The sequence below is a fragment of the Triticum aestivum genome, chromosome 2D (assembly GCF_018294505.1).
Source record: "Triticum aestivum cultivar Chinese Spring chromosome 2D, IWGSC CS RefSeq v2.1, whole genome shotgun sequence".
In the NCBI taxonomy this organism is placed as follows: Eukaryota; Viridiplantae; Streptophyta; class Magnoliopsida; order Poales; family Poaceae; genus Triticum; species Triticum aestivum.
This window is the reverse complement of record NC_057799.1, coordinates 408,882,804-408,954,892: the sequence shown is the minus strand read 5'-3', so window position 1 is coordinate 408,954,892 and position 72,089 is coordinate 408,882,804. Positions and strand designations below refer to the sequence as shown.

At 45.9% G+C, this 72,089-nt stretch overlaps 2 protein-coding genes and 3 long non-coding RNA genes across 5 annotated transcripts; all 5 read right to left on the bottom strand.

The window, feature by feature from the left end:
- Window positions 1-8,864: 8,864 nt before the first annotated feature.
- LOC123049447 (uncharacterized) lies at window positions 8,865-9,443 on the bottom strand. The gene has a single exon (XM_044472361.1). It carries the CDS (start codon window positions 9,370-9,372, stop codon window positions 9,118-9,120), a length of 255 nt encoding a protein of 84 aa, XP_044328296.1. The 5' UTR covers window positions 9,373-9,443; the 3' UTR covers window positions 8,865-9,117.
- A 30,083-nt stretch (window positions 9,444-39,526) lies between these two features.
- LOC123049446 (uncharacterized) lies at window positions 39,527-41,066 on the bottom strand. Its single transcript, XR_006423589.1, has 4 exons — window positions 41,022-41,066; window positions 40,342-40,465; window positions 39,856-40,010; window positions 39,527-39,609 (listed from the first exon to the last, which is right to left on the bottom strand). It is a non-coding gene; the product is annotated as an uncharacterized lncRNA (long non-coding RNA).
- Window positions 41,067-41,382: 316 nt separating this feature from the next.
- On the bottom strand, window positions 41,383-41,915 carry LOC123049445 (uncharacterized). Its single transcript, XR_006423588.1, has 3 exons — window positions 41,854-41,915; window positions 41,595-41,748; window positions 41,383-41,488 (listed from the first exon to the last, which is right to left on the bottom strand). It is a non-coding gene; the product is annotated as an uncharacterized lncRNA (long non-coding RNA).
- An 852-nt stretch (window positions 41,916-42,767) lies between these two features.
- Window positions 42,768-43,420, bottom strand: LOC123049444 (uncharacterized). Its single transcript, XR_006423587.1, has 3 exons — window positions 43,259-43,420; window positions 43,017-43,140; window positions 42,768-42,903 (listed from the first exon to the last, which is right to left on the bottom strand). It is a non-coding gene; the product is annotated as an uncharacterized lncRNA (long non-coding RNA).
- Window positions 43,421-46,497: 3,077 nt separating this feature from the next.
- Window positions 46,498-47,098, bottom strand: LOC123049443 (uncharacterized). The gene has a single exon (XM_044472360.1). It carries the CDS (start codon window positions 47,004-47,006, stop codon window positions 46,758-46,760), a length of 249 nt encoding a protein of 82 aa, XP_044328295.1. The 5' UTR covers window positions 47,007-47,098; the 3' UTR covers window positions 46,498-46,757.
- Between the last annotated feature and the right edge of the window lie 24,991 nt (window positions 47,099-72,089).

Sequence of the window (72,089 nt, the reverse complement as noted above, 5' to 3'; positions counted from 1 at the left end):
CACTTGGTGAATTTATATATTTTTTCTTATGGCTTCCCCCTTTAAGGGGTCCGACCATGTCCAAGCCCCAGACCGCAAAGGGCCATGTAATGGGGATTGTTCGTAGGGCGGTTGGGGGCATATGGCTTTGGTTGGCGAAGAGTTGGCATCCCACGCAGCGCTGGACGAAGTCCTGCGCGTCTGCTCGGGCCGTAGGCCAATAAAATCATGTACGGAAGGCCTTGCTGACAAGTGCCCGGGCTGCGGCATGGTGCCCACCGAGACCGGCATGAATTTCTACCAAGATTTGCCGCCCCTCCTCCTTGGAGATACACCTTTGAAGGACTCCGGTAGTGATTTTCTTGTAGAGCTCTCCTTCGTGAACTTTATAGGCCTTCGAATGCCGGACAATGCGGCGAGCCTCGTTCTGATCTTCTGGGAGCTCCTTCCTATTAAGGTAGGCCAAGAATGGTTCGGTCCACGGGGCAATGACTGCCATAATGAGGTGGGCCGATGGTGTTATTTCGGTGGCTGAGCCTTCGATGATATCGGTGTGTTCGCTATCTATGTTTGTGTTCGGAACGGGACTGTCGTTGCTGTCTCCCCCTTGCCACACCACGGATGGCTTAAAGAGCCTTTCGAGGAAGATGTTAGGTGGGACGGGGTCGCGCTTAGCGCCGATGCGAGCAAGGACGGCTGCCGCCTGATTACTTTCGCGGGCGACGTGATGAAATTCGAGCCCCTCGAACCGAGCCGACATCTTTAAGATGGCGTTGTGATAAGCTGACATCTTTGGATCTTTGGCATCAAAGTCTCTATTAATTTGGGATATTTCGAGGTTTGAGTCCCCGCGCACCTCCAGGCGTTGTATGCCCATTGATACGGCCATCCGAAGGCCATGTATTAAGGCCTCGTATTCGGCTGCGTTGTTGGAGTCTGTGAATAATATTTGGAGTACGTATTGGACGATATATCCCGTGGGGGACGTTAATACGACGCCCGCTCCTAGCCCCGCCAACATTTTGGAGCCATCAAAATGCATAACCCAGTTGGAATACGCGTCGTACTCTTTAGGGAGTTCGGCCTCTGTCCATTCGGCGACGAAGTCAGCCAGTACTTGGGATTTAATGGCTCGACGTGGGTTGTACGTGATGTCGAATGGAAGGAGCTCAATGGCCCATTTGGCAATCCGGCCCGTGGCATCCCGGTTGTTTATTATATCATTGAGGGACACTTCAGAAGCCACCGTGATCGAACACTCCTAAAAGTAGTGTCGTAACTTTCGAGATGCCATGAAGACTGCATATGCTATCTTTTGATAGTGAGGGTACCGGGATTTGCATGGTGTGAGGACGGTCGATACGTAGTATACCGGCTTTTGGAGCGGAAATTTGTGTCCGTCCTGTTTTCGCTCGATGACGAGTACAGTGCTCACCACCTGGTGTGTTGCCGATATATATAGAAGCATTGGTTCGCCGACGTTTGGCGCAGCTAGGATTGGGTTGCTTGCCAGAAGGGCTTTTATTTCTTCCAGTCCGGCCGTCGCCGCGTCTGTCCACTTGAAGTTATCGGTGTGTCGTAGAAGGCGATAATGTGGCGGCGCCTTTTCCCCCAACCTGGAGATAAAGCGGCTTAAAGCGGCCACGCACCCGGCGAGTTTTTGGACTTGTTTAAGTTCGGTTGGCGTAGCCAATTGTGACAGAGCTCGGATTTTGGCTGGATTTGCTTCAATCCCTCTGTTGGAAATGATGAAGCCCAGCAGTTTTCCGGCGGGGACGCCGAAGACGCACTTTTCCGGGTTAAGCTTGATGTCGTATGTGCGGAGGTTGTCGAATGTGAGACGCAAATCGTCTATTGGTGTTTCGACGTGTCTGGTTTTGATGAAGACGTCATCCACGTAAGCCTCCACTGTCTTGCCAATCTGTCTCTCGAGGCATGTTTGGATCATTCGCTGGTAGGTGGCGCTGGCGTTCTTGAGCCCAAAAGGCATGGTATTGAAGCAAAACAGCCCATATGGCGTAATGAATGTTGTTGCGGCTTGATCGGACTCCTTCATTTTTGATTTGATGGTATCCAGAATATGCATCAAGAAAGCACAGTGAGTCGTGTCCTGCGGTAGCGTCAATGATTTGATCGATGCGAGGGAGGGGAAAGGGATCCTTAGGGCAAGCCTTGTTAAGGTCTTTGAAATCGATGCACAGGCGCCAGGATTTATCCTTCTTTGGTACCATTACCAGGTTTGCCAGCCAGTCCGGATGTTTAATATCTCTAATGAATCCGGCCTCTATGAGTTTGGGCAGTTCTTCGCCCATAGCTTGTCGTTTGGGTTCGGAAAAGCGCCAAAGTGTTTGTTTGACCGGCTTGTATCCCTTCAGTATGTTGAGGCTGTGTTCGGCCTACTCGCGCGGGATTCCTGGCATATCTGAGGGGTGCCAGGCGAATATATCCCAGTTTTCGCGCAAGAAGTCTCGTAGTGAGGCGTCGACTGTGGGGCTGAGTTGTGCTCCGATAGATGTTGTCTTCTTCGGGTCTGTTGGATGGACCTGAAATTTGACTATTTCTTCTGCTGGCTAGAAGGAAGTGGATTTGGTCATTTGTCCAGGATCACATCATCCCTATCCACAGTGGAGCGTAGTGCGGTTAATTCTTCGGCCGCAAGGGCCTCCGATAATGCCTCGAGGGCCAGGGATGCGGTTTTGTTCTCGGCGCGGAGTGCTATATCCAGATCGCTGACGAGGGTGATTATTCCATTAGGCCCGGGCATTTTTAGCTTCATATACCCATAATGAGGTACAACTTGAAAGCGCATGAAGGCCTCTCGTCCTAACAGGGCGTGATATCCACTGTTGAAAGGGTCCACCTGGAAAGTTATTTCTTCGGACCGATAATTCTCCGGCGTGCCGAATACCACATCAAGTGTAATTTTTCCCGCACACCGCGCTTCCCGACTGGGAATGATACCTCGAAAGGTTGTGCTGCTTTTCTTGATGCGGCTCCTGTCTATTTCCATCTTATGGACGTGTCCTCGTAAATGAGGTTTAGTCCGTTGCCGCCGTCCATGAGGACTTTTGTAAGTCGAAAACCGTCCATGATGGGACTGAGGACTAATGTGGCTGGCGCCGGACTGTTCTGTATTTAGGTTCGTCACTGGCGTTAAAGGTTATGGCCGTGTCGTTCCAGGGATCAATTGCGGCGACCTGGCAGACTTCGGCGAGATCGCACAGTGCCTTTTTATGCTTATTGTTTGAAGCGAATGTCTCGAAGACCGTCAATACCCATGTGTCGTCGTTTTCTGGAGGGTGCTGTTCTGGGGTGTCCTTGATAAGGATGTCCTCGCCGCTCTTGGCTACCTGTCGAAGTATCCAACATGCTCTAAGGTTGTGGGTTGCCGCGGTATCTGGCGTCGTGTGTATTTTGCATGGGCCATTGAGCCATCCCTCCAGAACGGTGCCGTGCAGCGTAATGGGTTTATGTTTTTTGACTGTTGCGCTGGGCGAGCCACGGGGGTGCGTCCTCTTTGCCTGTAAGGAGAATTAACTTGGGACCGACGGTTCCCCGCAAGCTGCCTGAGTTTTCCAGGCGCTTTCCATCGCGCTGTACTTTTGTACGATAGTTGCTAAGTCAGCGAACTTTATTATGCGGCGGCGATTGATGGCGTTAAGGATACCTTCATCCGCGCAATTGTTGCAAAATGCTATTATCGCGTCTTTGTGGCGGCAATCCTTTACCTTATCTTTGACACGGAGGAATCTGGCCCAGAAGTGGTGGACCGTTTCCTGAGACTGTTGTTTGATGCTCATGAGAGCGTCTATGTCCGGGTGGGTGGGTGGAATTAAATCCAAACCCTGACCCGATTTTGGATTCAGAGTTTGAAGATCAACCGGACCTGACAGTTCGGGCTCCGGGATATTGGCTGATTTTTAGGCTCATCGTCCGACTCTATGTTCGGAGGACGAGACATGCCTTTCTGCCGGAGAATATCCGGCCCTTCAAGATCGGATATCCGAACATAGTTTGTCTTCAATATAGCAGAAGAGTTGTTCCGCTCCTCGACTACAGCTATTCGGTGGGTGATCGGCGGAGTTTTAATTTCTCTTTGGTCGGGTTTAAGCCCAACCCGATCGTAGTCTGTAGCGACCCCCAAGGCGGCCACGCGATCCAGGAGTTCGTTCAACGACGATACTCCGTCGGATCCATCCGAGCGGAGTATTCGGGATCAACGCGGAGGCGATTTTCGACCACTTGAGAGGTCATCGTCGGCTTAAGGGCCGAACTGCGGTCATGACGAAGCCGCCCAGCCGGAGGGTTTGGCCTAGGGCCAGGGCTCCTCCGGAGACGATATTATCCTTGACAATAAGGCGAGCCATCAACCCTCTTGGTGACGGCACAGTGGAACTCTCAATGAAAGCACCAATGTCGGTGTCAAAACCGGCGGATCTCGGGTAGGGGGTCCCGAACTGTGCATCTAGGATCGATGGTAACAGGAGACGGGGGACACGATGTTTACCCAGGTTCGGGCCCTCTCTATGGAGGTAATACTGTACTTCCTGCTTGATTGATCTTGATGAATATGAGTGTTACAAGAGTTGATCTACCACGAGATCGTAATGGCTAAACCCTAGAAGCCTAGCCTGTATTACTATGGTAATGTGTATATCTATCCGGACTACTCTCTCTGGTTTATATAGACACCGGAGAGATCTAGGGTTACATGGAGTCGGTTACACCAAAGGGAATCTACATAGTCGGTTGCCAAGCTTGCCTTCCACGCCAAGTAGAGTCCAATCCGGACACGGGTACAATCTTCGGTCTTCATGTCTTCACAGCCCATCAGTCCGGCCCACGGATAACAGGCCGAACGCCCGAGGACCCCTTAGTCCAGGACTCCCTCAAGACTCAAATAACTTTCATGGATAAAAAGATAGATCTGATCATAAACTCAAAGTTCATCGGATCCCAGCAAACACACCGCAAAAAGAGTTACATCATATGGATCTCCAAGAGACCATTGTATTGAGAATAAAAAGAGAGAGAGGAAGTCATTTAGCTACTAACTATGGACCTGTAGGTCTACAAAAGACTACTCACGAATCATCGAAGAGGCTCCAATGGGCATGATGAACCCCTCCGAGATGGTGTCTAGATTGGATCTGGTGGTTCTGGAACTTGCGGTGGCTTGAATTGATTTTCGTTGACTCCCCTAGGGTTTCTGGAATATTGGGGTATTTGTAGAGCAAAGAGGCGGTTCGGGAGGCTCTCGAGGTGGGCACAACCCACCAGGGCACGCCTGGGCCCCCAGGCACACCCTGGTGGGTTGTGCTCCCCTCGGAGCACCCCCAGGTGCTTATTTGGCCCATTGGATGTCTTCTGGTCCCAAAAAATTCCACAAAAAGTTTTGCTGCGTTTGTACTCGTTTGGTATTGACTTCCTGCGATGTAAAAAACATGCAGAAAACAACAACTGGCACTTGGCACTATGTCAATAGGTTAGTACCAAAAAATGATATAAAGTGACTATAAAATGATTATAAAACATCCAAGAATGGTAATATAACAACATGGAACAATAAAAAAATTATAAATACGTTGAAGACGTAATACTGGGCTCCTCTTGAAGGTATACCTCACACAAGACTTGAAAATTGCATATATTGGAAATAGAGTTGGGGCCAATTTCTTTGGGGTGTAGCTTGTAGAAGTTCAGAACATCTCGAAAGAATTTGGACCCAGGTGGTGAGAACCCATGGAGAAGATGATCTAAAAGGATTATAACCTCGCCCTCTTTGGGTTGAGGTTGAGCTTCAGCCCCACGAACTCGCCCGTGGATGACGTCCTTTGCTGGTAAAATACCCATCTCAACATACTCATTGAGAGATTGTTCGATGACCGTAGAAACAACCCAATCGCAAGAGGTGGTGGTCTTAGTCATTTTTGACAGTGGATGCCTGAGAATAAAGTGTGGCGGATTAATATTGTGATGAAGAACCGCCTAGTAATTACAAAATTCATGTTTAAGTCGGCCGTTCCCTGGTGGATTGCAAGATCATGATTAAGTTGGTAAATATGAGCCGGCCAACATTGTCGACGGGTCATACAAGGTTCTGGATTTTTTGGACAAATTATGCATTGTGTTTAAGCCGGCTAAGTTCAGGCGGGTTACAGAGAGTGTTATTTAGGCTTCCTTGGCAGTAAATGGCGGGTCAGTTGACTATCAAATCAAGACAGTTGAGATTTTGCTAAGTTTGGAGCAAACAGGTTCCGCAAGTTTGCAGCTATATTTACGGATCTACAACAGTTCGAAAAATAAAAGGTAATTGCTAAACCTAGAACCTGGCTATGGAAGAGCTAGGGTGCTGAAGATGGAATCTCAGAAGAAGAGAACAAATCTATGGTTGGAAACGGATGCCAAAGCAATCACTGCATGACTTTAGTATCACTTTGGGATTGAACTAAGCGACACGATGGTTGAGCTGTGATGAACTTGGACAAGCACGATGAACTCCGATGAACCCTATGAGCGGAATCGGTCTAATGTAGGTCTAGGTCAAGGAAAGAGCTTTACTTGGATGCTTGACTGAAGAGCAGGGGTGCACCGCCATTATCTGGTCTGGTCAGGTTGATGCAACGGCCTGTGTCGACGTCGCTGGTGAGGAACGGCGGCGGCGGAGCTCCGGTCGCGGTGGCAGCGCGAGGAAGAAGAAGAAGCGAGAGGGATGGGGGTAAAAGTGAAAAATGAACCCGCTCATACCTACTTATAAGGAAAAAGGTGAAACAGTAAACGGCAGGCGCAGAAATCGAGGAGGTATAATCATTATCTTAACAGCGGAGGCGCCTCAATTCTCGGAATCGCTGATTAATGCAAAGATCCGTTATGATGTCATGGGATTTTTCTGAAATTAATGACATGACGCCACCTTTCGTCACAACGGGTCATGAAAGTTTGTCAGTTTAATCCTGTGCACAAGTACATGGGGATGCAAGGCTACACGTCTCAACCCATAGCCCGAGTGAACTACTCACACATCGCAGATGAGTCACAAAAGAAAGACATTGTAGATTGAACTTGAAGATGAATGATTGATAATAGTCTTACAATGTTGTTGTATGCAATGTATTTTGATTAAAAATGATGGCTATGGCTAGGGAATGGTTGCTATGGGATGGATTAGGGTTCTGGCGTTTTGTTGTGAATGGGTGGCTCTCCATTGCGAATGGGGCTTGAACCTATTATGACGTTGACTTGGGATGACATCATGGAGCCGACGGCAGGTGGGACGAGCATGTGCGCTCGTACCAGGCACCTTCTTCTCTCCTGGATGCACTACAACGCCTTAGTTTGCTCAAGGTTGATCGCCAGTCTTCATATTTTCATATATTCTTCGATTCCTTCCCTCAAAATGACCCAAACAAACTAAATGGAGGGATTTGAGATCTCTTACTTTTATTAGTCAGTAGTGATAGTATCGAAGTGATTCTCTCAAAATATTTGGGATTATCAGGCTTAAACAATGGTGGAAATGAGTGTAAAAATACACTCATCAACTACATATGACTCAATCCAGCTGTTAGAGCATCTCTAGCTGATCCCTAATAATTTAACTTATTACATGCCTCCATAGATTTAATCCTTAAAATCTGAGGAGTTAAGGCATCTCTAGCATGATACGTCAAATCCCTTCTAAATGCTCGGGCATCTTTTGCCCTCCAATAGGGTACACCAAATGTCCACAGATATAGACAAATGGCCGAAATCTCACAAATCCACCACGAATTAGAAGTGGTTCGGGGGAGTCCAGACATGCTAAGGACAAGATTGAACCCCAACACAAACCACTTTTTCCTCTCCCTCCCTTCTCTCTCCCCTCTCCATTGGACAAGGGGTGGACATTTGGTGCACCGGGTTGGATGGCCGGCTCCACTACCGCTGTCCGTGGACACGTCTAGACGTGTCCGTGGATGTTTGGGGTGTCTGTTTTGATGGGCGGCATTGGAAATGCCCTTAAATTGTGGCCGGACCTAATTAAACCTTCAAATTTAACTTCTCTAACAAACAGACCCCTCATGAAAGTCTCTGTTCATCATCTTCTTTCTTTTTTCCTTCTTCTTTTCCGACGACTAGTCTGGACGAGGACAATAATGGGCCGAGAGAGACGCTCGGAAAGACGAGGAGAGGCTGCATGGACACACACCTAGAGCATGCACACACCCAGAGCACACGCACACACACGGCAACAACACACACATGGCACATGCACACACAGGAGCAACAACACACGCACACACACACACACAATCATCATCAGCACACACGCAACAACAACGCGCGCACACAACGATGGAGGCGGAGTACTATGCGGCCCACGGAGTGGAGGGTGAGATGTCTTACTGCACCACGTCGGATGATGTGTGTGTGCGCCGCCTCTTCATGCGCTCGTGGCGCCCAGCGGGCGGGGACGTTGGCGCGTAACCGGGGGCGCTCGTGTTCATGGTCCACGACTACTGCAACGACATCAGTTGCACGTTCCAGTCCACTGCCACAAGCACCAGCTCAAGCAGTGAGCCGTTGAGGCGGCCCGAGTTGTGAATCACCCAAATTCGTCACCGCCGACGAGAATATGACACCCAAGAAGGCGGCCGGACGTGTGAGGGTGGTGGAGGTTCCATTTTTTCGGTCACCAGGGCAGCGAACAGCCGACATCAGCAAAAAGGAGAAGAAGGTGTCACCCACGTCACATAAAAGAATTTTTATTTTAGGAGAGGCATCTTGGCCGCTTAAAAATAAGAGAGTTGGAATGGTTTTGGGAGTTAACTTCTTAAAATTTGGTGAGTAGTTAACCCTTAAGGTTTCGGCTACAATGGTACACTTTCAACAAAAAGCACACGAGATCATGGAAAATATCTATAAGTAATCCTCCATCATTTGCAAAAACATTTACATCCGGAATGATCGATCGACTAGAACGATCGCTCCGTGAACAAAGGATTCAGAGGAAACAAAATGTAGCCTAGCGGCCACCGATCGATGCCGCGGGTGCGTGCACGAAGCAGAAGAAGAAAAACATCGATCCGTTCCCTTGAAATGAAAATAAAAATCCATGGTTCCTCCATGGCTTCATTGCCTCTGCCGCGCGCGTGCACCTTAGCACCGCATCGACTCCCTGATGGCCATGGACGCCACGGCCTTGGCCCAGGCGACCAGCTCCCGCTTCATCCTCCCCTCGTCGTCCCACAGCAGCGGCACATCCACCTCCACGGCGCTCCCCTGCAGTATGTCCCTTTCCCTCCCCTCCGTAGACGAATTAGTACCGCTGTCCCCCGCCCACGGCCTCGCCGCCTGGACGGCGGGAACGCAGGCGGCCGCCGGCTGCGGCAAGGCCCTGCGATCCAAAGCCATGATGGATGATGAGTTCGGGTTTCGAAGTCGTCGTTGCAGAGGAATTCTGCTGTTGGCCGGATCGATGTCTCGGTTGGTGCTGCTGGGGAGTCGAGGGCACACTGCGCGCTCTATATATACACCGGCGGCCAGCGGCGCGTGCGCGGGCCGCGGACGTGGGACGCACAAGTAGCATATGGGCGATGGGCCTCACACGTGTACGCGCCAGTGCCTGACGACTGACGACACAACGTTGACACTTGCCCTGCCTGCACAGGTGTCCGGGAAACACACGCTGAAATTAAGCGGTTGGTTGGTTGGTTCGACGGGACGGGGTATGTGCATTCAGGTGCTAGCTGCGATCGTGTTCCTGACTGGTCGGGCGGCCGGGGTGGTTGGAACTGGGACATCGTCGGTCACGCGGGATCACACCGGCCTGGGTTTTAAATTATGGTTCAGTTGCACGTGTCAGTGCCGTGAAACATATAGTACTTCTATATGGTTACATGGTACTGTGGTGGATCATTGTCATCATCGAACTACGCGTCCCGATCGATGGGAGTATGTGGACTGAGGCGTTTTGGTCGATGCTGATCGTGGCATCGATGATGTTCTTTCGGAAAAAGAGGTTGAAATCCATGGCCTATACATCAATAGATGTACACATGCATTTTTTGTTAAATTATTATAAATTATTATTCAACAAAGGTCTGAAAAAACACACATCAAACAACTCAAAGCAAACACTCACACTTACAAACTTGATAAATGATAACAGGTAATGTCATCACTTTCCACCATCTAGAACCGGGATCATTGTCGATTCGTTCGCATGACATACCAATAGCATGGCATCGGTGATGTACGTGAGGACAGTCTTTTTTGGTTAGGGCGCTTATGTTTTCCCACGCATCCACACACTGTAAGGAAACTCGACAACTTTCAGCCCCCGGCTCCACCACCTCTTGTTTCATTGTTTTTATTACTGTAAACCAGGACCACCCACTTTTAATCTGATTTCGAGCTCTCAGCCACAAATATTAATCTCCCGGCTTCAGTTTTATCATGTAGCAATCGCACACACACATGGCGCGTTCATACGCGTACAAACACATCATATATATAGTAACCCGATACAAAGGTTGACTTTAAATTATTTGGAGAACCGAGTCCAAGTGGTTGATATATGGAAGAATGTTTAGCCCGACAACACGACGTACACTACGAGGCAATGAAAGGGACGAACACATGCATCCAACTACTTTATATAAGATAAGAGATGTCGTTGTCTCTTACGTGGCTGCCTGTTTTGCTAGCTTTCCTTTTTAAAGTTTTATCAAAAAGCAACCTTGTTTAGTACAGGCATGTGTTGTTAAGGTGTTCAATGTTCCTCCCAAAACCTAACGTCTATATACAAATAGGGCATGCATTTCTCGTGCTGCATCTTTTGAGTGGGAAAGTATCACTGCAAACATGTATTTTGGGGTTGACATTCTTTTTGTCAATGACAAAGAGTTGCGAGGAAGGGTCTGTTTGGATCAAATCCAGGGTTCCTTTTCCATGCCAATATCTTGGTCGAGTAGATCAGATTTTATGTGCATGCGCAGGTGAAACCAGTGCTGGAATTATATCTATTTCTGGGCCTATCCCAATAACAATTTCAGAAATTCCTAATAAATCCTAGAGGCTCACATAGCCCATTCGTGCAAGGCAAAGGACACTACTAAAGTTTAGTCCCACATTGCTAGTTTAAAGTGAGTTGGACCTCTTTATAAGGGAGGTTCTTTCCCCATATGTATGAGCATGAGAACAAGAGGAACATCCACGCGTGCTCCTCCTCCGCCGCCCGCCTCGTCCCGCCGTGGGTTGCGGGAATGAGCCGATGTCTAAATTTTTGCCACGCACGATGGGTATACGAAAGGTCACGCGGGAGCTGAAACGTTTTCTGTAGTGGACACTGAATTCGAACGACGCGCCTCTTCGGCCGCTGCTTGTTCGTTTCGTCTCCCTCCGTTGCTTCACCTCTCGAGAGAGACACACCAGAAGCTCCTCTTCCTCTCGCCACAAAGTTCCGAGCACTGCGCTGCTGCTACGTTCTTCCCCATCCCGGCTTGCGGCGTGCACCGCAGGTCGGGACAGTAGGCCTCCGGAACCGCACCTTTTGAGTCCTGTACGGGAGAAGGGTGATAAGGTTTTTGGGGAGCGCTCTGCGCGACTACTGGCTTCTTCATCACGGACTCCGACGACGACTTCTTCCCTGACGTCGACTACCTCAGCAACGACATGGCTGGAGAGGATGTCGACCCCAAGTCCAGTGCTTCTGCTGCTGCTGTCCCGTACATGTTCTTGCTCTTTCTGTAAGATGTCATGACACAGTTATTTGCTCTAGTTTCTGCCTTACATATGATAGGATCTACTTCATATAAGCAACTTCATCTAGTGTCTGTTCTAGATGTGTTTAGTTCAAGTTCATATATGCAGATGCTATTTACTTTCTTTCCGTCAGATTGCATGACTTGCTTTATCGCGGCTATATTAGTCATGCTTTATCTAGTTTTTCTGTTAATAAAATCATTTGGTAAATTGCTCATATTTCCAACAATCCAAAAACCTTATTATAGGCAATTTACCCCGAGTGATTTTGCTGCTTCCATGAGACCTCCTATGTTTGAGGGTATCCACTATAAGAGGTGGCGCGTGAGAGCAGTCTTATGGTTTCAAACCATAAGTTGCTATGACGCCACTCTTGGCAAACCTGAAGGAGAGCTTCATGCTCAACAGGCACAAGCTTTTCAGAAAATGGATACTCTGTTAAAGGCTGCTCTCTTGAGTGTTCCTGGTGAGAACATAGTTGATGCTTATGCGTCAATTGATAATGGAAAAGATATGTGGGATGCACTCGAGGCCAAGTTTGGGGTCTCGGATGCTGGCACTGAGCTGTACACCATGGAGCAATTCTATGATTACAGGATGACTGAAGAGCGCTCCGTGGTTGAGCAAGCTCATGAGATACAGTCATTTGCTAGAGAACTTGAGCACTTCAGTTGTATGCTACCAGACAAGTTTGTTGCCGGAGGTATCATCAATAAGCTTCCTCCTTCATGGAGGAGCTTTGCTACCTTACTGAAGCATAAGAGGCAGGAGTTTTCCGTTCCGGATCTCATTGGCACTCTTGAAGTGGAAGAAAAGGCGAGAGCAAAGGACACACATGCTCGAGGTATTGAGGGAGGATCTAGTGCCAATCTGGTACAGAAGAAGAACTTCCAGCCCCACAAGTTCAAGAACAAGGGCAAGTTTGATGGTAAAGCAAAGTTTGATGGGAAGAACAAGGCTGTGCAACACACGAACTTCAAGAAGAAGAATGACAAGAAGAAAGGTGCTTGTCATGTGTGTGGGGATCCTGATCATTGGGCTCCTGGTTGCCCTAATCGCTATGACAAGCGTCATCCTAGGAAAGGCGGCAAGACCGCTAATGTTGTCATTGGAGACACTGACATAAAGGATGCTGGGTATGGTATATTTCCCACTATTCTTTCAGTATGTCATTCTCCTGATTGGTTGATTGACACGGGTGCTAATGTGCATGTGTGCGGTGATATTTCCATGTTTTCGTCTTATCGGACCGCGGGGACTTCAACCGTGCTGATGGGCAACGGTTCAAGTGCTTCTGTTCGTGGTGTTGGCACGGTCGATCTGAAGTCTACTTCGAGGAAGATTGTGCGGCTGAAGAACGTGCATTATGTCCCCTCCGTCAATAAAAATCTTGTTAGCGGATCTCTTCTGTGTAGAGATGGCTACAAGCTTGTCTTTGAGTCGAATAAATTTGTAATATCCAAGTATGGAACCTTCGTTGGTAAAGGCTATGAGTCAGGAGGCCTGTTTCGTTTATCCTTATCACACGTTTGCAATAAAGTTGTTAATCATATTTGCAACAATAGTGAATCAAATGTGTGGCATTCACGTCTTTGTCATGTTAACTTTGGTTGCATGTCGCGACTAGCGAAGTTGAACTTAATCCCTAGTTTCACCACTGTGAAGGGATCTAAGTGTCAAGTGTGTGTATAAGATAAGCAACCTCGTAAGTCTCACACGACTGCGGAAACAAGAAATCTTGCACCACTCGAGCTCATACATTCAGATCTATGTGAAATGAATGGTGTTTTGACAAAAGGTGGAAAGAAATATTTCATGACATTAATTGACGACTCCACTAGATACTGCCGTGTGTATCTTCTGAAATCTAAGGATGAGGCTTTGAACTTTTCAAGATCTATAAAGCTGAAGTGGAAAACCAACTTGATCGAAAAATCAAGAGGCTTAGGTCCGACCGTGGTGGAGAGTATTTTTCCAATGAATTTGATGCTTTTTGTGCGGAACATGGTATAATCCATGAGAGGACGCCTCCCTACTCACCTCAGTCAAATGGGGTGGCCGAAAGAAAGAACCGTACTCTAACTGATTTGGTTAACGCCATGTTAGACACATCGGGTCTCTCCAAGGCATGGTGGGGGAGGCGATATTGACGGCATGTCATGTCCTAAACCGAGTCCCCACAAAGAACAAAGAGATAACTCCATTCGAGGAATGGGAGAAGAAAAGGTTAAAACTCTCTTATCTGCGAACATGGGGTTGTTTGGCGAAAGTCAATGTTCCAATTCCAAAGAAGCGAAAGCTTGGACCAAAGACTGTGGATTGTGTTTTCCTGGGATATGCTTTTCATAGCATTGGCTATAGATTCTTGGTTGTAAAATCTGAGGTACCTGACATGCATGTCGGTACGATCATGGAGTCGAATGATGCGACTTTCTTTGAAGATATCTTTCCCATGAAGGATATGGCTACCTCATCTAATCAGGAGATGCCTAGTTCATCGAATCAGGAACCAGTTACAATTACCGAACCTGCCATTTCGATGGAACACTTTGAAAATTCTGTGGAGGAGAACAATGAAGTTCCTACTAGGAGCAAGAGACAGAGGATTGCAAAGTCCTTTGGTGATGATTTTCTTGTGTATCTCATAGATGACACTCCCAGTTCTATTTCAGAGGCCTATGCATCTGAAGATGCTGACTACTGGAAGGAAGCGGTTCGTAGCGAGATGGATTCCATCTTGGCGAATGAAACTTGGGAGATAACTGATCGTCCTTATGGGTGCAAACCTATAGGATGCAAATGGGTATTCAAGAAGAAGCTTAGGCCTGATGGTACTATTGAAAAGTACAAGGCTCGGCTCGTGGCTAAGGGTTATACCCAAAAGGAAGGTGAAGACTTCTTTGATACTTACTCACCTGTGGCTCGACTGACCACTATTCGAGTTCTACTTTCACTAGCTGCCTCACATGGTCTTCTCGTTCATCAAATGGATGTTAAGACTGCTTTCCTAAATGGAGAGTTGGACGAGGAAATTTATATGGAACAACCAGATGGGTTTGTACTAGATGGTCAGGAAGGAAAAGTGTGCAAGTTGCTGAAGTCTTTGTATGGACTCAAGCAAGCACCCAAACAGTGGCATGAAAAGTTTGAAAGAACTTTAACCGCTGCAGGCTTTGTTGTAAACGAAGCTGATAAATGTGTGTACTATCGCCATGGTGGGGGCGAAGGAGTTATGCTTTGCTTGTATGTTGATGACATACTGATTTTCGGAACAAATCTGAATGTTATTAAGGAGGTCAAGGATTTCCTATCTCGTTGTTTTGAGATGAAGGATTTAGGAGTGGCTGATGTCATTTTGAACATCAAGTTGTTGAGAGATGATGATGGTGGGATTATATTGCTTCAATCTCACTATGTGGAAAAGATCTTGAGCCGCTTTGGCTATAGTGACTGCAAGCCCTCTCCAACACCATATGATGCGAGTGTGTTACTTCGAAAGAATCGAAGAATTGCTAGAGATCAATTGAAATATTCTCAGATTAGTCGCACGCTTATGTACTTAGCCAGTGCTACAAGACCTGACATCTCTTTTGCTGTTAGCAAACTGAGTCGGTTTGTCTCAAAACCAGGAGATGTGCATTGGAAAGCTCTAGAGAGAGTTTTGCGTTATTTGAAAGGCACTACGAATTATGGAATTCACTACACTAGGCACCCAAAGGTGCTTGAAGGGTATAGTGACTCAAACTGGATCTCAGATGCTGATGAGATAAAGGCCACGAGCGGTTATGTATTCACTCATGGAGGTGGCGCTGTTTCTTGGAAGTCTTGCAAGCAGACCATCTTAACGAGGTCAACAACGGAAGCAGAACTCATAGCACTACATACGGCTACGGTCGAAGCAGATTGGCTTCGCCGGCTCTTGAATGACTTGCCGGTTGTTGAGAAACCTGTACCGGGTATCCTTATGAACTGCGACAATCAAACTGTGATCACGAAAGTGAGAAGCTCAAAGGATAACATGAAGTCATCAAGACACGTTCAGAGAAGGTTAAAGTCTATCAGGAAAATGAGAAACTCCGGAGTTATTGCATTGGATTATATCCAAACGTCTAAAAATCTGGCAGATCCTTTTACTAAGGGTCTATCACGTAATGTGATAGATAATGCATCGAGGGAGATGGGTATGAGACCCACAATATGAGTTGTTCACAGTGGTAACCTATTCTTTGTGATCGGAGATCCCGTGAATTAGATGTGGAAGACAAGCTGTTGATCAACTGAGAGGAGAGTATCCTTACTATTAACAATACCACTCCATGAAGATGCAATACTCTCCTAAAACTGTATCGCAGGTTGATGTATATCTTAATGTGTTCTAAGTGGCTCATTTAAGCAGAGATGTTGTCCTGCAAAACATCTTTTGAAGAACACACCTATATGAGTCTGATTGTTAAACGTCGCAATCTATGAGAGTAGGGTTCTCTCTAGTAAACTCATGAAAGGTCTCGGAGTATGACGCATATGCTCCACCCGCGGGGAAGACCCACGGTAGCCACGTATCGGTCAAGGCTTTATGTGAAGCTAGATTCGCAGAAAACTTGCAGTTCAAGGCCCAGTCCACTGTTCACGTTGCTTACTAGTGTAGCATAGAGTTCTAGGTGGAAGTTCAACTTAACACTCTCCACTACAGTACCGGTATATAAAACAGTGTTTTGGAACTAAAGGCAAATTCTATGTGCCTCTAGGATCTGGTGGGGGATTGCTGGAATTTTATATATTTATGGGCCTAGCCCAATAACAATTTCAGAAATTCCTAATAAATCCTAGAGGCCCACTTAGCCCATTCGTGCAAGGCAAGGGACACTACTAAAGTTTAGTCCCACATTGCTAGTTTAGAGGGAGTTGGACATCTTTATAAGGGAGGTTCTTTCCCCATATGTATGAGCATGAGAACAAGAGGGACATCCACGCGCGCTCCTCCTCCGCCGCCCGCCTCGCCACGCCACGCCTCGTCACAACGCGCCGCAGGTTGCGGGAATGAGCCGAGACGTTGTCTAAATTTTTGCCACGCATGACGGGTATACGAAAGGTCATGCGGGAGCTGAAACGTTTTCTGTAGTGGACACTAAATTCGAACGACGCGCCTCTTCGGCCGCTGCTTGTTCGTTTCGTCTCCCTCTGTTGCTTCACCTCCCGCCGCAGCCTGTTCGCGTTCTTCTCCTGTGCCTATATAAGAGAGGTCGCTCCTCTCCAGAGAGACACACCAGAAGCTCCTCTTCCTCTCGCCACAAAGTTCCGAGCACTGCGATGCTGCTACGTTCTTCCCCATCCCGACTTGCGGCGTGCACCACAGGTCGGGACAGTAGGCCTCCGGCACCGCACCTTTTGAGTCCTGTACGGGAGAAGGGTGATAAGGTTTTTGGGGAGCGCTCTGCACGACTACTGGCTTCTTCATCATGGACTCCGACGACTACTTCCCCGACGATGACTTCTTCCCCGACGTCGACTACCTCAGCAACGACATGGCTGGAGAGGATGTCGACCCCAAGTCCAGTGCTTCTGCTGCTGCTGTCCCGTACGTGTTCTTGCTCTTTCTGTTAGATGTCATGACACAGTTCTTTGCTCTAGTTTTTGCCCTACATACGATAGGTTCTACTTCATATATGCAACTTCATCTAGTGTCTGTTCTAGATGTGTTTAGTTCAAGTGAATATATGCAGATGCTATTTACTTTCTTTCCGTCAGATTGCATGACTTGCTTTATCGAGGATATATTAGTCATGCTTTATCTAGTATTTCTGTTAATAAAATCATTTGGTAAATTGCTCATATTTCCGACAATCCAAAAACCTTATTATAGGCAATTTACCCCGAGTGGTTTTGCTGCTTCCATGAGACCTCCTATGTTTGAGGGTATCCACTATAAGAGGTGGCGCGTGAGAGCAGTCTTATGGTTTCAAACCATGAGTTGCTATGACGCCACTCTTGGCAAACCTGAAGGAGAGCTTGATGCTCAACAGGCACAAGCTTTTCAGAAAATGGATACTCTGTTTAAGGCTGATCTCTTGAGTGTTCTTGGTGAGAACATAATTGATGCTTATGCGTCAACTGATAATGGAAAGGATATGTGGGATGCACTAGAGGCCAAGTTTGGGGTCTCGGATGCTGGCACTGAGCTGTACATCATGGAGCAATTCTATGATTACAGGATGACTGAAGAGCACTCCGTGGTTGAGCAAGCTCATGAGATACAATCATTTTCTAGAGAACTTGAGCACTTCAGTTGTATGCTACCAGACAAGTTTGTTGCCGGAGGTATCATCAATAAGCTTCCTCCTTCATGGAGGAACTTTGCTACCTTACTGAAGCATAAGAGGCAGGAGTTTTTCCGTTCCGGATCTCATTGGCACTCTTGATGTGGAAGAAAAGGCGAGAGCAAAGGACACACGTGCTCGAGGTATTGAGGGAGGATCTAGTGCCAATCTGGTACAGAAGAAGAACTTCCAGCGCCACAAGTTCAAGAACAAGGGCAAGTTTGTTGGTAAAGCAAAGTTTGATGGGAAGAACAAGGCTGTGCAACACACGAACTTCAAGAAGAAGAATGACAAGAAGAAAGGTGCTTGTCATGTGTGTGGGGATCCTGATCATTGGGCTCCTAGTTGCCCTAATCGCTATGACAAGCGTCATCCTGGGAAAGGCGGCAAGACCGCTAATGTTGTCATTGGAGACACTGACATGAAGGATGCTGGGTATGGTATATTTCCCACTATTCTTTCAGTATGTCATTCTCCTGATTGGTTGATTGACACGGGTGCTAATGTGCATGTATGCGGTGATATTTCCATGTTTTCGTCTTATCAGACCGCAGGGACTTCAACCGTGCTGATGGGCAACAGTTCAAGTGCTTCTGTTCGTGGTGTTGCCATGGTCGATCTGAAGTTTACTTCGGGGAAGATCGTGCGGCTGAAGAACGTGCATTATGTCCCCTCCGTCAATAAAAATCTTGTTAGCGGATCTCTTCTGTGTAGAGATGGCTACAAGCTTGTCTTTGAGTCGAATAAATTTGTAATATCCAAGTATGGAACCTTCGTAGGTAAAGGCTATGAGTCAGGAGGCCTGTTTCGTTTATCCTTATCACACGTTTGCAACAAAATTGTTAATCATATTTGCAACAATAGTGAATCAAATGTATGGCATTCACGTCTTTGTCATGTTAACTTTGGTTGCATGTCGCGACTAGCGAAGTTGAACTTAATCCCTAGTTTCACCACTGTCAAGGGATCTAAGTGTCAAGTGTGTGTGCAAGCTAAGCAACCTCGTAAGTCTCACACGACTGCGGAAACGAGAAATCTTGCACCACTAGAGCTCATACATTCAGATCTATGTGAAATGAATGGTGTTTTGACAAAAGGTGGAAAGAAATATTTCATGACGTTAATTGACGACTCCACTAGATACTGCCGTGTGTATCTTCTGAAATCTAAGGATGAGGCTTTGAACTTTTTCAAGATCTATAAAGCTGAAGTGGAAAACCAACTTGATCGAAAAATCAAGAGGCTTAGGTCCGACCGTGGTGGAGAGTATTTTTCCAATGAATTTGATGCTTTTTGTGCGGAACATGGTATAATCCATGAGAGGACGCCTCCCTACTCACCTCAGTCAAATGGGGTGGCCGAAAGAAAGAACCGTACTCTAACTGATTTGGTTAACGCCATGTTAGACACATCGGGTCTCTCCAAGGCATGGTGGGGGGAGGCGATATTGACGCATGTCATGTCCTAAACCGAGTCCCCACAAAGAACAAAGAGATAACTCCATTCGAGGAATGGGAGAAGAAAAGGTTAAAACTCTCTTATCTGCGAACATGGGGTTGTTTGGCGAAAGTCAATGTTCCAATTCCAAAGAAGCGGAAGCTTGGACCAAAGACTGTGGATTGTGTTTTCCTGGGATATGCTTTTCATAGCATTGGCTATAGATTCTTGGTTGTAAAATCTGAGGTACCTGACATGCATGTCGGTACGATCATGGAGTCGAATGATGCGACTTTCTTTGAAGATATCTTTCCCATGAAGGATATGGCTACCTCATCTAATCAGGAGATGCCTAGTTCATCGAATCAGGAACCAGTTACAATTACCGAACCTGCCATTTCGATGGAACACTTTGAAAGTCCTGTGGAGGAGAACAATGAAGTTCCTACTAGGAGCAAGAGACAGAGGACTGCAAAGTCCTTTGGTGATGATTTTCTTGTGTATCTCATAGATGACACTCCCAGTTCTATTTCAGAGGCCTATGCATCTGAAGATGCTGACTACTGGAAGGAAGCGGTTCGTAGCGAGATGGATTCCATCTTGGCGAATGAAACTTGGGAGATAACTGATCGTCCTTATGGGTGCAAACCTATAGGATGCAAATGGGTATTCAAGAAGAAGCTTAGGCCTGATGGTACTATTGAAAAGTACAAGGCTCGGCTCGTGGCTAAGGGTTATACCCAAAAGGAAGGTGAAGACTTCTTTGATACTTACTCACCTGTGGCTCGACTGACCACTATTCGAGTTCTACTTTCACTAGTTGCCTCACATGGTCTTCTCGTTCATCAAATGGATGCTAAGACTGCTTTCCTAAATGGAGAGTTGGACGAGGAAATTTATATGGAACAACCAGATGGGTTTGTACTAGATGGTCAGGAAGGAAAAGTGTGCAAGTTGCTGAAGTCTTTGTATGGACTCAAGCAAGCACCCAAACAGTGGCATGAGAAGTTTGAAAGAACTTTAACAGCTGCAGGCTTTGTTGTAAACGAAGCTGACAAATGTGTGTACTATCGCCATGGTGGGGGCGAGGGAGTTATGCTTTGCTTGTATGTTGATGACATACTGATTTTCGGAACAAATCTGAATGTTATTAAGGAGGTCAAGGATTTCCTATCTCGCTGTTTTGAGATGAAGGATTTAGGAGTGGCTGATGTCATTCTGAACATCAAGTTGTTGAGAGACGATGATGGTGGGATTACATTGCTTCAATCTCACTATGTGGAAAAGATCTTGAGTCGCTTTGGCTATAGTGACTGCAAGCCCTCTCCAACACCATATGATGCGAGTGTGTTACTTCGAAAGAATCGAAGAATTGCTAGAGATCAATTGAAATATTCTCAGATTATTGGCTCGCTTATGTACTTAGCCAGTGCTACAAGACCTGACATCTCTTTTGCTGTTAGCAAACTGAGTCGGTTTGTCTCAAAACCAGGAGATGTGCATTGGAAAGCTCTAGAGAGAGTTTTGCGTTATTTGAAAGGCACTGCGAATTATGGAATTCACTACACTGGGCACCCAAAGGTGCTTGAAGGGTATAGTGACTCAAACTGGATCTCAGATGCTGATGAGATAAAGGCCACGAGCGGTTATGTATTCACTCATGGAGGTGGCGCTGTTTCTTGGAAGTCTTGCAAGCAGACCATCTTAACGAGGTCAACAATGGAAGCAGAACTCACAGCACTAGATACAGCTACGGTCGAAGCAGATTGGCTTCGCCGGCTCTTGAATGACTTGCCGGTTGTTGAGAAACCTGTACCGGGTATCCTTATGAACTGCGACAATCAAACTGTGATCACGAAAGTGAGCAGCTCAAAGGATAACATGAAGTCATCAAGACACGTTCAGAGAAGGTTAAAGTCTGTCAGGAAAATGAGAAACTCCGGAGTTATTGCATTGGATTATATCCAAACGTCTAAAAATCTGGCAGATCCTTTTACTAAGGGTCTATCACGTAATGTGATAGATAATGCATCGAGGGAGATGGGTATGAGACCCACAATATGAGTTGTTCACAGTGGTAACCTATTCTTTGTGATCGGAGATCCCGTGAATTAGATGTGGAAGACAAGCTGTTGGTCAACTGAGAGGAGAGTATCCTTACTATTAACAATACCACTCCATGAAGATGCAATACTCTCCTAAATCTGCATGGCAGGTTGATGTATATCTTAATGTGTTCTAAGTGGCTCATTTAAGCAGAGATGTTGTCCTGCAGAACATCTTTTGAAGAACACACCTATATGAGTCTGATTGTTAAACGTCGCAATCTATGAGAGTAGGGTTCTCTCTAGTAAACTCATGAAAGGTCTCGGAGTATGACGCATAAGCTCCACCCGCGGGGAAGACCCACGGTAGCCACGTATCGGTCAAGGCTTTATGTGAAGCTAGATTCGCAGAAAACTTGCAGTTCAAGGCCCAGTCCACTGTTCAAGTTGCTTACTAGTGTAGCATAGAGTTCTAGGTGGAAGTTCAACTTAACAGTCCCCACTGCAGTACCGGTATATAAAACAGTGTTTTGGAACTAAAGGCAAATTCTATGTGCCTCTAGGATCTGGTGGGGGATTGCTGAAATTTTATCTATTTATGGGCCTAGCCCAATAACAATTTCAGAAATTCCTAATAAATCCTAGAGGCCCACTTAGCCCATTCGTGCAAGGCAAGGGACACTACTAAAGTTTAGTCCCACATTGCTAGTTTAGAGGGAGTTGGACCTCTTTATCAGGGAGGTTCTTTCCCCATATGTATGAGCATGAGAACAAGAGGGACATCCACGCGCGCTCGTCCTCCGCCGCCCGCCTCGCCACGCCACGCCTCGTCGCGGGTTGCGGGAATGAGCCGAGCCGATGTCTAAATTTTTGCCACGCATGACGGGTATACGAAAGGTCACGCGGGAGCTGAAACGTTTTCTGTAGTGGACACTGAATTCGAACGACGCGCCTCTTCGGCCGCTGCTTGTTCGTTTCGTCTCCCTCCGTTGCTTTACCTCCCGCCGCAGCCTGTTCGCGTTCTTCTCCTGTGCCTATATAAGAGAGGTCGCTCCTCTCCAGAGAGACACACCAGAAGCTCCTCTTCCTCTCGCCACAAAGTTCCGAGCACTGCGATGCCGCTACGTTCTTCCCCATCCCGACTTGCGGCGTGCACCACAGGTCGGGACAGTAGGCCTCTGGAACCGCACCTTTTGAGTCCTGTACGGGAGAAGGGTGATAAGGTTTTTGGGGAGCGCTCTGCGCGACTACTGGCTTCTTCATCATGGACTCCGACGACTACTTCCCCGACGACGACTTCTTCCCCCACGTCGACTACCTCAGCAACGACATGGCTGGAGAGGATGTCGACCCCAAGTCCAGTGCTTCTGCTGCTGCTGTTCCGTACGTGTTCTTGCTCTTTCTGTTAGATGTCATGACACAGTTATTTGCTCTAGTTTCTGCAATACATATGATAGCTTCTACATCATATATGCAACTTCGTCTAGTGTCTGTTCTAGATGTGTTTAGTTCAAGTTCATATATGCAGATGCTATTTACTTTCTTTCCGTCAGATTGCATGACTTGCTTTATCGTGGCTATATTAGTCATGCTTTATCTAGTATTTCTGTTAATAAAATCATTTGGTAAATTGCTCATATTTCCAACAATCCAAAAACCTTATTATAGGCAATTTAACCCGAGTGGTTTTGCTGCTTCCATGAGACCTCCTATGTTTGAGGGTATCCACTATAAGAGGTGGCGCGTGAGAGCAGTCTTATGGTTTCAAACCATGAGTTGCTATGACGCCACTCTTGGCAAACCTGAAGGAGAGCTTGATGCTCAACAGGCACAAGCTTTTCAGAAAATGGATACTCTGTTAAAGGCTACTCTCTTGAGTGTTCCTGGTGAGAACATAGTTGATGCTTATGCGTCAATTGATAATGGAAAAGATATGTGGGATGCACTCGAGGCCAAGTTTGGGGTCTCGGATGCTGGCACTGAGCTGTACATCATGGAGCAATTCTATGATTACAGGATGACTGAAGAGCGCTCCGTGGTTGAGCAAGCTCATGAGATACAGTCATTTGCTAGAGAACTTGAGCACTTCAGTTGTATGCTACCAGACAAGTTTGTTGCCGGAGGTATCATCAATAAGCTTCCTCCTTCATGGAGGAACTTTGCTACCTTACTGAAGCATAAGAGGCAGGAGTTTTCCGTTCCGGATCTCATTGGCACTCTTGATGTGGAAGAAAAGGCGAGAGCAAAGGACACACATGCTCGAGGTATTGAGGGAGGATCTAGTGCGAATCTGGTATAGAAGAAGAACTTCCAGCCCCACAAGTTCAAGAACAAGGGCAAGTTTGATGGTAAAGCAAAGTTTGATGGGAAGAACAAGGTTGTGCAACACACGAACTTCAAGAAGAAGAATGACAAGAAGAAAGGTGCTTGTCATGTGTGTGGGGATCCTGATCATTGGGCTCCTAGTTGCCCTAATCGCTATGACAAGCGTCATCCTGGGAAAGGCGGCAAGACCGCTAATGTTGTCATTGGAGACACTAACATAAAGGATGCTGGGTATGGTATATTTCCCACTATTCTTTCAGTATGTCATCTCCTGATTGGTTGATTGACACGGGTGCTAATGTGTATGTGTGCGGTGATATTTCCATGTTTTTGTCTTATCGGACCGCGGGGACTTCAACCGTGCTGATGGGCAACGGTTCAAGTGCTTCTGTTCGTGGTGTTGGCACGGTCGATCCGAAGTTTACTTCGGGGAAGATCGTGCGGCTGAAGAACGTGCATTATGTCCCCTCCGTCAATAAAAATCTTGTTAGCGGATATCTTCTGTGTAGAGATGGCTACAAGCTTGTCTTTGAGTCGAATAAATTTGTAATATCCAAGTATGGAACCTTCGTTGGTAAAGGCTATGAGTCAGGAGGCCTGTTTCGTTTATCCTTATCACACGTTTGCAATAAAGTTGTTAATCATATTTGCAACAATAGTGAATCAAATGTGTTGCATTCACGTCTTTGTCATGTTAACTTTGGTTGCATGTCGCGACTAGCGAAGTTGAACTTAATCCCTAGTTTCACCACTGTCAAGGGATCTAAGTGTCAAGTGTGTGTGCAAACTAAGCAACCTCGTAAGTCTCACACAACTGCGGAAACAAGAAATCTTGCACCACTCGAGCTCATACATTCAGATCTATGTGAAATGAATGGTGTTTTGACAAAAGGTGGAAAGAAATATTTCATGACATTAATTGACGACTCCACTAGATACTGCCGTGTGTATCTTCTGAAATCTAAGGATGAGGCTTTGAACTTTTTCAAGATCTATAAAGCTGAAGTATAAAACCAACTTGATCGAAAAATCAAGAGGCTTAGGTCCGACCGTGGTGGAGAGTATTTTTCCAATGAATTTGATGCTTTTTGTGCGGAACATGGTATAATCCATGAGAGGACGCCTCCCTACTCACCTCAGTCAAATGGGGTGGCCGAAAGAAAGAACCGTACTCTAACTGATTTGGTTAACGCCATGTTAGACACATCGGGTCTCTCCAAGGCATGGTGGGGGGAGGGGATATTGACGGCATGTCATGTCCTAAACCGAGTCCCCACAAAGAACAAAGAGATAACTCCATTCGAGGAATGGGAGAAGGAAAGGTTAAAACTCTCTTATCTGCGAGCATGGGGTTGTTTGGCGAAAGTCAGTGTTCCAATTCCAAAGAAGCGGAAGCTTGGACCAAAGACTGTGGATTGTGTTTTCCTGGGATATGCTTTTCATAGCATTGGCTATAGATTCTTGGTTGTAAAATCTGAGGTACCTGACATGCATGTCGGTACGATCATGCAGTCGAATGATGCGACTTTCTTTGAAGATATCTTTCCCATGAAGGATATGTCTACCTCGTCTAATCAGGAGATGCCTAGTTCATCGAATCAGGAACTAGTTACAATTACCGAACCTGCCATTTCGATGGAACACTTTGAAAATTCTGTGGAGGAGAACAATGAAGTTCCTACTAGGAGCAAGAGACAGAGGATTGCAAAGTCCTTTGGTGATGATTTTCTTGTGTATCTCATAGATGACACTCCTAGTTCTATTTCAGAGGCCTATGCATCAGAGACAGAGGATTGCAAAGTGAGCAGCTCAAAGGATAACATGAAGTCATCAAGACACGTTGAGAGAAGGTTAAAGTCTGTCAGGAAAATGAGAAACTCCGGAGTTATTGCATTGGATTATATCCAAACGTCTAAAAATCTGGCAGATCCTTTTACTAAAGGTCTATCACGTAATGTGATAGATAATGCATCGAGGGAGATGGGTATGAGACCCACAATATGAGTTGTTCACAGTGGTAACCTATTCTTTGTGATCGGAGATACCGTGAATTAGATGTGGAAGACAAGCTGTTGATCAACTGAGAGGAGAGTATCCTTACTATTAACAATACCACTCCATGAAGATGCAATACTCTCCTAAAATTGTATGGCAGGTTGATGTATATCTTAATGTGTTCTAAGTGGCTCATTTAAGCAGAGATGTTGCCCTGCAGAACATCTTTTGAAGAACACACCTATATGAGTCTGATTGTTAAACGTCGCAATCTATGAGAGTAGGGTTCTCTCTAGTAAACTCATGAAAGGTCTCGGAGTATGATGCATAAGCTCCACCCGCGGGGAAGACCCACGGTAGCCACGTATCGGTCAAGGCTTTATGTGAAGCTAGATTCGCAGAAAACTTGCAGTTCAAGGCCCAGTCCACTGTTCAAGTTGCTTACTAGTGTAGCATAGAGTTCTAGGTGGAAGTTCAACTTAACAGTCTCCACTGCAGTACCAGTATATAAAACAGTGTTTTGGAACTAAAGGCAAATTCTATGTGCCTCTAGGATCTGGTGGGGGATTGCTGGAATTTTATCTATTTATGGGCCTAGCCCAATAACAATTTCAGAAATTCCTAATAAATCCTAGAGGCCCACTTAGCCCATTCGTGCAAGGCAAGGGACACTACTAAAGTTTAGTCCCACATTGCTAGTTTAGAGGGAGTTGGACCTCTTTATAAGGGAGGTTTCTTTCCCCATATGTATGAGCATGAGAACAAGAGGGACATCCACGCGCGCTCCTCCTCCGCCGCCCGCCACGCCACGCCTCGCCTCGCCTCGCCTCGCCTCGTCACGACGCGCCGCGGGTTGCGGGTTGCGGGAATGAGCCGAGCCGATGTCTAAATTTTTGCCACCCACGATGGGTATACGAAAGGTCACGCGGGAGCTGAAACGTTTTCTGTAGTGGACACTGAATTCGAACGGCGCGTCTCTTCAGCCGCTGCTTGTTCGTTTCGTCTCCCTCCGTTGCTTCACCTCCCGCCGCAGCCTGTTCGCGTTCTTCTCCTATGCCTATATAAGAGAGGTCGCTCCTCTCCAGAGAGACACACCAGAAGCTCCTCTTCCTCTCGCCACAAAGTTCCGAGCACTGCGCTGCTGCTACGTTCTTCCCCATCCCGGCTTGCGGCGTGCACCGCAGGCCGGGACAGTAGGCCTCCGGAACCGCACCTTTTGAGTCCTGTACGGGAGAAGGGTGATAAGGTTTTTGGGGAGCGCTCTGCGCGACTACTGGCTTCTTCATCACGGACTCCGACGACTACTTCCCCGACAACGACTTCTTCCCCGACGTCGACTACATCAGCAACGACATGGCTGGAGAGGATGTCGACCCTAAGTCCAGTGCTTCTGCTGCTGCTGTCCCATACGTGTTCTTACTCTTTCTGTTAGATGTCATGACACAGTTCTTTGCTCTAGTTTCTGCCCTACATATGATAGGTTCTACTTCATATATGCAACTTCATCTAGCGTCTGTTCTAGATGTGTTTAGTTCAAGTTCATATATGCTGATGCTATTTAGTTTCTTTCCGTCAGATTGCATGACTTGCTTTATCGCGGCTATATTAGTCATGCTCTATCTAGTATTTCTGTTAATAAAATCATTTGGTAAATTGCTCATATTTCCAACAACGAGGGCGGCCGATCCATGTGTCAAACAACCCCTGAGTATTATCAGCTTCGTGCCATGCAGGGCTAGCAGTTGGAGATGTTTTCACTTTTTTTACAACTTTTTTCCATCTAAAAACAAAATAGATTAAAAAATATATCAAATACAATATAAACGCGCACACAAAAACACACTCGCATAGAGCCTACAGAAGAAGACTGGAATGACAAAGCCTTAAGCTTGACAAAGTCACCACATGCATCGCACTATTGATAGAGACGTCGACATCCATTAAAATAATATTCCATCTTGTAAAACACACATGATGCCAAACCATCCCTGGAAATACAACCATCCTCCTCTATTCCACTACATAGTCAGGATAGATTGATGTTATATCCTCATTCATTGGAGCTGATATGGCTATATATTTCTCGCATCACTTGACTAGCTTGCCAGTAATTGTTTCCACAACCTAGTCTGTTGTTTTCATGTTGGCCCGCCTACCATGGGTTAAGGTGTGTATAGATATCCTTATTCATATATCTTCCAAACCCCTATTATAGACATAATAAACATATATACCTTATTTTCACCCTTCTCATATTGTCTCTTCTGCTGCCACATACTTTGATCTCAAACCTCTCACTCCGTAGTTTTTTCTGCAGGTAACATGCACGATTCAAACAAGCTTAATTTGTTTTCATCAAGTTTGGATTGCTTATTACGAGTGTCACGTGGTACCTCTCACTCCGTAGTTGCATTCTAAATCATAATCATCCTGTCAAAATAACACTCCTATCTTCCTGGATCCTAGTGTTTCTGACGTTGCAAAACTAGGCATTCTTGCAGCACATGGCACCCCATTTAGGCCCCTCACGGCTAGTATCATGTCCTTAGCGCATGTCCTTGCATCACGTAGAACACATCAACACCTTAAAGCAACATACACATGATTAGAATTGTTAAATTTTTACAAAGACCTCGGGCCTATCTCTTGCCCGACTATACATTCTAGGTAATTCTTTTCTTGAGTCATATTCCACATATAATAACGTATATAAGGTTGGGTTGCAACTTTATCATCGCCACCTTCCACCCTTTGCATAGTCCATGGGTCTTACTCATCGAGGGGAAGAACTGTCTCAAAACTATACAAATATTCAACAATTCAAGAGCTTTCTCCTGTCTGTTGTGAGGCCTTAATCAAATAGAGCGAATTCTAAAGAACAACAAATGATTAATTGTAGCAGGGCAAATGGTAAAGTTCCTCTGTAGGTCGAGCTACATGGAACCTATTATCTTCAGCCCTTCAACATTGCTTTGAGATCCGTACTCTCCAACTAACTTGTAACAAGAAGATTTTTCTTTTTTGTTCTCTCAAATGAAAGAACGTATGGACTTCAAACTTTGCAGATCAAACAAACTTTTCAACTTCAATGTGTGGAAAAACTTCCAGATTTTTTGGACCAACATAAATATACAAATGAGGATTTTTTATTAAAAAATAGTTTTTAGCATTTTAAATGCATGAAAAAATCCGAATTTTTTTCCCACATAGTAATTAGAATGTTTTGTTGTCATGCAAAGTTTGAAGTTTATACGTTATTTCGTTTGAGAGAAACAAAAATGACAAATGTGCCTGCACGAATCGCGATGCAAAAATGGATGGTTAAGATAAGGAGTACTATGTAGCTCAAACTACACAAAACCACACTCGCCAATACATTCATGGCAAGCCTTCATAAAACAAAAATACTTGGAACTATTAGGTTGGGTAAATATTTGCTTCCATTGTGTTTCTAGTATTTATTGCCTGTCACGACTGGCAGTCTGGCACAACTATCAGTATTGCAGACACTCTGCATCTATGTACTTTCTATAAGACCAATGGAAGCGTAGTCGAAGCCTCTCACGACAACCTCCTTCTACACCACACAGTAAACACAAACAATTAAAGAAATGATGAGAACGTTTGGATATACACCAACTCTCTTCCATCCTGTCCATAATATGTAAAGGGAGTACATGCTGAACGGCCGATCGAAGGAGCAAAAGAAAAAAATTTGAGGAAACAGCTGAACAACCGATCGATGGATCCCGATCGATGGATCGATAAAGAAGCACCCATAAGGAGCAAAAAAATGGAGTAAACGCATTCACCAATTACTTATCCACCACGTATACAATGCAGTGCTATACATCCAGGGGCGGAGCTATAGGGTGGACAGGGTGGGCCGCGGCCCACCCTGGGATTTTGGTCTGCACTATATGCTATGGGCCAGAGAGAAAATGAAAAGCTCGGTAAGTTAGGGCTGGAAAAAAAGCTCGAAGCTCGCGAGTTAAACGAGTAGCTCGTGACTCGGCTCGAATCGACTCGAACTCAAAGAATAACGAGTCGAGCCGAGTTTTAGTTTAAGATCGTTTATAAACCAAGTTAAACGAGCCGATCGTGTAACTCGTTAGGATCGGTACAAGAGATCAGCCAAGCACCCTGCATCCCAGACGCACAACACAAGGCCCAGCCGCCCAAGCCACCTTACGAATATGATAAAAATGATTAGTTGCGAATGTAAAATGTACATATTAAACATGTACAATGTTCACAAACAAAGTTCGATTTTAATCATATTCGTAAGGTTTTATGTTCATATCCTTAACGAGCTTAACAAGCTAAACAAGCCAACTCGCGAGTTATACGAGTCGAGCCAATCTTAAATTTAAGCTCGTTATAGTAATGAATCGAGTCCAGCTAGCTCGTTAACGAAACGAGCTTTAGCGAGTCGAGGCGGCTCGACTCGGCTCGAATTCCAGCAGTAAGACTGAGCCCAACAAACAACAACGCACGCAGCCACCACAATGCTTGTCGTCCATGACCCGGAGCCACCTCCGTCCCCGTCCACCTCGCCGCTCCCCGCGATCCCGCTCGCCTCGCCAGTCGCCACTCTCCCAAACGCAGGGAGCCTAGGAGCTTCCTCCTCTCTCCCGCATCTCCGTCCAGCCCGCACCGCAGTCAGAGCCAGCCGCACCCATCGCATCTGCGCCCCCTGCAGGCTGCGGCCCAGCCCCCGGCGCTCCGAACAACCCAGCACAGGCCGACCAAACAGCGCTCCAGGTCTTAAGTACTCCCTGTTGTTGCCTGATTGGAGGTACCAGCTCGAAACTCGCCCACTGCCCAATCCCCAATTAAGATTTGGGGTTTGTTCTTTGTTGTGCTACTGCTATCTACTGTCTAGTACAGTAACCGACGAACACATACAAATAATTCTGCACATCACTCATTCTCATTGCTTCTCTTTTCATACACACGCTATGAAGATAGTGAAGAAGCCTATGCCGGATGTTGCCGATGTGCAAACCGCAGAACTTGTGTATGCCGGTAGGCTTGTTTTATGCAAAACTGAGAGTTAATTGACAATTTCAGCATGTTTGTAAGACCATATTGATCTATTTCCTATGTGTTATTGGTAATTAGTTAGCACATTGCTTCTCTTTTTCACAGACATGCTATGTAGGCTTCTTTTACAGAAACTGGGACTTAATTGATAATTTTAGTATGTTTGTAAGACCATATTGATTTATTTCTACGTGGTATTGGTAATTAGTTGAAACATTCACATGTTGTATGCTGGGGGAGGACTACCCTGTCTTCAAATCCTAGATCCGCCACTGTATACACCTGACGCTACGACCTCAGCATTGCAGTGATATGCCCTGATGGCCATGGATGCCACGGCCTTTGCCCAGGCGACCAGCTCCTGCTTCATCCTCCTCTCATCGTCTAGCGGCAAATCTATAGGGACGACACCCTCAAAATCCCCTGATCTCACATTAGACGACGCGCTGCCGTTACATGCAGGCCGCGCCCTGGTCGCACCGAAGTTGACATCGACGATGAGCTCGCAGGCCGTCGCCACGGCTCGTGGAGCTCTGGCATCCAAAGCCATGACAAATTGACGACTGAAAAACTCACACAAAACTGATGCCTAGCTGGCACGGGTGGCTTTGCGGCTCGAGGGATGCAACTAGGAGTTGGGGAGGCACGCTCTATATATCGGCGAGTGGCAAGAGAGCGAGCATGTGAAGCACGAGTAGCATGACTAATTTTATATGCATGCTACGTGTGATTAGATTCATAGAGTGTGATGAGTCATGAGTGTGAAATGGTGCAATGTTGACGTTACCTAGGTGTAGCACTCCCTCGGCATCTTCCCTAAGATTGCCGGTTTACACGCTAGAGTTTTAACTATAATATAATGGCTGGTTGGAAACTTGGAGGACGAAGTCATGTAGCAGCAGCACGTCGACGGATCCAACGATTTGGATGGGTTTAATTCTCAACTGATGAATGCCACGTTCAGACCATGGGAAGAAAAAAGAATTATAAGAACGAGAGAAATATATACTACGATTGTCAAAGGGATGAGGACAACAAACTTTGTACTGGAGAAGTGAAGGAAAACGTTTTAGGACTAGAAAAAACCTTATAATTAAAAAAATTCTGTTACGAACTTAAAATGAAATGCAGTTTCGTAATTGATATAATAAAATCAATAACAAATTATGTTATTATGTCTCTTTTACCGATGTTTAGTCGACTTTTTTGGTGGTTGGATCTTTCCCCCTGTAGTTGTGCATGTGACAACGTACTAATTCTGCAATTATGTGACACTACTTCAGTTTCACTAGAAATCAAAATGGAATTCATTTTTTGTGTGTTGACCTATTTTGAGTCATGATTTATTAAATTTACACTATTACATTTGTTCTTCCACACTACCGAATTGTGCAAGTTTTGCATATTTTGTATGTAAGCTTTTAATACATTTTTTGCGGGGAAATACATTTTGATACCTCCCTATAAGAAAAAAGTTGACACAAGTCTTTATGATTGTTCATGTTAGGCATATTTACATAACACTCCTCATGTTCCTTTTTACTACACATATTAGTTTTATCATCATAATTCAAACTTTATGAAGTTTGACCAAGCTTATAGAAAAGAATATGGACATTGACAATATGAAATTTTCCTTTTCATTTTCTTTCTTCTTTAGGGTAATACCAATGCCCTTAATTCATTTCTTCTTAGAAAAAAATTCTATTTTCTATTTCTATTATTGTATTACTGTATCTTTTTTGAAGGGGTACTTTTGAATTAGTTTTAGTGCTTTACTGCAACAGTTTTTGTGTAACAAGGTCATTGTGCTGATCTTAATTCCACACCTTGTAATCCATAGTAATTGTAGAAATCTGATATGGTCAAAGTAATTTACCATGTGATTAAAATTAAAACAATTAGCATAATGGTTGCTAAAAATAAAAGACTAGAATCCATGTTTAATTCCCTATTTTCTCCTTCCATTAGTCTGTATAATTACAACATACGTGTGTGCAAGTAAATATACGTGTCAATATATACATTATGAGACCCCTAAAAAAATACATTGTGATGATTATACAAAGATTGACATAGTGTGTGCGCATGCATGAAGGACAAAGTTCTAGCTAGTGGATTGGGTAATACTCCGTACCAGTGCCAAGTAGTATGTCCAGAGGACACATGATGGATGGCTTCTGCACATACTTACCGATCTGCCTGGAAGGACGCGCGACATGCTCCTGCCGCTCCAATGGCGAATTTGGCATCTTCGGAACGAGATTTCTCATGGCAAACCGATCCTTCCAACAGAAGTTTCCTGGTTGTTCTCGGGTGGCTATCTCAAATCGTTACTCCAAGTCCAGCATCTCTCTATTGAGGAGACAATTAAGGGGAAGTCACCTATGTTTGTGGAGCAGCAACCACCTGTGCCTGGAAGTGGATCCTCTGACTCACTAAAAGAAGCCAGGGAAGCTACAGGAATCTGACTTTCTTTCACAAGAGTTTCATGAACAGTGCTCTAATACAACGATTTCACAACAGTAATTGATGTACAATAATCGACTGTCAATAGTAGTTTGTTCTTCGTGCTAGTTCTCTGACTTGCCTTCTCTGTTTTACTAAAGGAGGATATTGTAACACCCTGACTTCCCTCCTGCAAGCAGTGACGAATCTAGCAGGACATTGGAGGGTAGGCTTAACACACAAATTTCCTAAGTCTAATTAGCAAATGCATTGCAATTGTTGCATGTAAACCACCAGAATATACTTGTCAAGTGGTATGTTTAGTAGGCAGCAGCAGACCATTATTCGCAAGCTTTGTCTCGCTCACGAGGGGGAGACCAGTGGGGATGCGGCGCTTCAAGCTTACGTGGACCTTTTCTCCAACCCGCTCTCGGACATGCATATTGCGGCCATTCTTGCTCTCTTCGGGTGGGAGCCTTCGGTGGTTCCTATGCAGGAGTTGCCAGCGGTTGTGGCGGCGGCCACATAGGCATCCTTGTGGTGCAGCAGATGTGTGTGGGCTGTTCTTATGGCTGCACAACCTCTGAAAGTTCTAGTGTGGAATGTGCGCAGCCTCAACTCTCCGGCATGGCGCAATGCTATTCATCAAGTAGTTGTAGACGCGAACCCTACTATCGTGTGCTTCCAGGAAACGAAATTGGAACTTGTAACAGCGGAGATCATTCGGCATTGCCTTGGGAATAGATTTGAGAATTTCTACTACTTACCGGCCAATGGCACATGTGGAGGCATTTTGATCGCATGGGATGCACTCATGGTCTCACTCTTCAATCCGCACACCACACAGAATACCCTGACGGCTCTGTTCAAGCCTGAGGGGGCACCGGAGTGGTGGCTGACGTGCGTTTACGCCCCCCAGCTCGATCATGAGAAGGTGGAATTCCTCGAGGAGCTGGTGGAAATTCGGGATCTTCATGTTGGCCCCTGGGCTGTGGTGGGAGATTTCAACCTTTTGGCTGCTGCAAGTGAAAAGAGTAATGATGCGGTCAATAGGCGAATGATAGCCCGTTTTCGGTCCTCATTGAACAGGTTGGAGCTCAAGGAACTCTATCTAAGTGGGAGGAGATTTACATGGTCGAACGAGCGCGAGAATGCCACCAAAGAAAAGATCGACCACGTGTTCAACACCAATGCATGGGAGGACCTCCATCCGTCTGCTTCCTAAAGCATTGGGTACCTCGGTTTTGGACCACTGTCCAATGCTTATTGATCTCCATGCCGACATATATGTGGGACACAGGTTCCGGTTCGAGGCCTTTTGGCCACGTGCGGAGGGGTTCATGGACACGGTTTCTATGGCTTGGAACTCGGTGCCATCGGTGGGCAATCCTTTCGTCGTCCTGGACAATAAGCTTAGGGCCACGGCCAAGAAGTTGCAAGGATGGAGCGACCAGTGGATAGGAAATGTCAAGCTACAGATTGCTATGGCAATGGAGCTCATATATAGGCTGGACAGCGCCTCGGATCACAGACCCCTTACGGTGGCAGCATTTCTCCTTAGGAAAACCCTCAAGAGGAAACTTCTAGGTCTTTGCTCGCTCGAGAGGGGCATTGCTAGACAGAGGTCTCGTATTCTGCACTTGAGAGAAGGGGACGCCAGCACTGAATTCTTCTACCGACATGTCAGGCAAAGACAAAGGAAGAACATGATCACTTCCCTTAAGAAGGACGAGCAGTTAATCACTGGGCACGATCAGATTGCAGAGGAAGTGGATGATTACTACGGCCAGCTGCTCGGCACAACCAAGGAGAGGGGTGCCGCCTTGCGGCTTGAGGACCTGGGCCTCCCAAGACATGATCTATCACACCTAGAGCTGCCTTTCACCGAGGAGGAGCTTGAGAAAGTGGTCAAATCGCTGCCACCGGACAAGGCGCCGGGCCCGGATGGGTTCACCAACAGGTTATATGCTTGCTGCTGGAGCATCATCAAGCTAGACTTGCTCAGAGCGCTGGACGCGTTCTACCGTGGAGACACATGCGGGGCATGCCGGCAATAAACAAGGCGTTGGTGTCCTTGTTGCCGAAGATGTATGGGGCGGAGGAGCTTCGTGACTTTAGACCCGTGAGCATGGCGCACAGCGCCATCAAGATCTTTGACAAGGTACTCGCTTCTAGGCTCATGGATGATCTACCTCGCTTGGTGGGCAAGCACCAGAGCGCATTCGTGAAGGGCAGATATCTGCATGATAATTTCATGCTCGTGCAAGGAACGGCTAGGCGGCTACATGCCTTGAGGGATCCCACCGTGCTCTTAAAGCTTGACATATCGAAAGCTTTTGATTCCGTCCAGTGGCCATTCTTACTGGAGGTTTTGCATGCTATGGGTTTTGGACGACGGTGGATTGGGTGGATCTGTGGGCTCCTTGCCACATCCTCCACGAGAGTTATGGTCAATGGAGTGCCAGGAAAGCCAATATACAACAAATGTGGACTGAGACAGGGGAACCCAATGTCGCCAATGCTCTTTCTTCTAGTCATGGAGCCACTTCAGCGGCTCTTCCATCGGGCGGCTTAGCTTGGCCTCCTTGCCCCCCTAGCACCATCCGGACTGCGACACAGGATGTCAATCTTTGCGGATGACGTCATGGTATTTCTTAAACCACATATGATGGACTTACGAGCATGCTCACTCATTCTGGTTATTTTCGCTGCTGCCTCGGGCCTTAAAGCCAACTTGCGCAAGAGTGCTGCGTTACCGATCAGGTGCACGCAAGACCAAATGGAGGTGGTTGTTGATACCCTTGGCTGCTCACTTGGGAGATTTCTGATAAGATATCTTGGGCTCCCATTGACCATACGTCGGCAATCGGCAGCCCAGTTTCAGGGGCTGGTGGACCTCATTGCGGCATGCCTACCCACATGGAGAGCTTCATCACTGCCGAAGAGTGGAAGGCTACTCCTTGTCAAGTCGGTGCTATCGTCAATGCCAATACATGCGATGCTAGCGGTGGAGCTCCCATCCAAGATAATCAAGGCCATCAACAAAATTCTGCGAGGGTTTCTATGGTGTGGGAAAGCGGAGGCGAACGGAGGAAACTGTTCCGTTGCATGGCCGGCTGTTTGCGCCCCCAAGTGGGCAGGTGGCCTTGGGATTCCAGACCTTAAGTGGATGAACATCACCATGCAAGCCAGATGGCCGTGGCTCGCTCGAACAGATAGCTCAAGACCATGGAGTGAGTTCACCATATCGGTGCCCAAAGCAGCTAGGCAGCTATGCAACGCGGCGGTGCACACGACAGTCGGAGACGGTAGACAGGCTTTGTTCTGGGAGGACAGGTGGCTGGAAGGATATAGGATCGAGGAAGTTGCACCTGCCATCTACTCTAGGATTCCCAAACGCGTTCGTCGGCAACTCCACGTCAACGAGGCATTAGCGAATGGCGCGTGGGTGCAGTACGTTGGTCCGGATATGGAGGGGCCGGCGCTCCTCCAGTTTATGGCGCTGTGGGAGCGAGTCCAAGGATTTCAACTCCAGGAGGGAGTGCATGACCGGATCGTGTGGGCATGGGAGAGGAACATGATCTACTCTGCTAGCTCGGCTTACGCGGCGAAGTTCACAGGCAGAGAGGTGGTCCCGACGGCGGCAGCAACGTGGAAGAATCGGGCCCCCCTTCAGTGCCGCTTTCTCACTTGGCTCGCGGTGCGCAACCGCCGTTGGACCTCGGATCGTTTGGCCAGGAGGGGGTTGCCGCATCAGGAGGCTTGCCCGCTTTGCGACCAGGAGGATGAAACGATGAACCACATCATGCTTCAGTGCGCCTTCTCCCGGTCCTTTTGGCTGCAGATTTGCACGGCACTGAGCAAGCCGGAGTGGACGCCAACGCAGGACGACACGCTACCATCATGGCTGGTGAACAAAGGAGGAGACGGCATGCCGGCGAGGGACTCGCGGACCATCATCATCCTTTCCCTTTGGGAGCTCTGGAAACATCGGAATGGGATCGTGTTTGCGGCGACTCCCCGTCGCTTAATAGACTCTTTGGTAGGATCCTTTCGGAGGGTAGGGCTTGGAAGACGGCCGGCCTCATACGGTCAGACTTGGAACCCTTCTTTAGATGGATACATAGGTGGGTAGGAGGCGAGGTGTTGTATGTACCTTAGATACGGTGGAGTGGGTGTGTTGTAACACCCTCGGCGGAGGGCTCTTGTACCCCTTTTCTCTCTCTTTAATGCAAGATACGCATGCTATGCGTATTCGAGAAAAAAAGTGATATGTTTAGCTTAAATAGGATTTTGGAGGGTAGGCTTAAGCCTATTGAAGCCTCCCTAGTGGAATCGCCACTGCTTGCAAGCCAGATGATCCACTTGCCCCGTGCCTCGTCAGAAGCCACCACCACAACCTTGGCCGCACCCACCGTTGGGCTGGTTTGATGTGTTCTTCTGTCAAACATATGAATTGTCGGGCTCTAGCGCTCCCTTTTTTATAATGCAGTGCACATAGATTTTTTTTAAGTTAAAGCTCATAAACTTTGACCAAGTTTGTGCAGAAAAACATTTACATCTAGAATGTCAAATATATATTATTAGATTCATAGTAAGATGCAGTAGTTCCACATTTTATAAATATGGTATTGCAGATATAAATAGTTTTCTCAATAAACCTGGTCAAAGTTTGCAAAATTTAACTTTAAAAAAATATATGCACTACATTATGGAGGAAATATGATTTTAAGGGACGAGAAAGGTGGTGTTTGCTGCACATAGACGTCTCTTCTACTGCAATGATGCTATCGAGGCCGAGTTACATGCACTTAAGGAAAGCATTGACTTGACAATCCATCGGACTCACCTGCCGGTTTTAATCAGTCTTCAAAAGCCTGCTTGCTTCAATCGAATCTGATTGCTTCAATGCATTACCGACAATTAAGGAAGGATCTCTGAACAAATCAGCGTACAACCATCTTATTAGTGAGATCAAATGACTAATGGAAGATACGGTGTTTAGTCCTATTAAAACTAGTACAATGCCCGTGCGTTGCTACGGGCCTTTTAACATTAATCTAATCCTACGTAAATTTATGGTGCGGAGAAGACGTATCAGACAACGCCATCACATTCAAAAACAAAGCGCCGAGGTAAATTTATATTGCACATTTACGTCAATTGGTCAACATGCTTGCCTTGACTCCAGGAATACCTCCGGCTGATGGAGGTCGCCAGGTAGGGTTACGCTAATAGAAATATTTTGATTAGAAATCGATAGAAACTTTATGAAAAATAACGCCTAGCTTGGAGCCTTGGACTTGCAAAGCCAGAGACGTGGTCCACGTCCATGGGCGAGGAAGGGAATCGTAGAAAAAATTGGATACACTTATATTAGTATTTCAGGTCTGCCCAATACATAGTGTTCCTGATATTTTGGATATTTTACGCCAAGTTTCTTACTAAACACAACAGGCCTCTCGCAATCTAAGAGGCTTCTTTGGTTTTGGGTGGTTCAACAAGAGGTATTGCTTCAACACGCTGTTTCCCAGTCGAAGCTCTCTTCTTCCGACTGTCCTAGATAGGGGCAAGAATATGTTGAGAGATAAGAATAAATGCTAGTAGTAAATAGGACAAAATCGTAGTTAATCCAACAAGTTTCTTGGCAAAATTTCTGATCACAAAAACGGAAAATTCATGTTGTGTAATTACAGCGGCAGTACACATAGGAGTGACTCCATTCAAGATGTGAAGTTACATCAATATACTTGCAAACATAAGACAGAGCACAGACTTCATATCTTTGCTATCGGCTAGAGCTTCAGCTCCGATCCCTAAGTTAATATTCACATCTTCTCAGTAACAATGCAGTTATGCCCAACTTCTGGTCACACAAGGATCATGGACTGATTACATGTCACGATTACAACATGAGCACAAGAGCAAGCATACACATGCCAAAAGACAGAATATGCGTTGACTGAATAACCTGCACGGAAGGCATTAGCACTACATTAATGTCCCTAAAATCTACACAAAAAATGTAGCAAAAATCCTGACAATTAGAATATATTGCAAAACAGAATGCCAAAGACAGTTCAGTATATATTACCAATGCAACTCAGTTATCAACAAAATGAGCTAACTAATTTAACTGGGCAAAAATGGATTTGATTGTGGTAACCAGTTAGAACACAAGGTAACAATGTCTCACGTGCTTGAGGCTGGTGCAGGGTAGGTTGGACCTAGCGAAGGACTGGATCCATCGGTGCGATTTATGCGGCCATATCTATCTGCAAGGGCAAACGGCGAGATGGTCATCGAAGAAGCATTAGAGCAACAAAAGTCCTCGTGAACCTTTGGTTCTGTGGAGGGCAGGTAAAAGTAAAATTTTGTTCCAAAATTATTTGATAACAAGTTAAGTTCGAATGTGAAATTTGTGATTACAACAGTACAAAAAATAACTATGAAATGCTGAGGATCATCTCCCTTCAGAAATGTCATCAATTAAGAATGCTGAAAAGATCATCACAAATTACCTGAAGGCCTTATCTCTGCTGTAAAGAGATGATTGTAGGGGCACTTATACAAAGACAATGTCTTCTCCTCAAAGTGCACGGCCAACGCGGAATTTGCTGCCTTCAGTCTGTCCTAATTTTGCCATGCACCCCATGTCTGATTATCCACAAGAGCTCTGACGAACAACGAATCAGCTGGACCATGAAACAGAAGGACAATAAATTTAAGAGGAAGGTAATTTTCTGTTATTGGCAAAACATTTGATAATTGATTAAACCCAACACCAACCACTACTTTGTCGCGCATCTATTGCCAAACTCGCAGCTTCGCTTATAGATCATAAGTGTGTGTGTGCGTGCGCGCGCGCGTGTGTGTGTGTGTGTGTGTGTGTGTGTGATATCTCTAAATCGAATAAACCTACAAGTATGCAATTCATGAGCACAAAACAGAAATTATAGTTCATTATCTCTAAAAAATGAAGTGGGAGGAGAGAAATCATGACTCACCTCACCCAACAACAAGGTGGAAACTGCAACCCAAGAAAAAGATGCCCTTCCCTCTCTCGGTGAAGAGCATGCATGCCTTCAGGAGGTGCCAACCTCAATCTCCTTCCTTCCTTGGATGTGCTATCTAAGTACAAATTCCAGAAAAAAAAATACAAATCATCCAAAGGAGATTACTTTCCAGTAGTCAGGGGCCGCAAAATGCAGCCATGACACACCTATTATACACATGCATTCACCTTTAAGAGTGACTAATCAGTAAACACTAAAAGGGAGTAGGAAATAAACAAAATACTCGTATTACTGTGAAGAGGTGAATAAAACATATCATTTTTTAGGCTTTTGCAACCAGTGGCAAGAAACAAATACATGTGCATCCTACTGCTGATTCCTCACAATAATAACCTACTTGATCAACACTGGTACAAAAATAAATATTATATAAACGAACTAATCTTGAAAAATGGTAGTTGGATTAAGAAGCAATTAATTTGAAGAGACCAAGAATATTTGTGGAGATGGAAAAATGACTCCTCGTTGGCGTTCCAGCAAATAGGCTGTGAGCAACTCAGTCTGCTACGGAGTAAAAGAAATTACGGAGCTAACCAACGTGCAAGATTGATTTCTATAAAACAGATTCACTTATATGCAATGGCATATGAGTGGTGGCAGGGTTATCTCACCACGGAAAAGGATTCTGAATCCCATCTCGCCGCAGAGTCCACACACCACAACTCGCTGCAAAGGCTATCTCGGCGCCTGCCTTGAAGACACGAAGCAGGGGCGCTTGGAGCAGCCGGCATGGAGTTGACGAGCACGTGCTCGGAGGCTTGTTCTCCTCTCCGGGATCAGTCTGGACAAGGAGTAGCGTGAACCTCAGAGGAAGATCCCATTGTTGGTCGGGCTTCTGGGAGCTTTTCGAGGAGCGGAAGTAATGGAGCAGCAGCTATAATGATTGGTCCTCACCGTCCACCACCTCTTCATCCGACTTTCCGGGTGGGCCGAGATCGTGGTACGATGGTGGCCGAGGTTGAACGCCGCGGAGCCTACCTTCCAACCACCATGTGGTCGCGCCCACCCGCCGCCGCTCACTGGTCTGCCGTGAACAACTGCCTTCCACACGTACAAGCCAGCAGCAGCCAGCCAGTCGCTGTCGAAACCGCCGCTCACCATGCGTGATTAGAATATGAACGGAAGAGACATGGGAGTGGGCTAAAAGAAAAGGAAAATTACATCGGTGCGAAAAGAAAAATTACCTCGCTGCCTTTGCCGTGGAGCAACAATGTGGCGTGCTGGTGCGATCGGTATAATCTCACACAAAATCTTACTTGAAAACAACATCTCTGGTAAAATCTCCACATCATTGACCTCATCGGGTTTCAAGTATATCTTTCTCTCCTGGCATATACTCTGTATTAAATTAAGATGAATGAGCATCAACCACTCTAGTCTCAAGTAAAAGAATGAAACATTACTTCTGAAAGAACTACAAAAGAATGGTGTGCAGGAGCTTACTTCAAAACAACATCTCTGGTATAATCTCCACTGAAATAGCCATCTATTGAGTTTCCTTGATGATCCCTAGCAAGAATCAGTGCAAGATTGTTGGCCACTAAAAAATTAGGTACGCAACATTCAAGTAGAGACCGAAAAGTATCAAAACACCTAGCAGAAGTCATGCAACCTTCAACCATGATAAAAGAACACCCTTTCACTAAGACGGCATTTAATGGACTAAAATTATTGATAATAGCTAGGTCTTACCATAAGCGATCTGCTGTCAAATATTTTGCACTCTTATGTTGTCAATTATCAAGATAAAACGTCTCTAGACAGTCATTTCTGCAAAACCCACCAAGTGACATTACAAAGAGCACCGCAAGTGATGCTCCAACGGGTAGCCAATGGATAAACGTACACCTGCCACGGCACCTTGGGTGCTAGCTAGTCTTGCTTCAGAAAAGGTAATGGTTTCAAGAATCGAGTGAATGGATAGTCCAAGGCTGAGAGCATTTTCTTTGCTGCGGCATCTGAAAAAAAAATGTGGGATAAGAAAATTCAATCAGACAACGTAAGAACTGTAAAAACACAACATCTCTCAGTTTTGCACAGATCAATGCTTTATATATCTAAGTGGTTCGTTATGTTTCTGACAAAATTTCAGATTCAACCAAAGCAAGTACAAGACATATAACTGCATTTGATCCAATTATCAAATTCAGTCGTATTTTCTAAAATATGAAGACTTGCAAAAGTGTGAGCCGTTGAGGCAGCTGATAAATTATATGATTCGTTATATGATAAATTAAGTGAATTTTGTATGAATCACCGTGATTCTTCCTACCATTCTATTAGTAATGTGATTTCCTTTATCCGTTGAACTCACACCTCATGTAGACATTAGGGTCGAGGAACGTAAGAAACGAAATCCCAGAACAACAGTACAACCATGTGCCTTTTAATTCCTACAACAATTATCCGATTTGCAAGAGAATAGTTTCTCCTCAGATCACACAACTCCTGCATAATAACAGAACCATATTTATCAATCTTCAAGTCGATGACCTGAAGCAAATTAGTGGTAGCAGTGTCAATGAGTTTTGATCAAGGAATATATGTCTATATACTTCAAGCAAACAAAACACAAATATATCCAGTTTAAGGAGTTTAGCTATCACCTCATTAATTTGACCTCAACTTCTTTGGTGCTATAGCACATGTTTTCGCCAACAAGTGTTGTGAGGTGAATGTATTGAGATCAAGTAGTTTTAGTGCCATGGATAACCGTTAATGGCCAACAATCTGGTGCAAAAACAACTCAACAAAATGTTTAGATCATACTTTTATATAGGAATTATTAAGAGGGCTATTACTATGTACTACCTGTGTATTGTGGAAAAAAATGTTCAGATCATTTTACCTTTAAGGCTGCTGTAATCTGCTCTAATCTGCTATACACTCTGATAGTTTCGAATATAGTTCAGTAAGCATAAGCCCGCCGTAGTTCCCTGTCAAGAAAAAAAGTGTGTTGGCAATGGAATCTTATCAAAACTGTAAAGTAAAACACACACCACTGAAGAAATCAATCTTTAAGAAAGAAAAAATAGTACCTTAGTCAATACAACTATCACTGAAAAGTAGTTCCCAAGTATAAGTGATGGCCATGCCTCATTTATATACAACGGGCCATCATATTGACAAGTAGCGGAAAATATAAATCAAGTCGCTGCCGACTCTGTATGGAGAAAATATCAGATATAGCCTGCTCTTATGGATTTGGAGTATCCCATATTAAGTGTAAGCGCCATTTGCTGAAGGAATATTTGCAGAACAGAATGTTTCAATACTATGGGAATATTATATTGCATAGCTGACCATCTAATTATTCGGAAATCTATAATTCTAGAAGCACAATAAATTTAAGATAATTAACACCGTGCCAAATGCTGAAAACTTTTGTTGACCAATGACCACCAACATGTTTTCAGAAAATTGTGTCACAAGCAGTATATGCAAATACAATGGTAGTTTTTCGACCTGCTATGTGTATGGCACACAAGTTCATACCATTTTACTAAGCTGACAATGTTCACATAGTTCAGGCATCAAGACCGAATGGTAAAGTAACTGAAACAAAGACAAACTGAAAGGCTTCACAAAGTTCTGTTGTCAGTTTTGAACAGGAAATGATAGACAAAGAATCTTGGAGCCTTTTGAGCCGACTAAAATTACTTAAATACTTTACCATAAGGTCCATAAGAACTTGAAATCAGGTAAATGTGGATTTGTTTTTTTCAGATGGCAGATGTGAAATTTAGTGGGAAAGAGAGCACTTAATGATAAACCAACTCATGTACATGTGAGGCCAGGCACAACACTTTCTGTAACATATCCCCACTATCTAGATTATCATACTACAAGCATTTCACAAATTGTTAAACAACCATACAAAGGAACAGAGATATGCCCCCGCACACGGTACACTCCCCTTGAGAAAACTATAAAAGGGTCTTTCCGTCCTATGTGTTGACTCGCTTAAACTAATCAGCATTAGATGAGAATTAGATGGACTGCAGGTAATCAAGCTAATTGCTTCGGAATTCAACTATGCGACGTGTGGTTGGATCACACATACTGTACCTTGTGGATATGTCAAGCGAATCATCAACTGAACATACAACAAACAGAACAGCACAATTCATCTCCCCACCAAAGTGACAGACATTGATCACCGAGATTGAAAGATCATCAGAGATACACACTAAAAGGGACAACAAAAACAAGCACCAATTGGCATACATATTTGACGCACCTCTGCCTTTGAACTGCATGTATGTGGCGCACACGACGCCCACCGGAAGTTTGGCGAAGTTCCTATAGACAGAGGGGAAGCAAAGAGTAAGCCCAATTTGAGCGATTTCAAGAGGAAATTCATCGTTTATTACTTTTTCTGATGGAGCGAGACTCAAAAGAACAAAATCTTGCACTCACTGTATCACGAGGTCGTCCGTGGATGCCATCCGCGGCGACCAACGCATCCACCTCCCGAAGCGCCGCGCCTGGAGCGCGCCCATGTAGGCGGCCGCATCGTAGCCCGCGTCCCCGCTGGCGTCGAGCGCGAGGGAGACGGCGAGCTCGCCCCCGCCCTCCTCCGCCAGAGAGAGCTCGCCGGCGGCGGAGGCGAGGAGCTGCTGGTCCTGGGCGGACTTGCCGGAGAGCAGGAGAAACGTGGTGGCGGCTGGGGCTCCGCCGCTGCTGCTATGCTCGGCTGTGGGAGCGGGAGCGGCGACCCGGCGCGCACATCGGTGGGGAGGCTGGCCAGCGCTGGCGGCGGCTCCAATTGGTCCTCGGCAGCGGCGGATCGTCTCGGATCTCGGCGGCGGATCGTATTGGAGTAGAGATGGGATCGAGAGGAGTCGGCAATGAAGGATAGGATCGATGGAGCGTTTTTTCTGCCGGGTGTGGGTTTTTTTGGCCTGCGTGGGGTGGGGTGGGGGAGAGGACGAAAAAACCGGACGAAAATAATGGGACGAAAATAAACCCGGAACGGAGACTACCAAATGAGACATTAGAATAGAGATTTCTCATGAACCAAATAAGGTTGTGTGAATTTTGTTCGTAGCGGGGGTATTACTACGCGCTGGCTTAACCAATCCCGTACGTGTGTTGTGGAGCTTGTCGCTGCTGATTGTAACCCCTGACTTTGGAATAAATACATATATTCTTCGGAAAAAAGGTATACGATGCTGTAGCTATGCATAAAATTAACCGAACAAAAGAACACGAGGCACCTGTGGGGATTGCGTCAATCTTAAAATGTTGCGTCGGCTTAATATCTTGAAGATGCTTACAGGGGTAGTATATACGTGCATGTCCGGAAAAATTGACCGAAACCAGAAAAAAAAATCAGGCACGTGTGACGCTGGGGCTCCAATTCTTTTGAAGAACTGTTGCTTAGCGCATGACAGATGTGATCCTTCATCTTCCTCGGACACAATGGAATATGGTAGAGATCATGGAAAACATCTAATACTAGTATAACTTGGTAATTTTCCCGCGCGTTGTTGCGGGAATGTAAAGATTAATTACAGATAACTTATATCTATACCAATATAAAAAGACCTAAAGGGCAGATCCAATTAATCTCGGCCATCAAATCATGTCAATCCAACGACTTAGACTGCTTCAATGTCGAGTCAACACGTTTAGCGTGCAGTTAATTTCATGTCAAATATAGTGCTAATCACATAATAACACGCAAATAATATCTTACTTAATATCCGCATGCATTTAACATACTTTCAAATTAACGTGCATTGCATGTACACATTGACTAGTATGAAGGAACAGATCTAAATCAAAAGTTACTAATTTTAACATATAACTATTCCGTACTTGCATTTTGTGTAAATTAGGGCATTTCACAATCTTTAGGAAGTAAATAAATTAAATAATTATCTATTCTAGTACATATGTCCAGTGACAAAAATAAACATATTGGTATGGTTTGCATGGGCTGAAAAATATTGTAGTGTATTGTGAGGTAGAATGCTTGCATGTTGAGAGAATTAGTGATAACGGAATAAGGTTTGCATGGGCTGAAAAATATTGTTAGTGGATGCTGATGTGGCACACTTGATGAGGTGAATGGCTTGCATGTTGAGAGAATTAAAAGTAATGGGTTCAACTATTTAGGTATTATGGATTAGTCCTCCATCCTTTCCAGAAACATTTACATCCCGAATGATCGATGTACTATGACCGATCGCTCCGTGAAAAAGGGATTCAGAGGAAACGAAATGCAGGCCAGCGGCCACCGGCCACGCTCGGTGCCGCGGGTGTGTAGCTGCGTGCACGAAGCAAACAAGAAATGCATCGACCCATGACTCCTCCATCGCCTCGCGCTGCGCGTGTACTCCTTAGCACCGCATCGATTCCCTGATGGCCATGGATGCCACGGCCTTGGCCCAGGCGACCAGCTCCCGCTTCATCCTCCCCTCGTCGTCCCACAACAGCGGCACATCCACCTCAACGGCGCTCCCCTGCAGTTTGTCCTTTCCATCCGTAGACGACTTAGCACCGCAGGCCCCCAACCACGGCCTCGCCGCCTCGACGGCGGCGACGCAGGCGGTCGCCGGCTGCGGCAAGGCCCTGCAATCCAAAGCCATGAGCTGATGATCGGTTTGGACTTGGAAGCCCTTGCTGCAGAAGAATTTTGTTGTCGAATCTGCTTGCTGGGGCTCGACTGGTGCTGCTGTCGAGTTGAGGGCGCTCCATATATACACCGGCCGGCCAGCGGCGCGTACGCGGGCCGCGGACGTGGGACGCACGAGTAGCCAGTATGGGCGACGGGTCTCGTACGTGTACGCGCCAGTGCGTGACGACTGGCACAACGTTGACACTGCACTGCCTCGATCCACAGGTGTCCGGGAAACATACGCTGAAATTAAGCTGTTGGTTGGTTGGTTAGACGGAAGGACGGGGTCGATTATGACATGTGCATTCAGGTGCTAGGTGCGATGATGTTCGTGACTGGCCGGGCGGCCGGGGTAGTTGGACTGGAACATCGTTGGTCACGCGGGATCACACCGGCCTGTGTTTTTAAATTGTGGTTCACTTGCGCGTGTCTATGATGGATCATTGTCATCACCGAACTACGCGTCCCGATCGACGGGAGCAAGCGCGGTGTGCAGTGAGGTACTCCCTCCTTCCATTTATAGGGCCTGATGTGTTTTTTGAGGCTAATTTTGATCAAATATTAAAGCAATAGCATATGACATGCAACTTACACAAAACATACTGTCAAATTAGTATGTGAAAGGAGTTTTCAATGATATAATTTTCACATTATATATCTCATGTACTATTAATCTTATCAATAGTCAAAGACGGTTTTAGAAAACGCATTAGGCCCTATATAGATGAAATAAGGGAGTAGGTGTTTCGGTCGATGCTGATCGTGGTACCGACAACGTGAGGACAATGGTTTCCCACGTATCCGCACACTGTTAGGAAACTCGGCAACTAAAGAAAAGGGGAAACTCGGCAACTTTCAGCACCCGGATCCGCCGCCTTTTGTTTCATTATTTCTATACTACTAGTAAGCATGCACGATTCTACTGCGAAACAGAAAAACTCTGTCATAACATAAACCTACCTTTTTTTATCGCGAAACAAGTGAAGCGGGCGACTCTGCCGGCGATGCCACGGGCGACGCCACAGGCGGCCTCATCCGCCGGGGATCGGCGAGTTGGGGGCCGGTTCTGGGCATTGCTGGAAGGCGCCGGAGACACGGACGACGAGGATGGCGACTCGGACGGCGAGGAGCCGCCCGCGAGTTCTCCGACGCCGTCGGACGCGATCTGCGAGGCGTTCAGGGTTGGATACTCCAAGAACGAGGTGGCGCTACTCGTCGACTTGGTGATCCCCCATGACGATCCGGCTAGGCTGGGACTGGAGGAGGAGGACAACGTCGAGATAGTGCGCCAAGTCGTCCGTCGTCGCACGGCGGCATCGGCGATCCGGCCTTGGCGCGGTCCCCTACCCAAGGTAAGTCTCCCCAAACCAACCTTGTCAGATTTTTTCGAGGCGGGAGCTTGGAAGATGGTTCAGAGAAGGAAGAAGAAAGAGCCTGCGGCGGCGGCGGCGGTGCCGGCGCCGGCGGCCGGCCGGTCGGCTGAGATCCGCCAAGCGCGGATCCAGCGTTTGAATTCTTTGCTGGGCTCTGTTGGGCCCAATGGGGAGGCAGAGACTGGTGGCCGGTCTGCTGATGTGCTTTCGGCCCAGCAAATGCCGAAACAGGGTGGGCCGGCGTTAGCTGGGTTTGAGGCCCAGGCTAAACCGGACTCAACTTCTGTTGACAGCGCTGGCCCGTGCATGTAGTCGATCGTTCGTCGATCACAGAACTCGTCTTCGCCGCCGTCTAGGGTTCGACGTCGTCGTGCGGTCCCGGGCTTCGCTGTGTGCGATCCCGGGCGTCCGGCGCGTATCCCTCCCCTACGGGCTATGTCGGGGCGGGGTGGTGCTGCTCCGACGGGTCCGAAGATTCCGGTGGCCGCCGGGACTGTGCAGGCCGGGCGTGGTGGCTGTGTTCCACCAGGTCCGAGGCCTCCGCTGGCCGCTGGGTCCGTCCCGGCCGCTGCAGGTCGCGGCGGTGGTCTGGGGCCGAGGCTGCCGGCGACTAGGCCAGTCGTTCCGGCGCCCGCGCTAGTAGCTGTGGGGCGTGGCAACGCGTAGGGGCCTAGGCCGCCGCCGCACGGGGCAGCCGTGGTGGCGCCTCGCAAACAGACGTAGGCGCTTGGGCAGCAGCCGCGGGCTGCGCCCCCACCCCACTTCGTCGCTAGGCCGCCGCAAAAAAGGCCAGGGCCGGTGCAGACGCAAGCACCGCCTCCTCAACCTGTGCATGTGGGCGATGGAGGCGCGGGGCATGCTCGTTTACCGGTTAACCGAGGCAGTATTGGACAACCTCGGGGACAATAGGGTGATGATGGTTACAATGCTTATGGTGATGGCCAACATCATGGCTCGTCGTCCGCGGGCGGCGGGCGTGGCTACGCATGGCAGAGTGATGGAACTGTTGAAAGTCCTTTTTACGGCCCCCCGGGAGGCTTTGTTGAGGGGGCATCTGGCCCAAAGTACCGGCAGAGAGGTGGCTACCGAGGTCATCATGGTGGGTGCGGTGGTAGGAACCGTTACCGCCAACCTCCACCGCCTGTCGTGGTGGAGCCGACGGCATCCTCGGAGGTGGCTGCTTCTCGACAGACGTCGGAATTGTCCGGTCAGGTTATGGACACGGTGACGGCGCTGGCTAATGCCGCGGTGCCTGAGACTGAGCCCTTGGTGACGGGTGCGATCGGTGCCGCTGACAAGACAGACGCTGAAAGAGCTTCCAAGTGAGCTCGTAAAAAGGATAAGATGTTGTGTTATCGTTGTGGTGAGAGGGGCCACTTTATTGCTGAATGCGTGACTGAGTTATGTGATACCTGCCTCAAGCCAACGCATGACACGGGAGAGTGCCCGATTCTGCGTGATCAGATGCCGAGTATTACCATTTATGGAGTTTATTGTGCCGAGTTGATGTTCTTTGAGTCTCCTAGTGCGAGGGAGATACCAGAGGAGCCCCAGAGCACGACCACGGGGATTGTCAAAGTCACAAAAGGTGATGTGTCTGAGGCTCAGATTATACAGAGGCTCAGTGAGTTAGCTCCAGGTAATTTTCAGTGGGAGATTATTCGACTCGAGGCCAATATGTATAAGGTTGACTTCCCTACAACAGAGGACCTGGAGCGTCACTACAAAAAAAAGACACATCCGTGATATTTTGGGCCGAACGAAATTTTTTCTGTCATACTTATGACACTTCTATGACGATAATTGTGACAAAACCCGATATCATCATAGATGTGGTGGGGTCCTACTTCTATCACAAAAAATCATGACAGAAAATGGGCTTTTCGTCCTGGGCGGGCCGGAGACGCAACTGCATGACATTCTTTGGGCCATCTATGACGGAAAAAACCGTGGTAGAAGCAAGGGCGAGGAAAATATCGGGGTGTTCCCGGTTACGGTGGGTGGTCGGGGCCGAGCGATGCGCGTTTCTCTCATACACGCACGCGCGTGGGTGCGAGGCGTTGGGCTCTAACTGAACCCGAGCGAGGCGTTGGGCTCTAACTGGACCCGAGCGATTGCACTGCAGGCTACGCGTTACTGAACCCGAGCGATCGATCGATGGCTGTTAACTGAACCCGATCGAGCGATTCCTTCGCTACTGCTGCTAACTGAAGCCGATCGATGCTGCCTCTGGATGAATAGTGAGCGTTGCTAGGGGGGTTGGATGAACAGTTCCCGGCGGGGGTGGATGAATAGGACCCCGATCGATCGAGCCGGTTAGGGCTGGATGAACAGGACCCCGTGGAGGGCAGGATGAACAGTAGACGGTGGAGGGCTGGATGAACAATAGCCCGTGGAGGGGTGGTTGAACAGGAGCCCGTGGAGAGGGCTGGTTGAACAGTAGCCGGTGGAGTAGCGCGCGGTGGAGGCTGGATGAATAGGAGCCCGTGGATGAACAGTCGCAGGTGGAGGCTGGAGGAGGTCGACGGTGGATGAACAGTAGCCCGTGAAGGCTGGAGGGGGTCGACGGTGGAGATGAACAGTATCCCGTGGAGTCTCGTTTTGCGGTACGCCACACCCCTCCCGATGAACAGGACCCCCGTTTCGACCGTAGCGCTCCAACACAAGTCCGTTTCCTCCGTTTTGCGGTATGCCACACCCCTCCCGATCAACAGGACCCCCGTTTCGACCGTAGGAGGTCCGTTTTCTCTGTTTTGCGGTACGCCAGACCCCTCCCGATGAACAGGATCCCGTTTCGAGTGTGGCCGGTCGAACACAAGGCCGTTTCCTCCGTTCTGCGGTACGCCAGGCCTCGTTTCCATCGGCTATTCCGTCCAAGCCCTCCCGATGAACACGACGATGCATTCAGTTCCGACCCAGCCGGTTGGCTCCCCATGAACACGACGGCGACGCTATTTCTCCGTTCCGACCCAGCCATGTACACGAGCCCTGGCCGTACGTATGCGCGAGTAGGCGTTCGAGACTCTGCCCGTATGTACGTACGTGGCTGTATTTTCTTTCTTGCACACTGGCCGCTGTACGTACGTGTTTATGCTACGTGTGCACCTCTACATCGACCAGTATGTATGTACAGGTTCGCGACCAGAATGACAACGCTACGTACGCTTCGACCAGGTGGGTCCCGACTGTCAGGCACTTCCTGGCCTGCGAAGATGTAGCTGGTGGGTCCCAGCAGTCAGGGGGGTGAATCGTTTTTTTGCCCGGACGCACTTCCTTGCGTGCGAAGATGTAGCTGGTGGGTCCCAGTAGTCAGGGGAAACATTTTTTTCGCGAAATACGATGGCCCGTCCGGTGGGTCCCCGCTGTTAGGTGGAGGAATAATTATTTTGCGCGTAATAAGGAGGCACTTCCTTGCTGCGGCCGTGGACCCAGCTGTCAGCCTCTCCACGTACAGTCCACGTCCGATGGAAGCCGTTCCTTGACCACGTTGACCACGCCGCGCCTAGAGCACCAGGGCGGTGGAAGACGGCGAGGCCTAGGAAGGGGACGACACGGAGCCGGGTAAGACGCGACAGTGGAAGCCCGCGTGGAGAGGAGTACGAGGGTTCACTGGTTCGACTGCGGTGTGAGGCTGCCGTCGCCGCAGGGCCTGGCCAGTGGTGGGAATAGTAGGGGGCAGCGAGGCCTCCGCGGCAGCACAGCAGGCCACGGGAGGCAGGAGCATGCGGCATGACCGGCGCTGCTTTGGGCGGCTGGAGCAACAAGACCAGAGGTTGAAGAAGCACTACGGCCGTTGGATGGGCATCGTACGGTCACTGGAGCTAGAATCGTGCATATTGACTAAGTTGACAAAGCCCTCTGTCCCCGTCAACTTAGTAGGCCCACAAGTCAGCCTGCCACTATACTGGGTCCCAGCTAGCAGGGGGAGTATTCATTTCTTTGTGCGTAATAAGGACACACTTCCTTGCGTGCGAAGATATATCTGGTGGGTCCGAGCTGTCAGCGGCGGTAATGTTTTTTTCGCGAAATACAGAGGCCCTTTCGATGGGTCCCAGATGTCAGGTAGAGGAATCATTATTTTGCGCGTAATAAGGAGGCATTTCCTTGCGTGCGGCCGTGGACCCAGCTGTCAGCCTCTCCACGTACAGTCCACTTCAGATGCATGTCGGTCGTTGACCACGTTGACTAGGCCGCGCCGAGAGCACCAGGGCGGTGGACGACGGCGAGGCCTAGGAAGGGAACGACACGGAGGTAGCGAAGACTCGGCAGTTGTTTCCCACGCGGAGGGGAGTACGACTGTACGAGGGTTTACTGGTTCGTCTGCCGTCGCCGGAGAATAACATCAGGTGTGGGTGAGTAGAGGGATGGCTAAGCCAGCGATGGGAGTACGGTGGGGCGGTGAGGCCTGCGCGGCAGCACAGCCGGCCGCGGGGAGGAGGGAGCAGGCAGTCCTGCCGGCGCTTGTTTGAGCGGCTGGAGCAGGAAGAGCAGAGATTGAAGAAGCACGACGGCCGTTGGATGGACATCTAACACTCACTGCTTGTGCATAAACTTTTTTTTAGGAAAGCCTCAAATCTGTGGACAGCATACAACCCATCTGCCATTATTTCTAATAATTTACAGCCCATTTGCTAATTCTTAAGGTTTTTTGGAGCCCATATTCTTTTTGTTAGCATTACAGCCCATATTGTGGCCATGGTTAAAAAATTATACGAAATGTTGCATATTTCGGTGCGGTCTGAACTGTTTTTAATCCCGAAATTTCGAGTCACATTCAAACTGATTTTAAAAATAAATGTATATCAATATAAAATCCAACAAATGTTCCACGCATAAAAATTAATGCAATTTAAAATCTTGAAATGAAAAAAATAAATTTGAAAGTAATTGCCGGTTTGATGTGTTTTAAAAATGCACAGCCCATTTCTCATTACTGATAGGCCATTTTCTCGTCCAGCCGAATGAAGCTCTCCTCGTCTTGAAAGATTTGCAGCCCAACAGGCCTGGCAAAGCGACTTACTTGGCAAATCACAAAAAATTTGGGCTAGCCATTTTCAGAAAGAAAAAAAACTACTGGGCTGGTCTGTGGTACATAAAAGAGAAGGCTGTCTAGACAAGCCAGAGTGCCCCGCACAGCCCAGTTGACACCCTGCTTCTGTCTCAAAAACAAATTAGATAAATGCCACAACAAATATGGCGATTCATAAAAATGCCACTGCAATTTCCAAACTTTGAAAAATGCCACTGCAATTTTTGCAAACTTTGGAAAACGCCACTGCAATTTGCAAACTTTGAAAAACGCCACTCCAGACTTCCAAAAATGCCACTAGAAATGGCATGAAATGGCATTTTTCAAAGTTTGGAAATTGCAGTGGCATTTCTCAGAAACATCAGATTTGGAGTGGCATTTATCAAATTAACCCAAAACAAAAATAACTGGGCGAGCTGCTGGGTCCCTGGTGTCAACCGCTCGTTGTGCAACTCTCTCGTTTATTGACTACGTTGACAATGGCATGGGACCCAGATGTCAGAAATCCATTAGGAGGAGCCATTTTTTATTGGATTGAAATAAGGAGGCACTTGCTTGCGTACTGCCATGACCTTGGCGAGTCCCTGCTGTCATCCTCTCCACGTACAATCATCTCCTGATTGTGTACGCGTCAACTTGGTAGGCCCACAAGTCAGCCTCTAAACCCGTGGAGGGCAAATACAACCCATTTAAAAAAAATAACAGCCCATTCCATACGTTCAAACGGAAAGTTCAACATTCAGAGCAAAGTAACAGGTCTGATCCACATATAGAGTACTGAACTTCCACGTTGACAACCATCATAGCCAAGTTAACTATCTACTCCCACTAATACTCTAGTAGCGTACAAGTACTAACTTACTCTTAGCTAACTAGACGATGCCGGCCGCTGCTACCTCTTGAGCACTGCGTTGGTTTTCCCTTGAAGAGGAAAGGGTGATGTAGTAAAGTAGCGTAAGTATTTTCCTCAGTTTTTGAGAACCAAGGTATCAATCCAGTAGGAGGCCACGCACAAGTCCCTCGCACCTACACAAACAAATATAAACCTCGCAACCAACGCAATAAAGGGGTTGTCAATCCCTTCACGGTCACTTACAAAAGTGAGATCTGAAAGATATGATAAGATAATATTTTTGGTATTTTTATGATAAAGACTAAAAGTAAAGAAAGCAAAATAAACGGTGCCAGAAATAGCTTGTTGACGGGAGATTAATATGATGGAAAATAGACCCGGGGGCCATAGGTTTCACTAGTGGCTTCTCTCGAGAGCATAAGTATTACGGTGGGTGAACAAATTACTGTTGATCAATTGACAGAATTGAGCATAGTTATGAGAATATCTAGGTATGATCATGTATATAGGCATCACGTCCGCGACAAGTAGACCGACTCCTGCCTGAATCTACTACTATTACTCCACACATTGACCGCTATCCAGCATGCATCTAGAGTATTAAGTTCACAAGAACAGAGTAACGCTTTAAGTAAGATGACATGATGTAGAGGGATAAACTCATGCAATATGATATAAACCCCATCTTGTTATCCTCGATGGCAACAATACAATACGAGCCTTGCTACCCCTACTGTCACTGGGAAAGGACACCGCAAGATTGAACCCAAAGCTAAGCACTTCTCCCATTGCAAGAAAGATCAATCTAGTAGGCCAAACCAAACCGATAAGTCGAAGAGACTTGCAAAGATAACCAATCATACATAAAAGAATTCAGAGAAGATTCAAATATTGTTCATAGATAAACTTGATCATAAACCCACAATTCATCGGTCTCAACAAACACACCGCAAAAGAAGATTACATCGAATAGATCTCCATGAGAATCGTGGAGAACTTTGTATTGAGATCCAAAGAGAGAGAAGAAGCCATCTAGCTAATAACTATGGACCCGAAGGTCTGAGGTAAACTACTCACACATCATCGGAGAGGCTATGGTGTTGATGTAGAAGCCCTCCGTGATCAATGCCCCCTCCGGCAGGACGCCGGAAAAGGCCCCAAGATGGGATCTCACGGGTACAGAAGGTTGCGGCGGTGGAATTAGGTTTTCGTGGATGCTTCTGTTGGTTTGGGGGTACGTAGGTATATATAGGAGGAAGAAGTACGTCGGTGGAGCAACGTGGGCCCCACGAGGGTGGAGGGCGCGCCGAGGGGGGTAGGCGCGCCCCCTACCTCGTGCCCTCCTGGTTGTTTTCTTGACGTAGGGTCCAAGTCCTCTGGATCACGTTCATTCCGAAAATCACGTTCCCGAAGGTTCATTCCGTTTGGACTCCGTTTGATATTCTTTTTCTGCGAAACACTGAAATAGGCAAAAAAACAGCAATTCTGGGCTGGGCCTCTGATTAATAGGTTAGTTCCAAAAATAATATAAAAGTGTATAATAAAGCCCATTATTCATCCAAAACAGAATATAATATAGCATGAAGCAATAAAAATTATAGATACTTTGAAGACGTATCAAGCATCCCCAAGCTTAATTCTTGCTCGTCCTCGAGTAGGTAAATGATAAAAACAGAATTTTTGATGCGGAATGCTACTTGGCATAATTTCAATGTAATTCTCTTAATTGTGATATGAATATTCAGATCCGAAAGATTCAAGAGAAAAGTTTAATATTGACATAAAAATAATAATACTTCAAGCATACTAACTAAGCAATTATGTCTTCTCAAAATAACATGGCCAAAGAAAGTTATCCCTACAAAATCATATAGTCTGGCTAGGCTCTATCTTCACCACACAAAGTATTTAAATCATGCACAACCCCGATGACAAGCCAAGCAATTGTTTCATACTTTTGGTGTTCTCAAACTTTTTCAATCTTCACGCAATACATGAGCGTGAGCCATGGACATAGCACTATATATGGGATAGAATGGTGGTTGTGGAGAAGACAAAAAGGGAGAAGATAGTCTCACATCAACTAGGCGTATCAACAGGCTATGAAGATGCCCATCAATAAATATCAATGTGAGTGAGTAGGGATTGCCATGCAACGGATGCACTAGAGCTATAAGTATATGAAAGCTCAACAAAAGAAACTAAGTGGGTGTGCATCGAACTCGCTTGCTCACGAAGACCTAGGGCATTTTGAGGAAGCCCATCATTGGAATATACAAGCCAAGTTCTATAATGAAAAATTCCCACTAGTATATGAAAGTGATATCATAGGAGACTCTCTATCATGAAGATCATGGTGCTACTTTGAAGCACGAGTGTGGTAAAAGGATAGTAACATTGTCCCTTCTCTCTTTTTCTCTCATTTTTTTATTTTTTTTATTTGGGCCTTTTCTCTTTTTTTATGGCCTCTTTTTTTTTTATTTAGTCCGGAGTCTCATCCCGACTTGTGGGAGAATCATAGTCTCCATCATCCTTTCCTCACTTGGGACAATGCTCTAAAAAATGATGATCATCACACTTTTATTTACCTACAACTCAACAGTTACAACTCAATACTTAGAAAAAAATATGACTCTATGGGAATGCCTCCGGTGGTGTACCGGGATATGCAATGAATCAAGAGTGACATGTATGAAAGAATTATGAACGGTGGCTTTGCCAGAAATACGATGTCAACTACATGATCATGCGAGGCAATATGACAATGATGGAGCGTGTCATAGTAAATGGAACGGTGGTAAGTTGCATGGCAATATATCTCGGAATGGCTATGGAAATGCCATGATAGGTAGGTATGGTGGCTGTTTTGAGGAAGGTATATGGTGGGTGTATGATACCGGCGAAAAGTGCACGATATTAGAGAGGCTAGTAATGGTGGAAGGAAGAAAGTGCATATAATCCATGGGCTCAACATTAGTCATAAAGAACTCATGTACTTATTGCAAAAATCTACAAGTTATCGAAGCAAAGTATTACACGCATGCTCCTAGGGGGATAGATTGGTAGGAAAAGACCATCGCTCGTCCCCGACCGCCACTCATAAGGAAGACAATCAATAAATAAATCATGCTCCGACTTCATCACATAACGGTTCACCATACGTGCATGCTACGGGAATCACAAACTTTAACACAAGTATTTCTCAAATTAAAAACTACTCAACTAGCATGACTCTAATATTACCATCTTCATATCTCAAAACAATTATCAAGTATCAAACTTCTCATAGTATTCAACACACTCATAAGATATTTTTTTTCTAATCTTGAATGCCTATCATAATTAAAGCAAATTACCACGCTGTTTTGTAGGACTCTCAAAATAATCTAAGTGAAGCATGAGAGAACAATAGTTTCTATAAAACAAATCCACCACCGTGCTCTAAAAGATATAAGTGAAGCACTAGAGCAAAAAAACTATATAACTCAAAAGATATAAGTGAAGCACATAGAGTATTCTAATAAATTCTGAATCAAGTGTCTCTCTCTCAAAAGGTGTGTACAGCAAGGATGATTGTGGTAAACTAAAAAATAAAGACTCAAATAATACAAGACGCTCCAAGCAAAACACTTATCATGTGGTGAATAAAAATATAGCTCCAAGTAAAGTTACCGATGGAAGTAGACGAAAGAGGGGATGCCTTCCGGGGCATCCCCAAGCTTTGGCTTTTTGGTGCCCTTAGATTATCTTGGGGTGACATGGGAATCCCCAAGCTTAGGCTCTTGCAACTCCTTGTTCCATAATCCATCAAATCTTTTACCCAAAACTTGAAAACTTCACAACACAAAACTTAACAGAAAATCTCGTGAGCTCCGTTAGCGAAAGAAAGCAAAACACCACTTCAAGGTACTGTAATGAACTCATTCTTTATTTATATTGGTGTTAAACCTACTGTATTCCAACTTCTCTATGGTTTATAAACTATTTTACTAGCCATAGAATCATCAAAATAAGCAAACAACACACGAAAAACAGAATCTGTCAAAAACAGAACAGTCTGTAGTAATCTGTAACTAATGCAAACTTCTGTAACTCAAAAAATTAAGCCAAGATAGGAAGACTTAGACAATTTGTTTATTGATCAGAAGCAATTGGAATCAATATTTTATCACGTTCTGGTGATTTTTAACAATTGTTTTGGTGAACAGAAAGTTTCTGGAATTTTCAGCAAGATCAAATAACTATCATCCAAGAAGATCCTATAGGTTTAAATTGGCACAAACACTAATTAAAACATAAAAACACATCTAACTAGAGGCTAGAACAAATATTTATTCCTAAACAGAAGCAAAAAGCAAAAAAACTAAAAATAAAATTGGGTTGCCTCCCAACAAGCGCTATCGTTTAACGCTCCTAGCTAGGCATTGAGATTTCGATGATGCTCACATGAGAGACAAGAATTGAAGCACAAAGAGAGCATCATGAAACATGTGACAAACACATATAAGTCTAACATACTTCCTATGCATAGGCATCTTATAGGCAAACAATTTATCATAGCAAGCAAAAACTAGCATATGCAAGGAAGTGGAAAGAAACAATAGCAATCTCAACATAACGAGAGGTAATTTATTATCATGAAAATTTCTACAATCATATTTTCCTCTCTCATAATAATTACATGTGGGATCATAAGCAAATTCAACAAAATAGCTATCACAAAACATATTCTCAACACGATCCACATGCATGCGAAGTTGACACTCTTCCAAAATAGTGGGATTAATATTAACTAAAGTCATGACCTCTCCAAACCCACTTTTATCTAAAATACCATAAGATTGAACATTCTCCAAATATGTGGGATCTAAAGTTGACACTCTTCCAAACCCACTTTCAATATTATTGCAAACACTACTACCAATCTCATATTCATCATGGGGATTAAATAAATTTTCAAGATCATAAGAAGAATCACCCCAATCATGATCATTGCAACAAGTAGTAGACATAGCAAAACTAGCATCCCCAAGCTTAGGGTTTTGCATATAATTAGCACAATTGATATCAAGAGAATTTATAGTAAAATCATTGCAATCATGCTTTTTTATCGAAGGAACTACCAAGTATGGGTGCAATAGCAACGATCTCATGTTTAACATAAGGAACTATAGCAAATTCATCTTCATAAATATTGGCATCATGGCCACAAGGATAGCAAGCATCATGTTCATCAAGGGATATTTCAATGAAATCATCAGAATCATAATTATCTATAGATTCGTGCATATCATTATTTTCTTTAGAACCAACGGTCATTCTCTCAATAAATTCTTTGACATGGACATTATGAGCATAGTTTTCATAGCAATATTCAAGTATGTCAAAATTTTCAGATTCGTAAAGAGTAATATCATACTTTTCAATCAAAGAAGCAACTTCATAAGAACCCTTAAAAGCAACAAATTCTTCAGTTTGTTCGATATCATGGTAGCTATAAACACCCTTTGCATAGGAAGATAAGATTTCATTTTCATTAAACTCACATAGGTAGGGAAAGTGTTTTTTAGGGTTCTTAGAGCAACAAGTAATATCACAAATTTCACAAAGATTCCAAGCATAACACAACAATTTGTTTATTTGATTCCATAAGAGTCTCCCTTTTTCAGACAAACGGTGACACACAAATTGAGCATGCTCATCTAAAGATTTCCCATCAACTAGGCTAGTTGGGGTTTCAGCACGAGCGCATAAGGACCGAAGATGATCCAAGTAGAATACTTTAAGTGGATCCATATCAATAGATTTTTAGCAAGCAAAGATGCAAGCAAATAGAAGGCACATGGAAAGACAAACAAAAAGGCATACGGGAAGAAGGAGAATAAAACGGCAAGGGTGAAGTGGGGGAGAGGAAAACGAGAGGCAAATGGCAAATAATGTAATGCGAGGGATAAGGGTTTGTGATGGGTACTTGGTATGTCTTGACTTTTGCGTAGACTCCCCGGCAACGGCGCCAGAAATGGCTCGTTGACGGGAAACCAAATCTTGACTTGACTTGGCGCGAATCTCCCCGGCAACGGTGCCAGAAATCCTTCTTGCTACCTCTTGAGCACTGCGTTGGTTTTCCCTTGAAGAGGAAAGGGTGATGCATTAAAGTAGCGTAAGTATTTCCCTGAGTTTTTGAGAACCAAGGTATCAATCTAGTAGGAGGCCACACACAAGTCCCTCGCACCTACACAAACAAATATAAACCTCGCAACCAACGCAATAAAGGGGTTGTCAATCCCTTCACGGTCACTTACGAAAGTGAGGTCTGAAAGATATGATAAGATAATATTTTTGGTATTTTTATGATAAAGACTAAAAGTAAAGAAAGCAAAATAAACGGTGCCAGAAATAGCTTGTTGACGGGAGATTAATATGATGGAGAATAGACCCGGGGGCCATAGGTTTCACTAGTGGCTTCTCTCGAGAGCATAAGTATTACGGTGGGTGAACAAATTACTGCTGAGCAATTGACAGAATTGAGCAAAGTTATGAGAATATCTAGGTATGATCATGTATATAGGCATCACGTCCGCGACAAGTAGACCGACTCCTGCCTGCATCTACTACTATTACTCCACACATCGACCGCTATCCAGCATGCATCTAGAGTATTAAGTTCACAAGAACAGAGTAACGCTTTAAGTAAGATGACATGATGTAGAGGGATAAACTCATGCAATATGATATAAACCCCATCTTGTTATCCTCGATGGCAACAATACAATACGTGCCTTGTTGCCCCTACTATCACTGGGAAAGGACACCGCAAGATTGAACCCAAAGCTAAGCACTTCTCCCATTGCAAGAAAGATCAATCTAGTAGGCCAAACCAAACCGATAAGTCGAAGGGACTTGCAAAGATAACCAATCATACATAAAAGAATTCAGAGAAGATTCAAATATTGTTCATAGATAAACTTGATCATAAACCCACAATTCATCGGTCTCAACAAACACACCGCAAAAGAAGATTACATCGAATAGATCTCCACGAGAATCGTGGAGAACTTTGTATTGAGATCCAAAGAGAGAGAAGAAGCCATCTAGCTAATAACTATGGACCCGAAGGTCTAAGGTAAACTACTCACACATCATCGGAGAGGCTATGGTGTTGATATAGAAGCCCTCCGTGATCAATGCCCCCTCCGGCAGGATGCTGGAAAAGGCCCCAAGATGGGATCTCACGGGTACAGAAGGTTGCGGCGGTGGAATTAGGTTTTCGTGGATGCTTCTGTTGGTTTGGGGGTACGTAGGTATATATAGGAGGAAGAAGTACATCGGTGGAGCAACGTGGCCCCCACGAGGGTGGAGGGCGCGCCCAGGGGGGTAGGCGTGCCCCTACCTCGTGCCCTCCTGGTTGCTTTCCTGACGTAGGGTCCAAGTCCTCTGGATCACGTTCGTTCCGAAAATCACGTTCCCGAAGGTTTCATTCCGTTTGGACTCCGTTTGATATTCTTTTTTTGCGAAACACTGAAATAGGCAAAAACAACAATTCTGGGCTGGGCCTCTAATTAATAGGTTAGTCCCAAAAATAATATAAAAGTGTAAAATAAAGCCCATTATTCATCCAAAACAGAATATAATATAGCATGAAGCAATCAAAAATTATAGATACGTTGGAGACGTATCAGCCGCCATCTGCGGTACACGCTAAACGCCGGCACCGGGGTCCTCCGCCTCGCCTCGGACTTGCTAGAGGTGCGATAGGGCGCGTTGCTCACGCACGTTGGCCCTTTCCATGCCGGCGTGGTCCACCGAAGCTTCGGCTTCTTAGCGGGAAACCCACTTGATGAGCTGGTAGTAAAAATCGGCGTCGCGAACGCGTGCGTGCCTGACAGCCTCCAGGGCTATTTGCTGGGCGCCGGCCTCCATGTAGTCGGCCCAGGTGCGGGCGCTCTGCTCGCGACTCAGAGTGTCGGTGCGCTGCTGCTCCATGTCCCGCTGGCGGCGCAAATCGGCGATACGCTGCTCGTCCGCCAAGCGGTCATGCTCTAACAACTCCTGCTCCTCCGCCAGGCGGTCGCGCTCCAACAACTCCTGCTCCTCCGCCAGGCGGTCGCGCTCCAACAAGTCCTCGATCTCCGCATTGCCTTCTAAAGACCGATAGAATTCCTCCTCCCTCCGTCTGCCTTCCGGTGAAAAACCGAACACTAGTTCCGGTGGTGACCGCCTCCGGCCTCGCCTATCGCGGACGGGCGGGGGCATGGCGGACATGGCGAGAGCGAGGATAAGTGGCGAGTGACGTCAGGCCAGTGGGGGCTTATGAGGATAGGGTGAGTTGGGTCACGATGCCACCATAGAAGGCCGGGAAACAGTACTTATAGGCGGAAGGTAGCGCGACGGTCATCGGAATTCAATGCATAATTAAGCAGGCATGGCTTATCGCGCAGCTTGCCGTGGAAAACTAGAGAAACTGAAATTCTGACTGTGCCATCCTCCCGTCCGTGCTGGGTCGCACGCCGGCATGACGGTCAAACGAGTGCACTCGAATCATCTCCCTCCTTGTCAATAATGATTCCACGGATTTAAAAGGCCTGCAACAATTAAAGCGCATCTTTTTTCGCATCAGTTAGCTGCCTTAATTACGGCCGGCTGCATGCAGGCACTCAAAATCGCTCGCAGCCAGTACGCGGAGCAGCATGCAACGAGTCGCAGCCGAGGGCATTAGTTGATGAACTTTAGCTGGGAGATAAGGCATTTGCGAACGTTTTCGCTGGCAGTTTCTTCAGATTCGCATGGCATTTTCTTCAGAGCAGCTTGTCAGTTTCTTCAGAGGTAGGCATTTTTATTCAAAAAACTGCCACTTCGGATCTTGCGTCGCAACTAAAACAGCCAGGAGCGCATTAGTAGGCTAGCTAGTGATCGATCAGTAACTTGTAAACACTGAGCGAACAGATATAAGGAACTGTTAATGCATCTCAATGATTCACAGATCATATACAAATATGTAGCTCCAAAAGCAAAGATCAGCCACAACTAAAACCAACTAGTACGATTCCCATACATAAGATCAACATGTTAATGCATCTCAATGATTCACAGATCATATACAAATATGTAGCTCCAAAAGCAAAGATCTAGAAAAAACATATGTTCTTCCTACTAACATGGATGCTTCTCTTGGCCAACATTCAGTACAGACTGAAAGACAAATTTGTTTGTGAAGTCTACAATTCCTCTTGCAAACGTAAGTGGTTTCACCAACAGCTGGAACCATGAGAATGAACCACACATGATGGAGGAACATCCACTGCAATATGATTTGGTCTTCTCTTGATCACACGGCGAGACTATTTTCGGAATACAAACTTTAACTTAGGCAAAATGATGCCCATTGTATAATCAGACCAAAGCAATGAAGCACCTAGTGTTGGCCAATAAATAGTACAGTACTACTTTTCTGCAGTCCATGAAGTGACTATCCAATCTTTCTGTGTCTATTTTCAAATGGCACTGCATGCAGTGACTATACTATTCTCTTGTGCAGTTCAACCAAAATTGCGGTCACTTTGTGTGTTTGCCAAATAGCAACGGGCAGACATCTCTGTCTGCACAAATATCAAGCAGCTAGTAAACATATACCCCACCTTGTATTTTCGGTTTAAACATGTCTCTTCCGCTTAGCATCTGTCATGTTTTGCACTGGACAATTTGATACAGTCATGTTTTGCCCTGGACAATTTCATACTGAATTGATTTGCTTGTTCAGAGCAGAAATATAGCGCCTATTCTTCATCAGACCAAGGATATCCATGTTCGCAGTGATGGAAGAGGTGAAATCGATACAACCGAAATTGAGCATCCAATCATTGAATCCTGTCCTGCACCTCCAATGTAGGTCCACCCTGCCAATAAATTCACATGCAAACCACTAGTATTACTATCTAATGACAGTACAAAAAGAGTAGCAAGATAGTAGCAAACCATGTACCTTCTTAATGAACAGCTCATAGTGCCACCAATTGGATATAAAGGTTTGGAAGAAAACATGCTCCTAATGTTGAACCAGTTGGACTTTTTGTGCAGTTCCACTAAAATCGAGCATCCCTGTTTGCATAGATATTGAAAGTGTGATTACTATAAAAGTGGCACTAGTTGAAGCATAGACTCACAAATATAAGCATTCCAATTTCTTAATGGGAAAAGGTAGCAAGACTGTTTCTAACCACCTGTTTGAAGGAATAAATAAGGCAACAGAGGCTGATGTCAGAAAGGCATATATAGTTCTTTCTGAAAGAATGATCGATTCCTGACCTTTCCTCTTCTTTTAAGCATATTTTGTGCAGTTCAACTAAAATAAAATGCCATCACCGCCTTGACAATTCAGTGACACTGTACAAAAGGAAATGACTTAACATTACATCATGATGTCAGGTATGTAGTCGACAGGCATTAGAGACAAACTTACAGACCTCCTCCGATAACATAATGAACATTAATTTTAACAAAGGTGTGACTAGCTTTACCGGGATAATTTGAGTGAACTCTACACCCTCTGTTCCTTAATATAAGACGTTTTCGCGGTTCAGTTTAAAGTACCCAAACGTCTACTAGTATTTAGAAAAACAGGTAGTAGTTTTCTTGAGCACATATCTGGGAAAGCTTGCCACACTTTATTTATGTCCATACGCTAATGCAACACCATTCGAAATTTCGAATACTACAAATATACACTAATCCAGTGGCTAGTGCAACAGTAGAGTAGTTATTTTATTACAGGGTACAGTACAATGGTTTTACTGAACAGATTTCAATAAACTCTGGCACTGGAAGATTTCTATAAGAATTAACAATACAAAATGTAAAGGTAACACGTTTCAGCATTGGTATACTAGCTGTGCATGAGCATTAAACCAAATACAAAAGTCTGAAGGTAACTAGCATTATTAACTAATGACAGTATAAAAAATTGCAAACCATGTACCTCCAAGGTAAATATCATTTCGAACTCGGGGGGACCTTAAAAATTGCTATCCCAATCTTGATAATCGATCAAACATAAAAACTTGATCGAACGAATCAAGAGAACAGCCGGAGGAGGAGGTGCCCACTCTTGACCTTTCCTCTTGTCTTCATAATTTTTTGTGCAGTTTAACCAAAATAAAATGACATCAGCGCCTTGGCATTTTGGTGACACTGTACAAAAAAATTAACTTATCTCATGAAAGTGAGGTATGTAATCTATAAGCATTAACAGTGCAAAAATCTGAAGGTAGTAACAAGTTTCATCGTTGGTATACTGGCTGTGCAACAACATTAGAATGCCTTAGCTGAAAAATCTTTAATACATCCACAATCAACAGCTAACCCTGAAATAATCCAGTGACATTAAATGGCATTGCTTAAATTTATCGGTGGCATTAGACTGAGTGCGGCATTAGTTAAATGTGGCATCACTTTAGCAGTAGCATTGCTTGACTTGACTGCTGGCGTTATACTAACAGCAAAAAAGTGACACTAAGAGCATGGGAGGCCCATTCGGACAGTGGGCGCACCAGTACGATGTACCTCCACGGACGCATAGAGTGGTGAGGGAGGTATGGTTGCCCAGAGCAACAAATATCCAGGCAGCATATGTGGATTACGTCCCATTTTTGTTATGTTTAGCCACCTTTTTCCTATGTGAGGACAACAAACCGATCGACCTGGTCATTCTCTATTGCGTTGTCATGCCTTTCTACCCTTCTTCAACCAAGAGACACGAGACTCGTTCCTTAGCTACTGATTTTCCCCTTTTCAACCTAGATGCGGGTTCGATGCCTACTCTCTTGGACAGTACAGTCTCCCTTCCTTTCCTTATTCAACCCAGACATGGATTAGTCTGCATGAAGTAGGGTTTCCTTTAATAGTGCAAATTAAGGTTTTCGTCTGCGTGACCAGCAGAGCAGAGGATAGCAAATTGGGAAGATGGTGGAGTGGAAAAAGATCCACATGCAGCGACATGGCAGATGGGGCAATAGAACAAGGGTATGGTTCGAAAAGAGGTAGCATACCTGAGGGTCGGCGGGAAGTGGCTTCGCTCGTGGTCGTCGTCCTCCGCACGCACTACGGCAGCGAGCTTGGGGACGGAGGCCATCCCGCGCGGGCGCTAGGTCTGAGAGGACGGCCTTGTCGTCAGTGCGTGACCTCGCTCGCCGACGACGAGTGCGTCAACGCTGCACGTCCTTTTCTTCCCCGGCGGATCTGTGACCACCGGTGAGGAGGGAGAGAGAGGCCGTCTTTTTTAGATCTGGAGAGAGGGTGATAGTGTGAGAAGCAAGTGGGCAGCCCTTAGCAAGAAAGCTCTGAAGCTCCAGCCTATATATCTTTTTATACTACTAGTACTAGAGGTGGAGTAGTGGTAGAGTAGTTTATATTTTCTCTGCAAACAGTACCAGTTAGTCGTGCTTCAAAACTGAACGGCACGCCATTAAAAAATAAAGTCGAGAAATAATGCGGCACCTCGGGCCAACGCGGCCAGATCGCATTTTGCACGAGAAATTACACACCATGTTTCGTTGACATGTGGTCCCGTTCCAACATGTCAGTGAGACGACGGCGAGTCCTTTTGTACAATTTCCGAAAGGACGTGTAGGCCGGGGCGCCTCTTCGTGTACCGTGGCAAACTGGCAACCGTCCACCGACTCTTCGCCTTTCCCTCTCGATTTGGAACTGCTGTCGCACGCTCTTCCTCCCTCCTCCATTTGCCTTCACCCTTCCTTCTGCCATTGTTCGATCGTCTTCTCCATGGAGGGAACAAGCCGGAAACGACCCCGTTATTCTTGCCCCGATCTGAAAGATGACGTGGTGGGGGAACTCATTGATCGGTGCGACGTCATCACCTCGGCTAGCATGGCAGGTTCGTTCAAGACCATTCTCGACTCAACTAATAACATCATTACAAGGAACCCAAGGGTCCAGGAGCGGTTTGATCTCCCTTATCTTCTTCGCTATAAGCCTGTTCGCATGGGCGCGGACGACGGAGGCCTCGCCTTGTGCAAGTTGATGCCGCTTGATAATGATACGTGTGATGTCAAGATGCCATCGCTTAAGGGTAAGTCCTGGGCTGGCGCAAATGGAGATTGGGTTGTTTATATTGGGTACAATTGCGAGTGGGAACTTGTGAATGTGTACACTCGTCAGCGGATTCCACTTCCAAAAATCTCAGAGTGCCCTGAGGTTGAGCACACAGATGATCTACGTACGTTCAAATACGATCATGGTGACTGTCGTCTACTGAAGATAGCAATTTGTCGAGTTCCCAACCGCTCTTGGAATTACAAGAACTATCAAGTTGTTGCTATCTTCGACAAGCTTGTTGCCGTCCTTCGTGGTTCGACTGGATGGATATTGCTCAAAAATCAGTTTCTATACACGGATGTGTACTGTGATGCAATTGAATACGAGGATCTTGTGTTTGCTGCCACCACTCGTGGCACTGTTTTTGCATGGGATCCTCGTAGTTTCGGTACGTTTGTCTTCCACCGTAATTATAATTGTTTCATCCACATGCATGCGGGTTAGCAAGTTTCCCTTTACTAATTAACCTTCTTCTTGTGTTTCCAAGGTCCTGTGAACATTCCACCACCTATACTTGAAAAATTTTATAAGCAAGGGGGAGATGACGATGGTGATGATCACGAGCATGAGGAGGAGCAGAACTTATATACTCAGTGGCGCCTGGCAACTAATTCCGATGGATCACCTCTTCTTGTCTGTATACAGTGCACTCAGACTGTTACTACTGAGGAAGCAGGTGTTGTCTCCCATGGTCGCCCTCTCCTGACCTATTCCAACACCCGTTGCATGGTATTCAGGATGGATACTAGTGTGCTAGCGCCAACACCTTCTCCCTGGTTCAGTATTGATAGTCTTGGAGCAAACTCGCTCTTCCTTGGACCAAACTATCCAATGATGGTGAAAGGCGATCCAGCTGCTGTTGACACAACGTTACTACCATTTATGAGAAGCAACTGTATCTATACCTCGGACATTTCGGTGGTTCCCTACCCTGGTCCTGATATATGCCGCTTCAGCCTGGATGATCAGTCCTGCGTTGCTCTCAATATTGACAATAGCTGGCCCTTCCCAGAGCACCTATGGTTCAAAGCAAGCGTTTCCAACGCCAAGGATTGGTTGAGTTGAAGTTCATTTCATTGCTTGTTATTTGTTGTGTGATGAAAACTTCAGTATTTACTAGAATGTTTTGTTGGAAATAATCTATAATCCAACATGTATCATCGTTGTCGTTGTGTGTTGATGACTTGTTGTATGTAATGAATGGTACATTTGCAAATGCGTGTCATAGACTCAATTTATGAATGGTTTTCGAGTCACTTCTTGGAGTGTGAGTACCGTAGTAGTATAGCCAGCATCCGGTTAGTATATGAAGTTGCCACATCACATAGAGCCAACCTAATATTGGAGTACCAGATCTGAGATGCCACGTGTACCAGATGAATGACTCCAAGTTCGACCACGGTGGTGCTAGTGCGAGCCGAGGAACACTGTTGGAGAGACCCCCCTCATAATTTTCCTACATTGGTCGTTTGATTCATAGGATAGAATGCTATAGGATTTTTTCCCTATGTAATCATGTTTTAATTGGCAATCTAGCATCCACTCCAACTTTTGTTTCACTTCCTTTGTTCCTACGAAGAGAGTACTTGCTCTAAATGATGTGCCGCTGCAAGAGCCGCCTATATTAATTAACCATGCTCTAAAAAGGTGGACCAGCTTTGGCTATAGTAGTACTGTACTAGGTTAGTAGGTGACCTTGCGCTTGGCTCTTCTCCTCTTCCGGAAGTCGAACAATAATGATGGTACTACAGTAGTACTTCTGGCAATCTGACACCAAATGAACTGCTGCACGTCCACCGCTTGTAAGCAAAAGTTTCTCCTCGTGCTGCGAGCCACCGCGCACGCGTTGGCGAGGGAGAAGGCGTAGTAAGCAAGCTTCTCGTCGTTCTGCGAGTTGACGGGACACATCAAAGTTATTTATTAGTACTCTCTTCAAAAAGGGCCGACCATGTCCATGGCTACCATCCCGTGCTCTGTCATTGAGTACGTGCACTATTCACGTGCCATCGAGGAGAAAAAATATTGCGTAGTACTAGGTGCCATCGAAGTGCACGACTCACTTACGCACTGCATATCTCCATTTTCTTGCATGACACGCCACCTTGATGCTAGATGTCCCGCGTGTCATGGAGGCATATAGTATGATTTTGTAAAATGGAGGCATATAGATGTCCCGCGTGTCGGCAACAGGATGAACAAAGCTCATGTCTTAAACGAAAGAGTGGAAGAACATAGATTCCCGACGACCGAGAAGGAGCTACAAACCTCGGGGTGGAGCGTCTGCACTCATAATATTTTATATTATTCAGCGATATAAAATCAACCAAATCTCTCCACGTTCCTATACCATTCTATAGTATGAGAATAACTTTGAACGTAAGCCATTGATTCACTCTATCCAATGGTCATAGTTGGAAAATCCAAACAAAACCAAGCATTGGATCAACTCTTTTTTCGAGATCAACTCTTTTAGCACTTAGATTGTTGCCGCCTGCCCACCTAGCCCACCTATATATCCGCTCACGTGTGATGACCACAGGAGCTATCCACTCAGATTGTATGTTAAAAAAATAAAGGTCGATAACTAATGCGGCACCTCGGGCCAACGCGGCCAGATCGCATTTTGCACGAGAAATTACACACCATGTTTCGTTGACATGTGGTCCCGTTCCAACATGTCAGTGAGACGACGGCGAGTCCTTTTGTACAATTTCCGAAAGGACGTGTAGGCCGGGGCGCCTCTTCGTGTACCGTGGCAAACTGGCAACCGTCCACCGACTCTTCGCCTTTCCCTCTCGATTTGGAACTGCTGTCGCACGCTCTTCCTCCCTCCTCCATTTGCCTTCACCCTTCCTTCTGCCATTGTTCGATCGTCTTCTCCATGGAGGGAACAAGCCGGAAACGACCCCGTTATTCTTGCCCCGATCTGAAAGATGACGTGGTGGGGGAACTCATTGATCGGTGCGACGTCATCACCTCGGCTAGCATGGCAGGTTCGTTCAAGAACATTCTCGACTCAACTAATAACATCATTACAAGGAACCCAAGGGTCCAGGAGCGGTTTGATCTCCCCTATCTTCTTCGCCGTGACCCTGCTGACTGGCGCGGGGACGAGGGAAGCCTCGCCTTGTGCAAGTTGATGCCGCTTGATAATGATACGTATGATGTTAAGATGCCATCGCTTGAGGGCAAGGCTTGGGCAGGCGCAAATGGAGATTGGGTTGTTTATATTGGGTACAATTGCGAGTGGGAACTTGTGAATGTGTACACTCGTCAGCGGATTCCACTTCCAAAAATCTCCGAGTGCCCTGAGGTTGAGCACACAGATGATCTACGTACGTTCAAATATGATCATGGTGACTGTCGTCTACGGAAGATAGCAATTTCTCGAGTTCCCAACCGCTCTTGGAATTACAAGAACTATCAAGTTGTTGCTATCTTCGACAAGCTTGTTGCCGTCCTTCGTGGTTCGACTGGATGGATATTGCTCAAAAATCAGTTTCTATACACGGATGTGTACTGTGATGCAATTGAATACGAGGGTCTTGTGTTTGCTGCCACCACTCGTGGCACTGTTTTTGCATGGGATCCTCGTAGTTTCGGTACGTTTGTCTTCCACCGTAATTATAATTGTTTCATCCACATGCATGCGAGTTAGCAAGTTTCCCTTCTCTACTAATTAACCTTCTTCTTGTGTTTCCAAGGTCCTGTGAACATTCCACCGCCTATACTTGAAAATTTTTATAACCAAGGGGGAGATGAAGATGGTGATGATCACGAGCATGAGGACGAGGAGGGCCCATATACTCAGTGGCGCCTGGCAACTTCCGATGGATCACCCCTTCTTGTCTGTATACAGCCCACTGCTGATGTTACTACTGAGGGAGCAGGTGTTGTCTCCCATGGTCGCACTCTCCGGACCTATTCCAACACCCGTTGCATGGTATTCGGGATGGATACTAGTGTGCTAGCGCCAACACCTTCTCCCTGGTACAGTATTGATAGTCTTGGAGCAAACTCGCTCTTCCTTGGACAAAACTATCCAATGATGGTGAAAGGCGATCCAACTGCTGTTGACACAACGTTACTACCATTTATGAGAAGCAACTGTATCTATACGTCGGACATTGCGGTGGTTCCCTACCCTGGTCGTGATATAGTAGGCCGCTTCAGCCTGGATGATCAGTCCTGCGTTGGTCTCGAGATTGACAGTAGCTGGCTCTTCCGAGAGAATCGCTTGTGGTTCAAAGCAAGCGTTTCCAACGCCGAGGATTGGTTGAGTTGAAGTTCATTTCATTGCTTGTTATTTGTTGTGTGATGAAAACTTTAGTATTTATAATGTATCCTCGTTGTCGTTGTGGGTTGATGACCTGTTGTATGTAATAAAATGATATGCCTGTGATAAACTTACTAAATTTATGAATGGCTTTCGAGTCGCTTCTCTGAGTGGGTGCTGCGACGAGGCAAAAAAATATTTTCCGAATACATAATTGTACGTGCATTGCAACAGGTTATCGGATGAGGCCAATCAACAATAGTACACTATTTGTACTAGCTTCACATGCTGCACTATCTCTACGTCTACGTACGTAATACAACAAGTTTTAAACTTGAGACCAGCCACCCATCCTCACAAAGAACACTTTTTAACCTAGCACAGACTCCAGGAAATTTGGCCACAGTGTGAGGTGG

Bases quoted from the DNA above. Each gene is read 5' to 3' on its own strand.
- LOC123049447 (XM_044472361.1), bottom strand. From the start codon at position 9,372: ATGGCTTTGGATCGCAGGGCCTTGCCGCAGCCGGCGGCCGCCTGCGTT.
- LOC123049443 (XM_044472360.1), bottom strand. From the start codon at position 47,006: ATGGCTTTGGATTGCAGGGCCTTGCCGCAGCCGGCGACCGCCTGCGTC.